Here is a 72,089-nt window from a genome sequence, read left to right on the forward strand (position 1 = left end):
TTTACATGCCGCGTATAAAGGAAAACCGTAACAGAACAACTAGCCATTCTGGAACTGTGGAAAATGTATGCGGAAGAGATAGAGGAGCCACCAGCGAAAGAATGGATGATTAATCAGCATGACGAAGGGGGCACAGAACCCATGGCTCCTCTTCTCCAGAGCAGTGATCTGTCTTCGGAAGCACAGGGATTATTTCCATTACCAGAGTTAAAAACGTCAGCAGGGTACACTAATCTCACTTATACGCCAGCTGCATACAGTAGTGAAGACATTATAAGTGGTGGAAAAATAAACAAGCAAAGAACAGTGTCCACGCATGGAATATGATGAGTGCCGTCATTTGCAGGCACCATTAAAAAGAAGCAGAGGAGGAGGTCCAGAGAGAGTAAGGAAGGCAGGACCATAAATAGAGGCCTATGATGACATACCATATGAACATACATTGTCCAGTAAACTGCAGTATTTTTAAAGTCCTTCTAGACTCCCAGCTTGCAAGCATCCACTAATGGAAAATGGTTACAAATAACCAAACGAGAGTTATTGCAAACAATTAATGCAACTGTGAAAGGCTTTAGCGCCATAAAGGAGGAGCTAAGGGCCCTCAGGATTATGACCCTCCAGAACAGGTACGTTCTCGATTTAATAATGGCCATGGAAGGAGGCATGTGCGCAGAAATTGGGCCTTCTTTCTGCACAAATAACCTCCCACGATGGGAAGAATGGAACACTCACAGAGGCCATAACTACCCCCAACAGAATTGCACACATAAATGCTGGAAGAGGTGGAGGAGATTGAAAATGATGACTGGTTTAGCTACCTGCTCTCATGGAAACCCATGTGGCTAGCTAATGCATTCAAAATATTAATAGCCATAGTAGTTGTGATGCTGGGAATGCCTCTTGGAGGGACAGGGCCCCCTAGTACTTGTCCTACCACTTCTCGGTGTGTGTTTTATTTATGCTTTCTGTGACTTGGGCCCAGCCTGGACCTGAGGCAGTGCAGCTCTTCATGTTTTCCTTTTGGTGAACAACACCCATGGGATACCCTTATGGCACCCATGGTTGGGCACCCTTGTACCCCTTATGTGTTTTTGGGCACCTGTATGTTGCCCACAGTGCAGGGTATAGGCTGGTGGCAGCTACATGCTGACTCAGCAGTGGCTCTGAGTGTCCTCCATTTTTGGGACACCCAGGCCCTGTCATATGAATCAATGGATTCCTGAAGAAAGACAAGGTGGCCACTGTAGCCTCTTAGTCTCTATTGCCTTTACACCTTATTTCCCAAAGTCCTGAGAAGCCCTGACTCTGTCCCTTCTCCCTGACTGGCTGTTGGGTGGAAATACCATACATGTCTCTGGGGCTGCCTCCTGTAAGGCTGGATCCTTTCCACGGACTGCAGGTTGTGAATACAGCCTTGGGGTGGGACCTGTGTGAATGGAGTTGGGAGCCAACTCACATTCTGTGTTATGAGTGTCTGGTTTCTGTGTGTGACACAATGCTTGAGATAGCCCTGACAGAAACCGATATGAATGCAGTGTAGTGCTCTGAAAGGCTGGGTGCCTACTCCAATGTTATGGGGGTCTGGTTTGGGATGAATGGCCTGAATGCCTTTGTGCCTGATTGGTTGATTGTCTGCATGAACGCCTTTCTGCGTGATTGGTTGACTGAGCCTGGATCAGCTTGAATGAATGGGGCCGAATGTGTATAACAGGGGACCTCTCACTCACCAATTTATTAAGATGCTGAAGTTGAAACCGAAGCTGATCCCTGGAGTCCAGCTGGAGGAGGAAGATCGCAGCTGCTACTCTTCACTGACATCCAAAGGCTGCTGTGCTGCTCCAAGGAAGGATCCAAGAGAGGACCTGAATATGAGACCTCTCCATGAGCTATGAGGGACCATCATGCAACCTGCTGCTGCTCTTCCGAAGTACCCTGGAAGCCAGTCCTGTGTGCCTGTCATTCGGAGAAGGAGTCTTCATGAATCCAGAAGAGGAGTGCCTGGACATTTTGAGACAAAATGGTCCAGTGGTGTCACCCAGGGTCCGGAGGAGCATTTGGACTGCTGGAATCCCGGTGCAGTGTAGCACCCAGAAAAGGGTACCCTGGCATAGTGCTGCTTGACACCCGCAGCTGCAAAAGTTTCAAACTTCTGAAGAAAATTTCATGGGACATCCTTGCCATCATCACTGGCCACTTTTCCCCACCAGAGAAGGTCCAGGTTCACTGCGTGCAGAGCAAGTTTAGCCAGTGGTTTTCCCACCACCAGAATCAAAAAAGACATCCAGATGGTGCAGTCTTGGTGAGAGTCTGTGGTCTATTCCAGTGGTTGTGTCCAGGTCACCAGAAGTCATCCAGATGTCCGTGGCCGCAGCGCCAAAGAACCAAAAGGTCGAAAACCGTGATATTTCAAAACTAACACCAAAAGTGACCTTCTGACCCATCGCCGCCAGAAGTCATCGAAGATCCGCAGGGGTCTTCCTCTCATCTAGAAAACCTTTGAGCAGCCCACAGCAAGTTTCACCTTCTCAGGACTTCTACAGTCGGTGCAACACCTGTCCAACAGACTCCTTCTTCCAAAGGCTGTCCATCCGTCAGGGGTCCGGTTGAGTGAAGCCAAGAAACCTTGCCACTTGCCAGGGCACCAAAGGTACTGTGATGAGGAAGAGTGTCTTCCATTCTCAGGTGTCCCAGAGTCATCCTGGATTCTGTTCTCCTGTAGCCTCTCAGGTACTGTGGGGTGATGGAACCTTTAAAAAGAAATTAGAGGGTTATTGAACACTTTTGGACTGGGCTGTAAAAGACAAGATAAGTTTCTCCCTAATGTTTCCATTACAGGTTGCCCAGGTGGGGGGATCCTCACACAAAATTGTTTATCTAGTCTAAAAACTTACCTGCCTTTCTTCCCTACTCTATGCTGTTACACCTCACATGCCTATTTGAAACTGTCTGCAGTTGGTGGGTGCATTTATTACTGAATTTAAGTATTGTGTATTGAGTGTATATATTTTTCCATTCTTTGAATAGAACTGCCTGATTACAAAGTGTTATTATTTATATGTATATATATTACTGAACCTCCTTTTACACAATGCAGAGGGCCTAAAGTAGTAAAGAAGTGTGGATATTTTGTAGTAGCAAGTTTCAACACTGAAGGCCTCATTTCGAGTTGGGTGGCAGCCCTTAAATTCCAGCAGTAATGGAATTAGCGCCGCCAATACGGCTCCTCCAGATTATGACTCGGTGCAAATACCGCCGACCACAAATGAACCGGCGCTATTACAGCCTGCGATATTACACCCGGCGCTATCACAGCCGCCGATAAAAGTGCCGTCAACACAAAGTGTAATTACAGCCATATCACAAGTCCATGTACGACGGAATTAGCACTGAAAACTGGCGCTAATACAGCCAACTTTTACCTCCAGCATGTAGCTGGAGGTAAATGAACATAGATGCCAGAAATTAAACTACATGTTCACCCAGTGCACTCCAGAGGGCTACATATGGCACACCTCTCCCCCAAACACTGTTTCCAACACCATGCTGCCATTACTTGTGGCAAGATGGGACAGGCAGCTGCTCATGCTGCACCTGAAAGTAGAGATGCAGGTCAGCCAGGCCAGGGCACAGAGAGTACAGGTGGTGGGGAGGTGTAGGATGCCCAAGCAAGGTGTGCATCCATCCCACGGGTCAGGCCCTCACCCTGGACCCACACTGACACCCAGTTGGTGACTCTGTACCACCTCAACAGGCAGACTATAACAGTGCTCCTCAGCACAAAAGAGGATGACTTAGGGAGCAGGATAAACATCTGGACAGCCGTGTCCCCACTGCGGAAGCTGGTGTCTGTACTTAAATTCTTAGCTACTGGCATCTTACAGCACTCTGTGGCCATGATGCACGGCATGGCACAGCCCACATTCAGTGCAGTGTTGGCCCAGGTGCTGGATGCCCTTCTGTGGCATGTGCATCAGCACATTGCACTGCCCACCTGCCCAGGTAAATGCCATGAAGGCAATGTTATGTGGCATAGCCCAGCTGCCAAATGTAATAGCAGCCCTGGACTGCACCCATTTTGCGTTGGTGGCCCTCCAGGACCATGAAGCGGTCTACAGGAATCGGAAGCACTACCACTCCCTCAATGTGCAGGTCACCTGTGACCTGACCTCATCATCACGCACTGGTGTTCCCGCTGGCCAGGTTCCACCCACAACTCAATGGTCCTACGGAACAGCAAACTGACAAGATACATGGAGAGGCTCGGGTGACAATGGGCATGGATAGTGCGTGAGTAAATCTGCCTGCACGCATGCACTCTGAATCACCTGACCAAATTGGGATGTGTGTGATGAATGACACAAAGCATGTCCTGACAAGCAAATGCAAGTGTAGTACCTGGACGGCCCCAGATCCAACATCAGACTACAGTCCAAGGTGCATGTACATGATGGCCACACCTTGACGGAAATGCTGTATAACACATACAGCATCATTGTGAACCACATACATGGCTACAGGTACCACAATGCATCATGCATGATCCTAAGCAATACCAAACAAATGCCAACATTGCCTTGCCCAACTGCAGACCTGCCAGTGCCACAGTCATGTACACATGTGCACCCACCCTGCAATGTTGCCCAACTCCCCCAAGATCAGCATGGAAGGCCGATGGGAAACCATGCATGCCACACACAAGAGAGCAATACACAGACCCATGGCCGCCTACAGGAACACATGTCACCAACAGACACATTTCCAAGCAACTACAGCAATGCCAGAGGGTGCATGTGAAGGTCAAATAATGCATTATACCAGTGACACAGCATGGTGAGAAACTGTACAGGCACATGCCATGTGATGAGTCCCCATATGCATGCACATAATGTCCACTGCCCTGATACAAAATGTTAGTCCACCATCACACATTTCAAAGTGACTGATGTGTGTGCCTCTCCCCATGCAGGTGAGTCCGGATATCTGTAGCTGGCATGGCTGAGGACCCCAGTGCATGATCCACAAACACCCCACAACATGGCATATAACCACACACACAGCAGGACCAGTGTGTGCATTTAGCAGATCTTTGGACTCCTGAAGGCACATTTTCGCTACCTAGATCGCACAGTCGGAAGCCCTTATGTACGGTCCTGAAAAAGTGGGCAAAAATGTGCTTGCATGTGCTATGTCGCACTAGTAATGACGCAGTGCCTGAGGCAGGTGCCAGACCAGGCAACGTCAGAGATGACGTGAGGGAAGGGAGATGGCTTGCCAGGCCCTGACAAGCCATGCACCACTGTGTGACTGTCACATTTGTAAATAAACTCCACAATGACACAGTCACGATTGTCCTTGCATTGATGTAGTTCAACTGTTTTATTCTAACCATGTGCCCAAACAATCCCCTATGCCCCTCTCGCCACCAACTCCCGAGAACACTATCCCCCCTCCCGCCAGCAACTCCCAGGCACACTATTACCCCTCCCTGTCCCACCACCTGCTCCGCAGCACACTAACCCCCCTGCCCGTCCCGCCACCAACTCCCCAGCACACTATTCCCCCTCCTACCACCAGGTCCACGGCATTGCCACTCAGGGCGGCTGTTCTCACGACATTATTTCCATGCACCCCCCACCCTTTCAGCACCTGGTGATATGGATCGGAGATGGTGCAGGGACTGCCACCTTGGTGTGCTCTGCTGTGAGTCCCCTGTTGCCGCAGAATCTGTTGGTGTACCAGCTCATTGCTTTGGCTGATACTTTTCGTCATCTCACAGACCCTCTGGCCAAATGTCATCAGTGCTATTGTACTGGCAGTGATCACTCTCTGTTTCCTTGCATTGTCCCACACAATCCTGCATGTGGCCCCCTGTATGCTGTCATGTATGACCTGCATATGTCCTGCGTAGGTGCGCCCAATGGCCTCCATCTTCATCTGCCTCTGTTGCATGTCCCCTAGCCTCTGCAGCACCATGCCAAATGGTTGCTGAAGACTGCGTTGGAGAGGTTCTGCGCTGTGGGGGTGGGGGGGATTTTGACAGGGGAGCCAATTGATGAGGTGTCAGTGTCCAGCTCAGGTGTGGGAATCCTGCGGTGGCGGGTTGGGCTCTCAGGTGTGGTGGAGGGATGCCGGCGGAGACTGCGACCTGGGGTTGTTGGCACTTCCACCTGTGATGTTACTGGGCTGCTGTCCCCCTGCGTCTCCATGGTCAATCCGGTAGGTGGTGTATCCTCTGTGGTGGTGCCCACACCTGTGGTTGTGGGTACAGCTGTCATGGCTGTGCTCCTTGTGGGTTTGGGGGTGTGTGGGTCTGGTCCTGCTTTGATGCAGTGTGACATTGCGTTACATCCCATGGGGCTGAGAGTAAGAGTAGTGGTGCTCCTGCTGCAAAGCAGGCTCCCAGAGGATCGAATTCAGTTCCCTGCATTCCTGCCACCTGTTGGGATGGTAGGGCCTTGGACCACAGGAAGGGTGACCCCAAGTATAAAGTTAATGCACTTGTCGTCCGGGTTGTCAGCCTAACCTATACTTACCCCATGCCTGAGGTGGTGGGCACTGTCCTTCCCTTTTCTCCAGGAATCACCTTTGGTGCTAATGCAGAATTGTTCTTGGAGTCCCTTAGGTCCTGAGACCAGTACTGAGAAGTACTTGCTACTATCCCACAGAATACCCATAGATTTCTTAGATGTGTCCTCATAAATGGACAGTCTTCCACTGGTTTGAGAGACACTGGGGTTAGCATGACAGTGGTGGACAGGACTCTGCTTAGGCCAGAGGACTATTTAGGTGCTCCTCTGAGAACCACCAGGTTAGCTCGTGGGCCTCCCAAACTTGCTCCTGTAGCCCTAGTCACCATTCAGACTGATGACAAGACAGCACGGCCTCCTGACCATATTCAGGACAATGTGCCTGCCAACATTTTGTTGGGTAATGACTTAGTAGAGATTGGGATAATCTCTGATGGGTTGCCGCTGACTGCTGCTGCAGTCACAAGGTCACAAGTCACACAGGGCCTGACTGACAGTCAGTTACCCAGGCCAAAGCGGAAACCCAAGACTCATAGGAGGAGTAAGAAGACCTCCTCTGTGAAGGGGGGCCCTTCTCTTCCAGCTGTTCAGCAGAGCAGCACTATCTGTGGTCCCTGCTCCTGAGGGACTAGGCCCAGTGATGAATGTAGATTGAACTCTGGAGGGAATGGAGGCAGAGGGCCCTCCTCAGGGAGAGGTACTCACCCCAGAGGATCACCCAGACCTCCAGTGCTTGTTGTCTGACGGTAGGCCCTCTAGGGCAGATTTCTGTAAGGATCAGAGAGAGTGCCACTCTCATGATGGTCTAAGAAAACAGGCACAGGCACAGCACAAGGTGAAGTGCCTAGGTCTTTTAAGATTTGTTGGGTGGGTTAGCTCCTTTACAGTGAACCCACTCAGCCTAAACCTGTCAAGAGGTTGATTGTACCCCAGGTATACAGGCCCTTCCTTTTGCAGTTTGCACATGTGGTACCCTTAGCTGGTCATCTTGGCACTAAGAACACCAAGCAAAGGATCTCAGTCCACTTTTATTGGCCCAGGATGGGAGTACAAGTGGAAGCTCACTGCAAGACCTGCCCCACTTGTTACTTGTCCGGCTAGACTAAAGGCAGTTTCATTGCCCCACTGCAGCCTTTGCCAGTGGTTGGCACGCGTTTCGAGAGGGTTGCCATCAACATGGCTGGTCCCGTAGACCCTCCGACATCAGGTGGACACAGGTTCATCCTGGTTCTGGTAGATCATGCCAGCAGGTACCCTGAGGCTATACCTCTTCGGACCATAACAGCCAACGTGGCTGCCAGGGCTCTCCTGGGCATTTCTACCAGAGTTGGTTTCCCTAAAGAGGTATTTTCTAACACAGGATCCGCCTTTATGTCTAGTTACATGCAAGCTATGTGGAAGGAATGTGATGTAACTTACAAGTTCTCCACCTCCTACCATCTTCAGACCAATGATCTGGTTGAGCAATTTAACGAGACTCTCAAGAGGATGTTGGGTGCTTCGGAAGAGTCCGTAAGGAGGAAATGGGATCACCTCCTATGATGCCTGCTGTTTGCCTTTAGAGAAGTGCCTCTGGAGGGTGTTGGTTTCAGCCCCTTTGAGCTCCTCTTTGGGCATCCAATGAGGGGGCCCCTTGCCTTAGTATGAGAAGGTTTGAAAGCCCCCCCTCGAGGTCCTGCGAAGAAAGTGGGGGGCTATGTGTAAGAAATCAGAAGGAGGATGGCATAGATGATGGGCCAGACAACAGCAAATCTCAATCTCAAGGCAGGCTACGAATTGAACAAGTACTGCCCTGACCTTAAGGCCCCACAAGTGGATTGGACTCCTGGTCATGAGATCCTTGTGATGGAGCCTAGCAAGCCTCAAGCTTTGGTAGATAAGTGGACTGTATCCTTCAGGATAATCTCCAAAATTGGTGAGGTCAACTATCTGGTTGACATGGGTGTTCCTGGGGTAGCCTCTCAGGTGTTTCATTTTAACAGGGTCAAGCCTTTCCACGGGAGATAAGTCTCATGCCTCTTGCTAGCTTCAGAGCAAGAAGAGGATAAGAGTGAGACCCTTCCCGATTGTTGAAAACGTCTGCCACTGTTCACTGTTGAAAACATTCTGCCACTGTTCACAACTAACCTGCCTTTCTTCCCTACTCTATGCTGTTACATCTAATGTCACTTAAGAATGCACATGCCTATTTGAAACTGTCTGCAGTTGGTGCATTTATTACTGAATGTAAATATTGTGTGGTACTACATAGTGTGCACATATTTGCCATTATTTGAATAGAACTGCCTGAGTACAAAGTGAATTATGTATATGTATGTATATTACTGAACCTTATCTTATATAAAGAAGCTGCGTTATCAGCTAGCATAGTGTGTGGGCATTCCTTTGTGGCGCTTGGGGAAACACTGTACTTAAGGACCAGCCTGCATCACCTCCTGAGTACTTAAGCCTTGGTTGCTCATCCAACCAGGGGTGCTCTGTGTCTTTGTACCAACCATATCGAGGGCAGAAGTACCAATACCACCCTCCAGTGTTGACAGTAGTACTGCTAATACTGGCATTCTGCATTCTAAGAATGGCAATAAACGGTGGCAAAAGAGCTGCCAAAGCAGCAGTTGGAATGAAAATAGTAATACATCGGGATGATTACGTGCATAGGTATACCCTAACAGATTACATATCCTGTTCCCAAGCAATGTAAAGTACTATCACCCCTCCAGGATCAAAATGTACTTATCCTCAGGATTCTCACAATTACACTGAGCACTGGGTATGTTGTGATTCCAATGTGGAATGCTGCAATATGATCTGGAGTGTTGACAAACATGTGAGAGATACAGGCACCTTGACGATGGTGACTAAGATATGGATACCCAAAGAGCCCCATGTGGGAGACGGAATGTAGAGGTATGTGTTCGAGGACTCGACCAGAGGGGGGAATGTTTGGAGACAGATGGTTACGTCATCCATAAATACTGCCCCTCCCCGGTTCAATACCGCGCGGGTGAGAAACATTACTCACTAAGGCAACCGTAGCGCCTATATCCCAGGTAGGTACAACAAGAGATGAACATTATCTAAAGCTAAAGATGGCAAGAATAAATAAACAAACAATGAAACAATACATGTGCATGCATTAGACACAATGCAAATGTGCATTCAAAATGAAGAACGCAAACACTAAGTAAAATATGCATTTAAACATGAAGAATAGTAACATGGCATTCATAAAGACATGAAGAATACTAACAAAAGCAATGTCTAAGCTGAAGACAACATGAACGATACACAAATCTAGCTCATTTACATGGAAACACAACCGTAATGGGCAGCCATCTTTTCCAAAATGGAAGCCACAACACGTTTCTAGGTAAATGAAAGGCCTCAAGGCTTCACGAGAACTAACATTGCTGAAATAACAAAATACAGATCTTTGCAGAGCTCAGATGGTAGTTAGCAACCCAAGCCAAGGGTACTGAAAACTTTGGGAGGGTCAGAGCATTGCAGTGAGAGCACGAGATAACGATTTCCAAGACACAAGGCATATATGTTTAGATTCATTAAAAGAACAACCAGCCTTTGTAAGCCAGGTGCACGACAACAAGAAGGCAAAAGACTCCATGAAGTATAATCCAAGAGTTCCCCCAGTGGTAAAGGACCTATGACACTTGCACTAATATTAGCTAAAATCCCAATAAATGGAGGGTGAAATAATTCCAGGTGCGGTCTCACCACACATGGCCCATAATTGAAGAACATAGTCTATTCATTAATAACAAACACAGATAGGACACCTGCCTCACTCCTCACACATATTCACAGACACCGCATAAGGTCAAATACAAAGAAATTACTCTGGCTCATGGCCTAGGAATAGGATGGTATTTTCATTAATTGAAGGGAAGGCAGTCCATGGACCTCTCTCCCCCTACTCCTGTCTGTCTCATGTATTGGTGACCTGTCACTTGCCCAGGGTTGGTCAGTAGAAAGCCAACCAACCAAAACCCCCAATGTTAGGCCACCCAATAGGTATTAGACCAACCACTAATCTATTGTAGAAGTGATGTGTGTTTACTAATATCAATTTAGAGGTGGTCTCAGGAGGAGCTCACTCCTTTCCTGGGTAAATGCCATAATAATCTGACCAGCTCCCAGCCTGCTCTCCACACCAAATATGTTGGTTGCTTCCACACCCATCATTCTGGCTTCAGAGCAGCCAGAGGCATGGAAACTGCTCTCCTGAACACCCGTGAAGATGTGTTCTCTAATCTCGCCTCCAGGCTTCCTTCTGTCCTCATCCTCTTCAGTCTTACCTCTGTTTTGGTACGGTCAATCACGCCATCATGATCAATCGCCTCTGCGAGAACCTGGTCTTCCCGAATCAGGCCCTGGAGTAGTTGACCTCCTTCCTTCTGGACCGACCCTCCCAGATCCAACTTTGTTCCTTTCTCTCCACCACATCTCTCTCTCTCCACATTTGGTGTTCCCCGGGGCTCTACCCTCTCATTCTGGCTCTTCAATGTCTAGTTGGCCCCTTTTTGCCCACCTGATCTCCACCTTCTCCTCTTACATTCAGTGTTATGCGGATGACACTCGGCTCGCCTTCAGGATCCCCTCAGTCTCCTATGCTCTTTTTATCATTCCTGACTGTCTATCCGCGATTCAGGACTGGTGCGCCTCCAATGATCTCTGCCTTAATGCCACTAAGACTGAGATCCTTCTCCTTGGGCCCTCTTCCATTGCCTTCTTGTGAGGCAAAAAAACCTTGGTGTCATCTTCGACTCCACTTTCTCCTCTCCTCACATCACTGACCTTGTCAAGAAGGCCCACTATCAGCTGCACCTCCTCAGAGGTATTCTTCCTTTTCTCACTTCCCCCAGAAGCTCACTGTCTCCAGAGCCCTGGTTCTCTCTATGCTGACTACTGCAACAGCCTCTTCCTCAATCTGCCTATCCCTACTCTCCCCCCTCTTCAACGAATCCAGAACAGGACTGCAAGACTTATCTTTGGCCCCACACCCATGCAGGCTCCCGGGGGCTGCAAGGATCCAGTTCAAAACTCTCTGCATCATCAACACAACTTTCTGAGGCCAGGGCCCTGCATTACATCAGATTAGGGACTGTAGCTGTAACCTCTACAGTCCCCTGCCTCCTTGCACTTACCCAGAGCTGCGCTGCCCTGTCTGCACTTATGATTACACTTCCAACCACCCTCTCCCTGGCACTTCACCCAATATCCCCTGCACTTTGTGCTGTCACACTTGCACAATCTGAATGACACAAGGCTTGACATAAGATTGTTTGTCTTGTCCGCCTTTTATCTTCCCTACCTTGTCTTGTCGTGCCTTCTGAAACGTGTGTATAGGTGCGTTATAAATGACATATCATATCATATCATCAGATTATTACCTACTCTCTAATATTAACACCTATGAAATATATAGGTAGTCAATCCCCTTAACCAATCCCGTACCCTGTAGATTTTTTGTAGCTAAAACAATTACATGATGTAATTTATGACAAATAGTGAGTATATTGTTGTTTTTGATAAGCACACTGAGAGTGACTACTTTTTATGTTTGTATGCTGTCGCTGCTTTATTTGGAAGTTAATACACTTCGTCTATTTCCGTCATTGAGTCCGGGTTTTTCTGGTTCCTGATCCTCTGTGTAATTTTGGGGTTTTCCAGGCTGTCTTTACATACGTGTGGCAGATTGGTGGCTGCAGTGGAATGTTAGGCATGTAGAGTGAAGTGTTAGGTGTCATCTGAATGAGGGTTCCAGGTGAGGCAGTTACATCTGGACCAGGTTTGGGGGTGGATGGGGTGAGAAACCAGAGGGTATCTCACCCGCTAGTCCCCTGCGATCTCTCTCTCTCAGGTTGCCAGGGAACATCCATCTCCTTTGTATCCAGACCCTAGGGGTGGACCAGTGCGGGAGGATCACCTGGGTGAGGGGTCTTCGGGGAGTGGATGTGCGATAGCTGATGGTGAGATGTGGTATTCTCCCCTTTTTTTGTTCATCTACCCCCTCCTATTTTATAGGGTTTTCCGAATTCCCAACTCCCCCACCCCCCTTCTTTTTACACACACACTGGGCCAAGCAAGAGGGTGACGGAGAGTAACCAGGCTAACTCTCACATCATACTGGACATGTCCCATTAATTGGGTCAGGCAAAGTCAGGCACTTTACCCTAAGTGCATACCCCTGATACCAATTAGCTCTCCTCACACAAATAAAAGACACACTCTGAGTAAGGCAGTACACGAGAATGAACAGAACTTCCGGTATGAAGGCACACCTACTGGAGGAGAGCAACATACCAAGGGATGAGAGTAGTGGGCCAAAATCCCCAAGGCTCCCCTATTGGAGGTTGTTGCCTCCGACAAGCCGCGAAAGACGCGTGGAGAAAGCCAGATCTCACAAGTGAAGATTGCATTGTCTTTCAAGGAAGCCAACGACCCTTCCGGGTGAACGGCAGAGTTGGGGAGGCAAGATCAAGCATGTGGTACTAACCTTGACTCAAAAACCGGAAGCGCCAAACAAGAAAGAAGCACAAAGCCGGTGAATTGGCAAGTGACCTGAGAGACCTGTGTGTGTTAAAGTGAATGAAGTAGAAACATCATATCACAAGTGAATGCTGGATTCGTGTGGATGAAACGCGAAGAAAGGCAGACCCGTGAATTAACTTTAAAGTGAAATACAGCTCCAAGATAAGCGATATTAAGTAACAGAGTGGTCTGGTGAAAGGAAGTAGCCCATCCGAAAGTCTCTGTGAAAGGTGCATTGTTTAAAGCAAAAGAACGAACAAACAGCAAGAGTGAAAGTAAATAGTGAACGTTGAGTTGTAGTGGTCTTGCGGTGGTCAGTAAGCAAAAACCAGACACATTCGAAAAACTTTGACAGCCAAAAGGGTCTGAGCCCGATTGAGGGAGACCCACACTGCATCAAGCTTGGGGAAGGGAGCCCCCTTGCAACTTTGTGTGAACTATATCATGACAGGTCTGAGCCCGGCAGAGGGGGGCCTATGAGAACTGCATGGTGAAAAGTCTGTGCCCAGCAGATGGGACCATTGTAAACGTTTTGGTTGAAACAATATTTTATAAGCCAGAGAGAGGAACTTTAAAACGTGGAAGGCTAGGTGGGCCTTGATGCATGTTTGTGAACTGTGTACTGTGTTGATAGCTGAGCCAGAGTGTGTCATCCTGCCTACAAGGATCGCCTTACCTTGTGAGGCCTAACGTGTGGAGGAGAGCTGGTTCAGCCACATTATCATTTGAACACTGACTTTTCCTTTTGCATACATTTTCTCCTTTTTTTTACACTTTTTGTAAAAGAGATAGGGCAGCCATTAGGTGCTGGTTAGTATGGGCCATTTTGATTTGACAGACTCCACTAAGACTGTTTTGTTTATCGTTTGATGGTCGCGACTACTCCCATCTTAGTTACAGGGCAGAATAGGAGTTTCTCCAACACCAGCAATATCAATAAAGGTTTTACAAATTGTATCCATTGTGTTAGTGTCAATATTTGTGATACCATGCCTTCCCTACATAGGCCAGTCGGTGTGTGCATGTCATGATGCCTACCCCCGGGGACCCAGACGAAGTCCAGCAAGCCCAGAAGCAGGCATCAAGTAATTCCAAGCAAGCCCAACAACCCCTGCTAGGGGCTATTTGGGTGCATTCCTGGCGTCTATGGCGCCAGGCTCATATGGAGAGTAAGTCCTGGCGCCAGAGGCGCCAGGCTCATAGATTAAAACTTACCTGATGCAGACCATGCTGCAAACTTACCTGATGCAGACCATGCTGCAAGAGCTCCAAGCCAAAAGAGGCTTGGAAGGGACTACTTTACTTAGGGACTATTTTTTCACTTGGGTGGGGCTGGGGAGGAATACTTACCTGGGACTACTTTGGAGGCTATTTAAACCACGCCCGAAGAGCAGCACATGCTTTGCGTTATTCTGCATCCAGCAGCGTAACGCTCACCGTGCCTGCAAGTCTGCATCCAGTCTTCTGCCACGCCCGCCTCGAGTCCGGAGCTCCTAGAAAAAGGGAGAGAAAATGAGAAAAGGTTAGAAGAAGAGCAATACCTTTGATCCTTAACTGAATTCCCGATCCATCGCGCCTTCGAGCTGGAAGAAAGAAGTTATTTTATGCGCGTCGCCTCGCCTGCTGCAGCGCCGCACTGAACTCACTGGCCTTCGCAGCATCTTCACATTCCACCGCATCCTTCTGCATGTTCCCGCCGCACTCCGACACCGAGGGGGAAGACAAGAACAGCAAGGTGAGCCAAGGGAATACACAGAGGCAATATTAGTTACCCCCCATTGACTTACCTGATTTTACCACCGGGGATACTATTCCTCTTCACGGGTCGGTGCAGCTTCCACTGCATTCTCGCCGAACCCCGGCCGCTAAGGGGAAACAAAAGGACAGCAAGGTGAAACAAAGGGACAAACAAGGGGAAACTTCATCACCACAATAGACTTACCTGATTTTACCATCGGAGGTATTATTCCCCGGGACTTCATACTTTCTCTCAGTGCCTGAATAAGGGAGAAAGCAACAGGTTACATATTGATATTATTTTATCGAACTGTGTTGGATAATACAAATCCTTACCTGAACATTACCGGTTGCTACAAGGAACTCTTTGCTAGGGTCAAGTTGCAACCTGCAAGGAATCGGACAGAGTGAAAGTCAGACATTTGAACTCTTACGAACTACATACTTACGGCTTCTTGCCGGGAATCTTGGAGTCAATATTGTTCTGGAACTCACCAATTCCTTCGAGCCAGTGAAGCAACTGGTTATCTATGCGCCCCTGCGCTCAATGCAGGATGGAGAGCTCATCTTTTCAAACCATCAGGTGAGACTATAAGAGGGGACATCAAAGGTGATCAGTGGGGAGATCAGCGGGAGTGGGGGGGGTTAACGCTCAACTCCACGGGTGGTTAATTCCTTTTCTCCATTTGCAGAAGAATATTTCTACGGGCCAAGCAAACAAAGCTAGGTGGGCCAGTCCAGTCCTTCATCTCGGCACTACGCGTCACATTGGTGGAGACCGCAGCTGTCCAGTTCAGATCGACGCCCCTGTGGGAGCCAGGTGAGCGTAACAGAACGCAAAGCCTACCCACAAATTCCCACCCGGGCATTATGGATACCTCAGAAACTGACCAATTGGCCCAATTACTAGGGGAACTGAGGGCTGAAGTGCATTCCGCCCATCAAGAAACCAATGCTCTTAGGAGAGAACTGATTTTGTCAAAGGAGCGAACCGATGACCTTGATAGGCAACTACTGCAAAGCCAGGCTGGACAAGCACCCCTATCAGGTCCCGGGGGAAATCCAGCTCCTGTGTCATTGTGTAGCCCTGTGCAAATAAACCTACCAGGAAATACTCCATTAGCTCCGCCCGAACGCTTTGCCGGAGATCCCAAAATGTTTGCCGTGTTTATGAACCAATGCCGCTTGCACTTTTTATGCAGACCTGGAGCCTTCCCAAACGATCAAGCCAAGGTAGCCTTTGTATCGTTATATCTCAGCGGCAGTGCAGCTGATTGGTCAATTCCACTAGTTACTCAGGATGACCCAATACTTCGGGATGTTCAGGGCTTTCAAATGAGCATGGGAAGACTATTTACCCGGCACTCCCAAGGACAGGCCCTGGATAACAAACTTTTGTCGCTACGACAGGGTAACCAGGACCTTCTATCCTACATCGTGCCCTTAATAGGTTTATAGTGGAAACTGGTTGGCCTGAGGTAAAACGAACCACGTTATTTCATCGAGGGCTTCGAGGAGAACTCAAGGATGTCTTGGCTCAAGTCGTGAACCCACCTCAAGACTGCGCTGAATATATAGACTTAGTGGTCCAATTAGATCACAGACTTCAGAACAGAAAGGCTGATCGAGCCAAGTTTGAGAATCGGGTGTTGGTCAAAACCCACACTAACCCCATAGGAGCAGATGCTTCAGAACCCATGCAAATCGGAGGGGTTAAAGGACCCTTAACCCAGAAGGAAAGAGAAAGGAGACGGCAAATGCAATTGGTTCTATATTGTGGAACTTCTGGGCATTTTCTACGGGATTGCCCTGTAAAACCACCCAAGAAGGTGGTAGGAGCTGCTGATAAAAGCCATATGTAGTCAGACTCGGGAAACAACCACGCCCGACAAACGTAGAGGTCTGCTTGCCAAGCTTGAAGAAGGATACTCAGACCTCGCATTTCATCATACCAATGGTCCTCGTAGATCCAAGGCAGCCATCGCGTATGCACGCATGAAGGGCATACATTGATAGCGGGGCCATAGGAAACTATGTGGACTACGAATTGGCTTCCAGGATGAATCTACCTCTCTGCCGAAAAACCACCTCAGATGTCATCACCACAGTCGATGGAACTGAAATTGCCTCTGGGCCTGTAACTCATTCCACCGCAGAGATGACACTATTGGGTCAGGATGGGCATCGAGAGACTACTGTGTTTGATCTAATCAAAGCCTCACAGTTCCAAATAATACTGCGGATACCTTGGTTGGAAACACATAATCCTTGTATTGATTGGTGAGAGAAGAGAATAACCTTCCCGGATTGTGCACAAACCTGTTACCCAAAGAAAAATCTGAATGCAGACCTGGCCACAGTAACCACAGCAGTCATGCAACTACCTCCAGAATACCAAGAATTCCAGGATGTCTTCCAAAAAGAACAGGCAAACACCTTACCACCTCACAGGTCGTACGATTGTCAAATCGATCTCATACCCGGTGCACAACCCCCTTGTAGTTTACGGAATTTGAGAACCTTCACCTACGACAATACTTAGACCAGTACCTTGCTAATGGCTTCATTCGCCCATCCAAGTCCCCTGCATCTTCAGCTTTGTTCTTCGTGCCCAAAAAGGAAGGTGACCTCAGAACGTGCATAGACTACCGCGCATTGAACCAGATAACTGTTAAGAACCAATAACCATTGCCTCTGATCCCTGAACTACTAGACCAAGTGAAGGACGCTTGCATATACACTAAGTTAGATCTCCGGGGGGCATACCATCTGGTACGTGTAAAAGAGGGCGACGAATGGAAGACTGCTTTTCGCACTAAGTATGAGTTATTCGAATACCAGGTGATGCCTTTCGGGTTGTGCAATGCACCAGCAGCCTTCCAATACTTCATGAACGATGTCCTTTGTGAACTCATTGACGTTTGTGTTGTCGTATATATCGATGATATTCTAGTATACTCCTCTTCAGAATCTGACCATGTGAAGCACGTCCGAGCAGTCCTTGAGAAATTGCGCCAGCACAAACTATATGCAAAACTGGAAAAATGCGTTTTTCATGCCACAGAAGTTCAATTCCTTGGGTTTATCCTGACCCCAAAAGGAGTCCGTATGGACTCACGAATGGTGGACGCAATCCTCAAGTGGCCATCACCAAGTTCAGTTAAAGGAGTACAAAGCATGCTCGGCTTTGCCAATTTCTACCGCAGATTCATCCCGGATTTTTCACATGTTGTACATCCAATCACAGCACTCTTGCGAAAAAATAAATGCTTTATGTGGACTGAAGAAGCTGAAAATGCCTTCCAAGTGCTGAAAGAGAAATTCACTTCTTCACCTGTATTAAAGCACCCGCCCCCTGAACTTCCATACATAGTGGAAACAGATGCATCCAGTCTAGCTATGGGAGCTGTCCTGTCTCAAAAGGACCCTGAAACTGGACAGCTTCACCCAGTAGCGTTTTGGTCCAAAAGTTCTCGGCACCCGAGTTAAACTATGCGGTTACCGACAAGGAGTTATTAGTCATTAAATCCGCCTTCAAGGCTTGGTGGCACTATCTTCTCGGTGCCAGGCATACCATCACTGTGATCATCGATCACCGGAACTTACAGTATTTAAAGACAGCCAAGGCCCAATCGTCACGCCAACTCCGATGGGCATTGTTCTTTGCCAGGTTCGATTTTGTGATAACCTATCGACCAGGTTGTAAGAATGGTAAAGCAGACGCCTTATCCCAAATAGGGATGGGAGAGGCAGAAGTGAACCCAGAACCAGTACCTATAATTTCCAAACAAAGGATCCTTGGCATGACTACTCTAAAGACACAAGAGGACATTCAGGTAAAGATCCAGCAACTCTTTGATCCTACAGCCCTGCAGGACTGGGTAAAGAAAGGCCCGGACTACTCTGTCACCAATGACCTGCCTTATTACCAAGGGCAGCTATTTCTGCCACATAAGGAACTACAAGAGCTAGTCATTTCCCGTTATCATGATACCCTAATGGAGGGGCACCCAGGTATTGTAAAACCTGAAGCTAAGATTAAGAGACAATTCTGGTGGCCCACCTGGTGAAAGGATATTAAATCATTTGTGATGTCTTGTTGCATTTGCGCCCAAAACAAAAGTCAAAAGAAAAAACCAGCTGGACTCTTACAACCTTTAGACATTCCGCCTACACCATGGCACACCTTATTGTTAGACTGTATTACTGATCTACCCCCATGCAATGGATTTAACACCATTCTAGTTATTGTGGATCTTTTTTCCAAGATGACCCACTTTATTCCTTTAAAGGGATTACCTTCAGCTTCAATCCTGGCCAAGGAGTTCCTCGAAAACATTGTTTGCATACACGGATTTCCGTCCGTATTGGTCTCTGACTGGGGCAGTCAATTCATTTCACATTTTTGGAAAAAATGTTGTCAATTGGCATAAATCGATGTGAGGTTATCGACCAGTCACCACCCCCAAACCGATGGTCAAACAGAGAGGACCAACCAGACTCTCGAACAATACCTGCGTTGTATGTTACATCAGACTGAGAGTAATTGGAAAGACATTCTTTGGATTGCCGAATATGCATACAATAATTCAGTACATTCTGGAACTGGACAAAGCCCCTTTTATACCTTATATGGGCACCATCCTCGAACCTCAGACCTTGACTCACTCCAACACTTAGAAATGCCCGCAGTGGACCATCTGCACGCTACGATTACACAAGCCTTTAAGGAAGCAACTGCTCATTTAAAACAGGCGAAAGAAAAATACAAGAAAGATGCTGATCGGCATAGAAGTGATACTCCACAATACCAGATAGGGGACCAAGTATGGTTAGCCACAAAACATATACCTTTAAAGGGAACACGGACCTTTAACCCCAGATATTTGGGAACTTAATCTATTAAGGCCATTATCAACCCGGTGGCTGTCAAGTTGGACTTCCTTGCTAATATGCAAATTCACTGCGTCTTTCATGTGTCACTTTTGAAGCCAGTGCAACCAGGAACAAGACTAACCAAGCCACCAGACCCCATCCTTGTAGACGGGGAACCCGAATTTGAAGTTAAGAACATTCTGGACTCCAAGCTGATAAAGTCAAAACTTTTTTATTTAATCGACTGAAAAGGTTACGGACCACAGGAAAGGTCATGGGAACCTAGTGACCACGTTCATGCACCCCGATTGGTGAAAAAATTCCACTGAAATTTCCCAGACAAACCGAAACCACAGGGAAGAACGACTTTAGGAGGGGCCTTGGGGGGGAGTGCTGTCATGATGCCTACCCCCGGGGACCCAGATCAAGTCCAGCAACCCCGGAAGCAGGCATCAAGTCATTCCAAGCAAGCCCAACAACCCCTGCTAGGGGCTATTTGGGTGAAGTCCTGGCGTCTATGGCGCCAGTCTCATATGGAGAATCAGACCTGGCGCCATAGGCGCCAGGGTCATAGGTTAAAACTTACCTGATGCAGACCATGCTGCAAACTTACCTGATGCAGACCATGCTGAAAGATCTCCAAGCCAAAAGAGGCTTCAAAGGGACTACTTTACTTAGGGACTATTTTTTCACTCGGGTGGGGCTGGGGAGGAATACTTACCTGGGACTACTTTGGAGGCTATTTAAACCACGCCCGAAGAGCAGCACACGCTTTGCGTTATTCTGCATCCAGCAGCGTAACGCTCACCGTGCCTTCAAGTCTGCATCCAGTCTTCTGCCACGCCCGCCTCGAGTCTGGAGCTCCTAGAAAAAGGGAGAAAAAAGGGGAAAAGGTTAGAAGAAGAGCAATACCTTTGATCCTTAACTGAATTCCCGATTCATCGCGCCTTTGAGCTGGAAGAAAAAAGTTATTTTATGCGCGTCGTCTCGCCTGCTGCAGCGCCGCACTGAACTCACCGGCCTTCGCAGCATCTTCACATTCCACTGCATCCTTCTACATGTTCCCGCCGCACTCCGGCACCTAAGGGGAAGACAAGAACAGCAAGGTGAGCCAAGGGAATACACAGAGGTAATATTAGTTACCCCCCATAGACTTACCTGATTTTACCACCGGGGGTACTATTCCTCTTCACGGGTCGGCACAGCTTCCACTGCATTCTCGCAGAACCCCGGCCCCTAAGGGGAAACAAAAGGACAGCAAGGTGAAACAAAGGGACAAACAAGGGGAAACCTCATCACCACAATAGACTTACCTGATTTTACCGCCAGAGGCATTATTCCCCGAGACTTCATACTTTCTCTCAGTGCATGAATAAGGGAGAAAGCAACAGGTTACATATTGACATTATTTTATCGAACTGTGTTGGATAATACAAATCCTTACCTGAACATTACCGGTTGCCACGAGGAACTCTTCGCTAGGGTCAAGCTGCAACCTGCAAGGAATCGGACAGAGTGAAAGTCAGACATTTGAACTCTTACGAACTACATACGGCGTCTTACCGGGAATCTCGGAGTCAATATTGTTCTGGAACTCACCAATTCCTTCGAGCCAGTGAAGCAACTGGTTATCTACGCGCCCCTGCGCTCAATGCAGGATGGAGAGCTCATCTTTTCAAACCATCAGGTGAGACTATAAGAGGGGACATCAAAGGTGATCAGTGGGGAGATCAGCGGGAGTGGTGGGGGGGGTTAACACTCAACTCCACGGGTGGTTAATTCCCTTTCTCCATTTGCAGAAGAATATTTCTACGGGCCAAGCAAACAAAGCTATGTGTGCCAGTCCAGTCCTTCATCTCGGCACTACGCGTCACACTGGTGGAGACCGCAGCTGTCCAGGTCAGATCAACGACCCTGTGGGAGCCAGGTGAGCGTAACAGTGCATCCTGTCTACCAATGTATTTTGTGGCTTTCTTGTAAAGGTGTCAGACCCTCTTCGTTTCTACCAGCTGTGTGTATCAAGGACAATAAAGCTCCTTACCATGAAACACAGGCCAGCGTCTTCTGTGAACCTGGGAGCACCCATTAAAGCACATTGTTCTTCATCATGGTTTCCCAAAGAAACAGAAAAATTACGATAAAACAGTGTGCTTTAATGATTCCATATTGCACAATATTGTTTGCCTCTACTGTCACAGTATGAAACCAACATTGCAAGGAAATACATTTAGCTTATGCCCTAGGATAGCATCAAAAACCATTCTTCCATAAACGCAATAAAAACACTTTTTAGATATATATTGATTGATGAACATCAATAACAACAAAAGAAAATAGATGATTCTTTAACAGAAGCGTTGGAAAAGGTAATAGCGTTGACCTTAACATAGGTGTTACAGAGGGTAAAGGGGGATATAGTGAGAGCGAGAGATATGGGCGGCTTAGAAGAGCTGTGGCAGCGCTGGAGAAGTAGGCTAAGGAGATGTGTGGGAGAATTGGAAGGCTATGGCAGCTGTGGAGCACAGTGTGGGAAGATGTTTCTAAGGAATAGGTCACAAAGATACACATGAGGTGGTATAGAGGGCTCAAGAGGCATTAGGGTAAAGGAGTGGAGACATAGGTAAGCTGTAGAGGAGTCCTGGAGCTGTGGAACAATACAGTATTAGGACAGGACAGGGATGTCATTTAGGGGTCGCAGCTGCAACCCCTGAGATCTCCTTTGCTACCCTTGTGGTCTCCCTTGCTACCCCTAAAATAAAAGTAGAAAAAAAACCATTTTGTTTTTTTCTTTTTTCTTTTTCTTTTTTTTTAATGCAAGCTCCTGGGCTGTGGCCAGTGCCATGTGGCTCTTTGCTTCTGAAGTGGCTGGCTTTCTTGTTCAGGCCTCTTAAAAACACTTTCAGCAGTGACCCTAAATAATAAAGAATAGGAATGCTAAATAATGTGTCTTTCTGGAATTCTATACAATAATTGCAAGACTCATTAAAGGTTTATTTCAGGCACACTTCAGGGTGTGAGTCACTGATTTAGTCTGCTCTTAAACAACTCAACTCAGCCTTTCATCCTTCTGAGGTCAAATAATGAGTACCAACGCAGGTTGGGTGATATTGTATGCATATTTATTTCAATATAAAGCGCTTAAGCGTAAGTGCTCTATAATTTCACATCATTATCATTTGGCCATGGACATCTGCTTGCATTCACAGTAATTTGGTAATATGGGCCTATACACACTGATCTTAACCATACATATGCAATCCATTCTTGTATGAAATGTATATCACATTATAGTGATATCGTAACCATATTTTTCGTAGTGTACTTAGGAACAATGTTATGTGATGCCACTTCCTGTTTTGTCAAGGGGTGAAAGGTCGTGTTCCATCGCTTCCCGCAATATCACTTGGGGGTAGGGTCAAATGGCATAACTTCCTGTGATGTCATCAGAGGTCAAGGGTCGTGTGATGTCACTTCCGCTACCCCTGGCATTTTGGTGAAATGACGTCCCTGGGACAGGAGATGCAGATAAGAACAAGATATGTAGATGGAAACAGGCATTGGAATGGAGCTGAAACGTTACATTGTTGGGATCTTGATTTTTTAAGACACATTAGCACTATGGGGAGAGGCGCCAGCCAATCAGGTGATTTAGGGTTGCAGGATTGAATCACCCTTAACAGCCCCCCTTCCTCAGTGGCCAGCCTGTGCCTCTCCTCGCCCAACCATTATTTTTCCTGTCAGCCACACTCCCCGCCTTCCTTCCTTTCCCCGTGCCCCATTCAACCCCCAGACCCCTGCGGAATACGCACTTGCCTCCATCCACCTCACTTACCTGCCTGCTGCCTTATACTTCGGGGGAGTGCCATGCAGGGGCCATATTTTATTTGTAGATTTCTTTATGGGAATCCACTCACATGCACCTTGTTAAACAGGTCTCCCATATCAAACAGGGACAACACATCTACCAAAACCACAAAGGCGGCCCTTGGTGTTTTAATAGCCTTAACACTTGTGTTCAGGGGCAGGCATTGGACAATAATGTTCAATATCCTTTGCTGAGGCCCTGCCTCCCTCAACCATTCTTTGGTGACCCATCAGAGATGTGCGGAGAGAAGGCCAGTGTGGAGTGCAAGTTTGTGACAGGCTATCCGCCATCACAGGTTGGAGCAGGAAGAGGGCCAAGAGAGCCTGGACAGAGTGGCATGGAAGGAGTGAGCAGGTGTGGTGCTGGGGTTCGTCACGATGTGCAGCACATTGTGCGTATGCAGTCTGCAGGTCAACGAGCATGTGTCAGTCCATCATGACATGGTTCACCAATTGCAGGCATGCTAATGCAGCCAGAACTGCCAGACAACCAACACACTTCATCCAAGCAACATACACATGACCTGGACACACACGCATCACCACTTACCAGACATTGCCTCATAGATTGGCAGGTCTCCCATGCCTCGGATCTGCTCCACATCAATTATTGCACCTATGATCTCCTCCCGTGGAGTGAGTTCATCGTCCTCTTCTGGTGACCCACCTCCAGTCACCAGAGTAGAGGCGTAGTTGGCACCCATCTTACCTTTGGCTCGACGCCGCAGGTCAGACCAACGCTTCATTACATCAGCTGAGCGTCTCTCATGGCCCAAGGCATTAATAACATCAGCGACACACTGCCAGTGGGCCATACGCTGGTCAGGCGTATGTGTGCTCCCTGCCTGCACAAGCATGTAGCATTGGTGTAGCTGCACGTAGTCCGCGAGGACCTGGAGCTCCTCATCTTAATCTCCTCTTCCTCGATGTGCAGGTCTCTTGTGCCATGCTTTGGGACTGAGCCTGTTTGCCTACTGCACGCTTTGTCTTCTTTCGAGGCTGTGCACACCCCAAGTGGCTGGGACCACTTGCGTTAGTAGGGGCTGGAGCACTGGTGGCCTGGGCGGTGGCATCACACACTGATGGTGTGACTATAGGTGCCCTTGCAGGTGGCTGTTCCTGGGTGCGGGTGCCATGACGCTGCACAGCATTTCCCTTCCCCCTCAATGCATGGATAGCATCTGCTCCTGCATCTCCGTGGACAGGGCCAGGGAGCTCCACAGGCATGGATGAGTGACCCGGAGGCTGGGTGGTGGTTGCTACAGCTGCCCCTGCAGGGGGGCACGGCTCTCCATGCATGTGGCCAGACAACTCCGACACCTCGGGTGCCATCGCCACCTCGCACACCTCAGCCACCTCTGGCACCTCCGCCACCTTGGGTTCCTCTGCCTCCCTGCCCACGTTTGCCCACCTTTGCCTCCCTTCCGACTAGTTGCCCTCCCAGTCATGGCACAGATGGAATGGTACAATGGGAGGTGCAGCTATCGATTGTCCTGGCCAATCTGAGTGAGAGGGCAGTGTAGGTGATGTCAATCGTACCAGTGTACCCCAGCAAGGCTCAATGTAACCACTTGGGAAAAAATAAACGGGCCGCGTAACGCACAGGCACCCCAAATATGAAAAGAACATGTACACGACCCTACCACAACCCACATGTAAAGAAAAATCCTAACGCAGTACGCCGTGGCACCCAGCAACACAAAAAATACGTACACGAAGGACACACAAGCTACAGTGATGTTAAATAAGGGGTTACGTGACACACAGCGGCACCCACAGATAGCAAAATGCGTACGCAACTCACCATCAGCCTCAAAAGTACACGCGCGTGTGCGTGGAGGCAATCCCTCACCAAAAGAAGAGGCTTGTACGCAGTGAAGAGATTGCGTGGAAACGAAGTCCACACGTAGGTCTGCTATAAGTCGGCAAGCGTGTGATGCTCTCCTACGCTCTACTTTATCCGATCCTGAACAGCACGCCCAACGTTCAGCGCGTATCACGTAAGTTACACGCTTAAGGCCTTTCATCTGATTTCACGCTTGCGCGCTGTTTCCACACGTGCAGAGTCACTCTGTTTCCGGCTGGCCACGCGAGTAACACGGAAGACCCACGCTCCTGCTGCCAGCCCACTTTGTGTGCCTTCTGCCCACGTGCCCTGCATTTGTGTGCCTGCTCATTAACCATTACCAGTGATCCTGTCGGTGTGACCACCTCTGCTGATCCTGAAGACTCCTGACTGCCATGCCACCACTCCACAGCCCAGACCCAGGACCACCTTGCCCACCCACACCTGCCTTGTCTGACATAGCACCATCTGAGGCAAGTGGCAATCCCCCGGCAGCGAGGCAGAGGGCTGTCAGCTTCTCAGCCAGGGAAGTTGGCATCCTGGTGGAGCAAGTTCTGGGGCATTATTATGCCCTCTTTCCCGGACCATCGCAATTCAGCAATGAAGGACGGAAGAAGATCTGGGCGGACATCGTGGGTGCCAACAACGTGGAGGGGGTGTCACCCCACGACTACCATCATGTCCACAAGCGGTGGGAAGACTTCAAGTCCAGGACCCTCAACAAGGACCGGCACCTCCTCAAGCCCGGCTATCATCGAGTGGGGCACCAGGGCCGGTTGACCACCAACGAGATGAGGGTCCTGGAGTGCTTCAACCCAGCGCTGTACGCCCAGGTCTTGGAGTTGGTGCTCGGTCTGGAGTTGACTGGTAAGTGTTCATGTGTTCTTGTCCAACATGGTGCATGTGCACGTTGACGTGTGGCTGGAGTGTGAACCTTGGCCTTATGTCTGGCATGCCTCCTGTACAGATGTCGGTGTGCATGTCCTTGACATTGCTGCATGTGAGTCCATTCAAGTGTGTGCCATATCAATGGTGTCTGTGTTGCAAGGCGTGATGCGCACCGGCATGTAACGACGCGCACATGTTTGCATACCTGTGTCTGGACTGGGGCATGTGAGAGGTGTGACACATGGGTGCTTATGTCAACATCATGGACATTCATGGTGTACATGTGCGTGTGTCTGAGTAGTGAGAGGGTGACTGGCTAACACTCTGGGATGTATGTTACTTGAGTTCTTAATTTGTGATTGCCTCACCCTGCCAATTTGCCATCAAGTGCACTATGAGGTGATAGTTCCATGGCCTGCTTCATGACTGTCAAGTGATGTATGTGAATGGGACGTGTATGACCCATTATGTGTGTGAGCTGGAGGCACAATTGTGAGGTGCTGCAAGTGCCTTGTCCAAGGATGTGAATGTCTGTTGTGAATGAGAGACATGATTGTGTATGTGTGTGAATAGGACTTCCCTGTGTGTAGTGGACGGTGATGATGCTTGTGGCCTCTGACTTTGCCATGGATGTACATTAGCATTGTGACAAACACACGTGTTCAGTACCCTGATGTTTGTGTTATATGTTTCCCTATCCACAGAGCTGATGTGAGAAGAGGGCGGAGAAGGCGCTGTGGAGCACAGCAGCAGGGATGCCTCCACCAGGCGTTGACGCAAGGCCCAGTCTGCCTCCCAGGTACTGTCAGCTTCCGGGAGCAAGGAGACTGGTGCCGCGTCCAGGTCAACGGCTGGCGAGCTGCTGAGGGTATGTTCAAGAGGGTGAAGGTGGTGGAGGATTCCTCAGCAGTGGGAGGGACAGGTGAGCCCGCACAGGGGCAATACACTGCGGAAGACAGTGGGGAGGCATCCAGGTTGGTGGGGGAGGGAGAGGAGGAGGAGGCCACATCAGGCCAGCCCATGTGGCCCAGCAGAGGTGATGACGTAGGTGTGACTGGTGCAGTCATGGCCAGGGGCCGGAGGCAGTGCAGGTCACCATGGAGAGGCATGTGCCTAATCCTGTCCCTGGTACTGCGACTTTACAAGTATGCACCTGCGGGCATGCCCCAAACCAGACCCATCCGCAGGTGGTGGATGCTTCCACCCATATGGAAGCACCAATGACTGCGGATGTCGCCATTCGGTACAGGGTGGAACCTGTGCTAGCTGGTATCATGAGGTGGGCAGACTCCATCCGTGATGATGTGCAGGCTTCCAATTGGGGCTTGCACGTCATCACAAGGAGATCTGCCATCTCGTGAACTGGCTAGCACATTTCCTGGTATCGCAATGGGAGCATGGGCTGGCCACTTATGTGACCACCTCCTTGTCTGCCTCCTCTGTGCGCCTGTTGTCCTCCCTGTCGTCTTCCGGCCCAGATACCACCAGGGCCCCCTGTGTATCTGTCCCAACCCCAGGGGCCAATCTGGTGGAGACCACATCCCTGCCAGGATCGGTAGTCAAAGGAGGATCAGCAGAGGTGGTCACCACGGAGATCCATCCTGCAACAGGACATGTGGCAATGGTGGAAGAGAAGGCACCGAGCAGCAGGGCACATGCACGACAGCCCCGGGAGTTGTCATCATCCCGGAGGCTGTCCCGGAGGCGCAGGCACCGGGCTATTTGGCGGCAGCAGACTCGACTTTGGAGTCAACAGGACTTGGGGCTTCCAATGGAAGGGAGGCAGGTATCGGCCATCGGGCAGGAGGCACACGTGGACCTTTCAACAAGGATATCTTCCGTGTTTGAGCAATTTGGCCAGCAGATCGGAGCAGAGCGGCAGCGGGCTGAGGGGCATGACTCACCATGGCCAGGGCGGAGAATACCGTGCATCGGGCAGAGAGGCGGGCCAAATTACTCGAGGAGTCTTGCAGGGAGTTTGAGAGGAACACATTGGAGTCCCTGCAAGCCCTCGAGGGGAGAGCACAGGCCCTCCTATTGGAAATCAATGCAGAGTTCGATGATGCCCTGGCCGGGCCCTTGGGGGGAAATGGTGAGTCAAAGGACTAGCCCGCTGCCATTGTACATAGTTCTTTAGGAGTAGGTTTCATTTGTTTTTTCCCTTTTTAAAATTCCAGGACTTTGCTCCACATCTTGTATATAGTTCTTTTTGGATGGTTTGGTTGCAGAGTTGATACATGTTTTGGATCATGGACCCTGGATGACTGTATATAGTTGACTTTTTTTTTACAAATTTATTTTGCACCATGAAAGAATGGTTTTGTTCTAATTTGTGTTTTTATTTGGACATACATTAATGGACATGGACATGAATTTTTTCATTTTTTCCATCCCGTTTATTTCCGTTTTCACTTTCTTTTGTTTTTTTTTATTTGATTCATGCAGTAGGTATTGTTTATCAAATCAATGATTTCATCAGAGCAGCAGCTGGAACGATATGGTGCAGCTGGAGGACAGTTGCAATGTAACTTCTGAGTTGGCACCTTTCCATTTGATTAAGTACAATGAAAGGCAACAATTCTGAAGCCTCTCCTCTAGACACTCTAGACACTGAAGTAGTACAAAGGGTCTCATCACGATTTGGGGGGTAGTCCTTAAATGGGGCGGTAACGCTGTTACCACCGCATTTACCGTTCTGCCCAATCTCGAGTCTTGCGTCTTTAACCCCAGCTCAGAGCATTAATGTAGCATAACATCTATTTGGTGCCTTGGATCACCTAAGTGAGCAGATCACTTTTAAAGAGACTGTGAGTTCTGCTGTTTGTATGGAAATGATGTCCTTGCATTTAAATGCAAGCAATTATCTATCAGAACTGGTAGCCTGGATAGTTTCCTTCTCACACCAAAGATCACTTACCCCTAATCAATCTTCCGCAGTCAGTCTTGTTTTGTCAGTCATCTCTATTTGCTCAAATGTGCCCACGGTCTTCCAGGTGATCAGACTTCTTTTTGAAAATTGCCTCCCTCTCCATTGGCTTTCATTTGCAAAGTCAAAGTAAAAACAAAGGCCTCTATCACGAGTTGGGCGGTATACCGGTGCTAATTGCGTTACCGCTACTCGGTCCGGTGCTATTAGCGCCGGAACACGAGTAGCGACAAGGTGGTAAATCCTGATTCCCCATTGGGTCCATTGGAAAATGGGTGGAAAGGGGACATTTTGACTTCTAGTAAAAAGCTGGAATGTAAAGGTCCCACTTTCTGCCAACTCATGATTGGTCCAGCCCTTAAATTCAGCAGTAATAGCGTTACCGCCGCATTTAAGGGCTACTGCCCAACTCGTGATGAGGCCCAAAGTGTCATTTGGTTGGCGCACCCTGACTTTACTGAGACAGCTATGCCACATATGTTACATAGAAAGAGGAAAGGATGGACAAAGTAGGAAACAGGCCCATGATGAAAGGACCAGGCTGCAGCACGGCACTACATTATGGCAGGGACAACTGGCAAGAGAACAGAAAAAACAGGGGGCAAAAGTGTTAAAATAACCTGAGAATCAGAACTACCAGTGAATCTCTACGCCATCTGTACATGTGTTATTGTAAGTCATTTCTGATCGAAATTGACATCACTGTTCCTCACACAAATGCAAATACAAATACTCTGGGGGCCAGTAGATGGTATTCAAAAAGGAAAATGTGTGGGCTGGGAAAGTTGTTGAATTGTTTGAATTGTACACAGGGAAGAACAAAGCAAATAAGGGTCCAAGGTGGAGGTGGGGGAGCTGGTGCAGAGAATGCAGGTTTCAATGAGCATCAACAATTTGACATCATTGTTTTAAATCTATACCAGAATGTTCTGCACAATGTTTCTCAGCTATAGCATAACACTTTTTAATCATGATTAGAAAGGCTCTTGTCAACTTTGGTTGGTTGTACGGCTACGATATCCCTAGAAATGCAGGTCCCCCACATTCGGGAAGGGGGTATGGTTTTGTGGCTACTGTGCATGGCACCCATCACACTCGTGGTAGCTTTACACAAGACAAATGGTTGACCAGCTACTTGTCAGCCACTTCAGGGCTGATCCATTCATGAACAGGTGGGAATGTCAGATAGGGGCCACACAGCAGGGAGAACGTCTTGGGGTTTATGTACACATCCATACAAAACAGAGATTCCATCACAAAGGATTCAATGACATTAAGTTCCATATTGCAGAGGCAACTGATGCAAATATACAGCTGATCATAATGCAGGATATGAGTCCTGAGATCTTCCTGTTGAAGGAAGACATGGCCAATTCTTGCCTTGCTGTAATGGAAATGAAATGCGTAAAATCCTTGCATAGGGCGAAATGCATAAGAGCCTTGCATATGGCTTATACGCATTTCATTTCCACTACGGCTAACTTGTATTCATTTGTATGGCAGAGAGAAGGGGTGGGACGAAACTTATGTTTCCACCACTCCTTTCTTCTCCACCATACAAATACAGCATTTCTCCCAGCATGGTCGTTCGTGCCGGCGCACACGCTGTTGATCCCTATGGCGTCGGCCAGCTCTCTGCATGTGCCAAAAGTAGGCAGACTTCATAGAGATCCATTGTGAATGTTACATGGCAGGCGGCCTTCACATAATTTGCACAGCGGAGTGCAAAAGGTGAGGCCAAAAGGCGGCATACACGCTTGTGCGCTGCCTTTTGCCCTCCCCTTTTGCACTGCGCCATGCAAATGGCAAAAATGTGGCAGAGGGGACCGTTCCATGTGAAGGTGCACACGTAACGGGTCTCCACCGCCAAATTACGTGGGACTCCAATATGAGCCCTTAACGTCTGATAGTTGGTTTGTGTTGTTGTGATACGTGATGTGTGGAGTCAGGCTACATCTCGGTGTTCCCATGCATGAAACAAGTATTCCTTAACATGCAAATGATCCATGCATTGAACACAGTGTTTGGGGAAGGAATAACCCACACGTCTGGGTTGAACTAGTATAGATGTTAACAGCCCCCCTGTGTTTGCCGCACCCTGGTCTCTCCAGTGCAGATCCAAGCAGCACTAGTGAACGAGGGTGTGAGGCAAGGGACCAGTGATCGAAGTGAGCAGGAACGGTCCGGAGCGGTGTGCCACTACTTTTATTTTTTCTGTTTACCATTCCTCTACTTTTTATGACCATTTTCACCATTCTTTAAGAGGATTTGTCCATTCATGTCCCTGTGCAAGTGTAAAGTTGTAATATGAGCATTAGTTACTGGTCACTTAGACTATAGCAATGCCCCGGCTGCAACACCTTGTCACATGCTTGTCACTATGCTTTCGCCTACCCTCTCCCCTGCCAGGACCACAGCTCCACTACTTTTTTCAGTACACTTCTACCACTGCAAGGGACTGCAGCCTATTCTCCACCCTTAGTGCGACAGCAGGTCTATTCGCTGCGTCGTTCCCAAGTGTGCTGGTTTTCTATAAGGTGTAATGTAACCTTCTCGGTTTAAACTATTCTATAAATGTGTTTCGACAGAGTCCTTGTTGAGCAACATTTTTTTTATATAAACAAGGCTGCATCAGAAACTGATGATATTACATTAATTTAAAATATAATGCATGCATGTCAACGTGCATTGTGCTTCCATTAAGTCTCAAAGGAATTTCTCCAGGTTTAGACTTGTATTTCTTCTCCAAAGTAATATCTGGGACCTGTTGGTGGATGTCGAAATCTCAATACCGCCTGCATTAAGTTGGGTGGGCCCTCGGCCCTGTGTATATTAATTGTGCTTCACCGCTGTTCTTAATTACCATGTGTAATTGTGCGCAGTGCATAATGAAGAGCACTGCGAGGTAATGCAGAGATAATTTCACAATTCATTTCACACTTATATAGCGCTACGAGCCCGCAGGTATCTGAGCGCTGCTTATTATTACCCAAGGTGGGTGGTGCCCATTTATCGACCTCGGAAGGATGAAAGGCTTAGTTTGGCCCTGCCGGGATTCGAACCGCGTTAGCAAGCTCTGCAATGAAGCACCAACAAGATGAACCACTTAACTAGCCAGGAATCATTATCGACATGTGTGCATTTCCCCATGTTCATGTTAGTTGCCAAACACAATGTGTTTCGTGCAGGTGCTAACCAAACCATGAACCATGGATTCCGCCATGTTTAGTCCATGAACTAGTATTCCGCCATGTTTAGTCCTTAATTCACGAGAACTGCGTTCGTGGGTCTGCGTGTGATCGGACAATGAAGTTCATTATATTCCCGGGGACACTTTTCCCTATGATTTCCCTCTGAGTTGCCTTATAATGCATTAAAAAAATCCATCATTTCACATTATTTTATTCATGTTTTTGTTAGGACCTTAAAGTACAGACATTAAATTCAATAGGCTCCCTGTTGCCTCCCCACATTAAAAACACACAAAAAATGGCGCCATCGGGGGACGAGCCTCGGGTGGCTGGAACAGTGGCCAATAAATGTGCATTCTCGCCCGCTGTTCCAGCCACCTGATTGGCTAAACTGTTTTCCCCGGGTGCACATTTGTAGTATGTATACACAACCATCTGCCTGACTATGTCCTAAAGCAGCAGAAAACAAACCTTTGAGTTCTGGCATGAAATGTGGGGCTCAGCCATAAAATGGCCCAAACCATGAGGTCAAGGTTCAACATCTCCAGTGAAAGAAGCAGGGCAGGCCTAGGTCGCAGCTAAATGTTACTGACTCCTTATGTGCAGATTCAGTCAAGAATAGGGGTCCTGAGAAGCAGCCACCCCATAATGAATGCAGGGGACATTTATAAGTACAGGAACTACAGTGCCCAAGGGAAATTCTGCTCATTAGACATCCCTCATACTGTCCTTGTTGACTAAACCCCATTGCTTTGTCCAACACTGCTTTTTCTCTCTGTGCAGATAACGCTAATTTACAACACTCTCGATCATTATTTGTTTTTAGGCATTGCTGAACACTCCACTCAAACCCTCTGGAGCTCACCACCTGCTCTCACCATTCATCCCAGCTTCCTTGCTCTTTCTTCTACCCCCTCTGGGTGTTCCCCTATGTACAGCACCCTGTTGATATCTCAGATAGGTTTGTGCTTCATAAATCCCATACATATTGCTCACTGCATCCGTTTCTGCTGTTATGTAGTGCTGTCACCAGGTACTAGGTCTCCCCAAACCCCAAATGAATAGCACATTGTAACGCTGGCGGAATGATGAAGGGTGTTGTTGGCCCAGACAGGATTTGAATCTGTGACTTGGCTCAGCACAGCATCTCAGAGCATTTAAGTCACTGCATTATCCTGCTGAAGTAGCAGACCCGTCTGTCCATGTATCACAAGCTTTGTGGGTTGAAAGAGACTATGATAGACCCTTGGCCATGAGGAACTGATGAAATCCATCCTTATTTTACCTACCAGGCCTAACCACAAATTCCATCTTTCTGTGGGCAAGTGTGTGCCTAATTGTGCTAGCCCACCCCAGTGCACAGTGATCCTGGCTATCTCAAAGCTCCTGAGTCCTACCATAAGTCAAAGTGGGATGGCTGTAGCTCTCTACGGGCTGCTCTTTATAAGATCCGCACACACGTTCTCCGGCTCGATATGCATAATCTCGACCGTTCCCTCATCACTTCCAGTGTCGCCGTCTGCTGAAAGAAGGTGGCAGGATGAACTCCCGAAGAATAGGGAAATAAAGTAGTTGCTTCAGACACCTACTCTGTTTGCAGGGCTGAGTCGGCATACTTAATTGTTCATCCATATATTTAGGATGTACGGACCACAGGTAGGCGTTAGCCAACCCCAAGTTATGATTCATTGAAGAGTGAGAAAATTGAGATCCATCAGCATTACTGGTTTTGCTTTATATCTCAGCAACTGCACTTTCACCCATTGACTAATCCTCATCCCCTGAACAGTGGTCATTTCTGTGGGCCAGATTCTTAACAATAAAAACATTGGCACATCTGAGATGCTCACCAAATGTGCCCGACATAGATGCGTCTCACTCACCAAACTGCGCATCTCAATGTTGTACCACTGTAGAGCGTAAAATGTATGCAAAAGATGCACACAGTGGGTGGAAAACATGCTAAGAAACACACCAAATTAATCATGCAAAGGAGGAGTGGCCCTAAAAAGTGGACAAAGATGCACCAAAATCTGGATTCGCCAAACCTGACTACTGGATTTGCTACAAACAATGACCTTCAATATTTGCTCCTTTCTCAATGTGGAACAAGTGGCCCAGAAAAGGGGGTAGCTGATTTTTCTGACCAAAAGAGCACACTCTGCACCCCAATCACAACCAACAACACAGCCAGAGAGACGAGTACAGATTCCCAAAATGGCCACTCAAGTAAGCATAATGCTACTGCGCTGCCTGGTTAGGGGGCAAATGATATATAGGAGGAGGATCACTATAGTTCAAATGTCTGATGACGAGGTCACCCGGAGGTACAGCTTCTCACCCTGTATCATACTGCAGATGAGAGGGGGACCCTTACCATACCCACAATGCAAGCCCATGCCATACCACCACCAGTCAAGGTACTGCCGCCCTGTATTTCTTTGCCAAAGGCTCCTTCCAGAGGACCAGTAGCATCACAGTGGTGATATCATACTCCTCACAGCCACTGTCCCTACGCAAGCTCTTCAACATGATCTTTACATCTGCTGGTGTACATATAGGCCAGGGCACATACAAGGACAGGAATAGTGAGGGCATTTTCTTACATAGCTGGTTACTGAGCGTTTGTGTTGCCACACTCAAGACCTTGCTTTTCTCCTCTGCTTTCTCTCTTGCTCTTTCCTGCTGACCTACCTGTCTGCTGCACTGGTTGGCTGCTCGGATACCCTACATTCTCACTGGGTACCAGGCTCCTCCTTGATCAGTCTCCCCTGCACTGCCTCCGGGCATACTGCACACTTAGGGGCTGTACCTGTAACCCTACAATCCCCTGGCACCTTGCACTTACCCCGAGCCGTGCTGCCCTGGCTGCACTTACTCAGAGCAATGCTGCCCTGACTGCACTTGCCCCTGTCCATCTCCCTGGCACTTCCCACTCTCCCTTCCCTTTTGCACTTTGCGCTGTCGCGCTTGCCCGATCTGATGTGAATGACACAAGGCCTAGTAAGATCGTTTGTCTTGTCCTCCCTCTGTCTTCCCTCCGTTGTCCTTTCGCACCTAGAAACACTTATGCACAGGCACGTTATAAATGACATAACACATTATATAATTGATTGCATCCACGTGCTCCTCATACCGCTGCAGCCATAGAACACACGTGCAGGAAGAAAGGGACATTTAGGAAGTAGAACACTTTCCACGTGGTTGTCCAGAAATCGCACTGCCAGTTTTTACAAATATATAAGAAGTAAATTCAATAATCCTCCTCTGGATCAACACAATCAGCCATGGCTCTGCGACATTCCAGAATGAGATAGAAAAACTAACACCTGAGACTTTTAAATGGTATTTACTTAGTTCCCATGGGAAGCGATCCACTTTACAAGGTAATCTCGCCACACAGGTGAAGTTAAATAATATGCATTATTGTCTTATTCTCAGACTTAATATGCATATAAGACAAAAAGTTGGGTGACCAGATTAAACAAGTAAAAAACCGGGACAGGGCAACTAACATAAAAGTAGGACTAGCTCTTGAAAATGGATATCAAGGCACTACACTTCAGTAGCGTTTGGAAGAGAAGGGGGTTTAAGTGTTACTGTGCAAAGAAACACGTATTATAATTAATTTATCACAAACTAACACTATCTTAAATTGTAAAATGCAGCATTTCTTCTGTGCGAGATTGTGCCTTCCTGACTGCCAGCCATGAAGACCTACTTCAAAAAACCGGGACCACTGCCGTTTCCAATGGGAACATAACCTTGAGAAAGGGGGACGGAGCTCCAAATACCGGGACAGTCCCGGCAAAACCGGGACGTCTGGTCACCCTAAGGGAATGAACATTAAACAAATTGAAATATTTTTCTTGTGTTTTGTGGTGCATACGCTCATTTTTGAGGCATCTAATGAAATGAAAATAATGTTGGGCCATATTTATGCTCGTGCCAGCATTTGCACATAAAGAGGTGTGCACCTGGCAGATGGGCCAGAAACATGCACATCTCATCAGATGCACCATTAAATACCCACCTACGTGCACCTCTTTTGCACAACAATTTGTGCACTCTTGCCCACTGCGCATTTTTAGGTGTTTTCTTTGTGAATTTGCCACCTCCAATGAGATGCGAAATGGCATAGGCACATATTTGTGCCTTTGTGCATCACATTGAGGTGCAAGTTTTTGAGTATTTACCCCTATGTCTATATGCCCTAATTGTGCTGCAAACCTGTATTTAAAACCACAGCTAAAATGTATTTAAATCGCATGGTTATCCATTTCTACACAGTTAACAATAGCACAAGTTGCTCCCTGGAGTGAACCTTGCCCTGACAAGATAGTCCCGTTTCCTGGAGATCTCTGGAATATCTGTACCATTGATACCAAAAAAAGGAAGCATTGCTTGGAAAGTACAGAAAGAACAATGGATGCCAATGTCCATGGGAAACTACTTCCCACAAACATCGAGACTGCACCAGCATTGTCTGTGCCCCACCCTTATACATATGGACCAGCTTCTATACTGGAGTCCATCTCTTTCCGCAAATGCCACATCCGAGAGAATAGGGGATGGAGGGAGGTGTGTGTACAAAAGGGGGAACATGGGCTACAGCACAAGGGTCACTATGTTGAGTAACATCCAGAGTCCTGGGATAGATGAATATGATCTGAGGAGCCATTGTAGGGCGCATGGCAGCATAAAGCCCTACACGTTCTACGTAAATAGCCCCTCTGCAAATTACATTGAGGAGCACATGTCTTTGGAATTCCACTGACCCTGCGTTTCCCCTAGTCGGGTGTGCTTGAATTTGTTCGAGTGGGTTGGATCTAGGGAACGTTGTGTGGCCCCACCACAAAGCAAAAGACTGCCCAATCGCCGACTGAAGCATGGAATGTCTATTTTCTGGAACAACGGCCGGCTTATGCCACAAAAAAGCCAACCAGGGAATTGCTTCGTCCTGTCTACCTTTTGTTATGGTATGTTTTTTTTATATTAGTGTAATGCATCTATACAAAATAGCATTTTATGCATCTTGCCTACATGATGGTCAATAAGACACTGGTTTCCAGATGAGAAGTTTGAAGTCACATGTAACAATAATAATTTGGTGATATATATATATATATATAGCACTTCATTGAGTTTCTAATAATGTAATTATCAGTAACACTACTATTAGGTGCTTGTGGTACTGAATTTATGACCTCAGGAGGATGAAGGGTTGAGTTGTCCCAACTGGGGCATCTAATCTAGGCGAGCGTGTTGCTCCTAAGCTATCTACCCAGCAAAGGCGTTGTGTGGATTGTGGGCTAAAGCTGGTAGCACCATATTCAAGTCCCACAAATGGTCTTCCCACTGGAGGGTACAGCCCAAGCATCCACTTGATGTTTGACTGATGGATATGACAGGGACAATATTTCAGTCTTGGAACTCCTATATTGTCCCTTGGCATCAGGGCAAGACCTTCATGACTCCAGATGGATACCTGTAGCTGGTAAGTGAGACAAACAACAAGAGATCACCTGATCTACAGCATGAGAGCGCAGATTCCTCTGCTTCTGCAAAGAAAAGTGGCAGAATCTAAGTAATGTAATTCTGCATTGAGGTTTTGTCAATGGTCAGCTCGCTTGCTTGCAATTTTCTTCTGACAGTCTCAAATGACCAGAGCACCAAGCTGCCAAGGTCAATGATTGAGGACGGGTTGTACAAACTCTGAACCTTTTGAGCCTGTCTTGTCTCTCTGGGAACAGAAAGAGCTTGGCGGCTGACGGATGAAGACGGTCTGAGTACCAGATCTGGTTTAGCCAGTTCAGTATCACTAGTAGAAGCCAGCAACCTGATCACACCTTGAATTTATTCATTGCCTTGTGGATGACAGCGTAGGCTGGACAGGTGTAAGTGAACATTTGTGAACAACTGAACACAGGTTCATGTAGAGAAAGAGGTCCTTTGGCCATCCACGAGGCACACTGACCATACGCTGAGTCGCAAAAAGATCAATGGATGGATATTGACGATGCAATCCATGACCTAACTGTGCAACTCCAATTTGTTTAGAGGGGGGTGGCAGCCTGCTCAGAGTGTATGCTCTGCTCAGCAGTTGCTGATGCCTTCAAGATACATAGCTGAAAGTATCATGGTGTGAGCGATCTCCACTTAAAAGAATTCAAAGCACCCAGTTGAGAGAAGTGAGTTCATGCTTGTTTGTTCACACAGAACATTGAATTTGTTTTGTTGTCTGTGTTGATCATGACCCTCCTGTACAAAGAAATAGAAGAAACATCTTCAGAGCCAAGAAGTTTGCATTGTGCTTTGGGCACATTATTGTGAGAAGATCTTGAAGGGATTGCAGATTAATAACCCCAACGTTATGCAGAGTATTACCACATGACTCCATGCAGTAAGTGGTCATGCAAATCTCAGCATCAGAAGGCACAAATGGAAGGGACTTAATAACACATGTTTTCACCCCTTCACCTTTCCTGTTACAAAGCACTCTGGTTATGACCTCATGCATACAGGAGATTGTTGGTGGGGACCCCAGGATTGGTTCATTAATCATGGGAGCCCATTTGGCTTTACAAAAGGGCTGAGCCCCTCTTTTGGCAGATCATCTGAAGACTTTGCAAGGAGTAGCAAGAAGAACTCATCATTGGGCCCTGGATGAATGTACAGTCTGCCTTACATCTTCCGCCAGTGAAAGAAGGCCAGTACCTCCATAGAGGGAAGCAAGGTCCCTCACTTAAACATCTCCCAGAGAACAGAGTGAGATACCGAATCCAGAGGTCCCTCCAGTGGCTCCAGACCCGGTACCCAGCCAGCACACAGAGTGCCCTCCGAGGCTCTGCTGCAAGCTTCCTAGGTGGAGAGTGCCAGAAGGTCTCTGAACCCAAAACCAAGGGCAAGGCAGATGACTGCAACACACTCCTCCGTTTTGGCCCGTCCGCCTTAAAGGATGACATGAACCCAGTGAAGAAGCCAGGAGAAATGCCTCATCAAGCATCTACTGACATCCGCCTTAAAGGACATTTTAGAGCCAGTCGAGTTACTCGAGCTGCAACCGACTGCAACGCTGACCGTTGTTACGCCGCAGTCGCTTAAAGACATCAGAGACGTCTCAACCAGTGCTTCAGAACCACAAACCAGCACTGAGACAATGATTCCTGACCCCGAGCTGCTCTGTAGGCAAGCCTGCAGCCATTCATCCAGCTTCACTCTCCAATACCTGCAACTGACTCCTGTCTTGAACTATGTTGCAGAATCCTGCAAAGCGTACTGAAGCCGACTCGACCCAGTCGAGCATCAAGAACACCTACAGCACAAGCTAAATTGTGGTTCTGTCCTCCTGGTCCTTCCTGGAACACCTCTAGAGACATTTTAAGACCCATTGCTCCCTTTGTGCTGAAGCCAAGTAACCTCAAACTGTTGGGATTATTTACCATACCGACTACCCTCTTGTCAGTACCCAGAGTGCATCCCTTTTCCTTCTTTGAAACTATCCTCTTAATTCCTTTACAGGGTGGGTTGTATTTCATAGTGTTGCTAGAACTGTCTGTTTTGATGATAATAAATTATATTTTTTTTCATAGGACCTTGACTGGACAGTCCCTTTTATCATTGGGTAATAATTGTATTTTCACTTTTTTGCAACTAACCAACAATCTACAACGTTTCGGAAATAAAGCTGCCGTTCCATCCACGTTAAAAGAATTGGACAAGGAGGCTTATAATTTGCTTGTGTTTCCAATCTGTTCGGATCCCTTGTGGTGTACTAGAGGTGTGGGGCTGATTGATGGTTTAGAAACCGATATTCATCCATGGACCACTAGTGCTCGGGAAGTTCATTTGTCACACACCCATAGGAGAACTCTCACGAAAAACATCATGTATGACTTGTCCAGAAAGAGCAAGCCACAAGGTCTCAGTGGGGTCAAAAAAGAGATTTGCTCAGCTTCTTCCTCGCAACAAAGTCCTTAAAGGTCAGAGATGCTGTGGTATTGAAGACATCTATAAGCCGGTTAGATAGCTCAGCGGGTTGAGCGCTCACTGCTGTGATCTGAGTTTGAATCCCAGCAATGCCATCTCAGCCTTTCATCCTTCCGTGGTTGATAAATGAGAACCAGTTTCGGTTGGGTGATATTGTATGTAAATATATGCTCTGTAAAGCGCTTTGGATTAAGGAGCTATATAAATAACACATCATTATCATTATGTATAGTCAGTGTACAATATCCTTGAGTGACTTTGGAGTCACAGAGGGGGCCAAGGCGCTGGAGCTCCAGATCACGAGGATCTCCAACAGATGATGGCACGTGGCATGTCTGCATTGTTTGCAGCCTGAGAGAAAACGATGGACCTGAGGGGTGTAACGCCCCACATGAGAACTCCAAAAATGTTGAAAAGTCACCTATTCAAGGGAAAAAAACACAAGGCTCTCCAAAGAGTGTTGATCACATCCATTGAGCTATGAAAGCCTGTGCATGCGTGAATAGCGGTGCATGTTAGCCAATGACACTGCATCTGCACACGAGCTTCCAAATATATATATATTGTTTTTAAATCTCTGACCACAGGGTACCCGGGTACACATATTTTCGAAAGTCTGGTAGAAGGGAGACAGGATATACTGCTTGTCTTGCTGTAGCCTGGTCAAGTCAAGTTGAATTGTATTTGTATCGCGCTACTGACCCAAAGGCATCTAAGCGCTTTACTGACTAGCCTACAGAACAGAAACGTTTTCAGTTTCTGCGAAAAAGTACAGACATCCTCTGTATAGCCTCATTCCGAGATTGAAGGTAGCCATGGCACTATTTGCGCCATGGCTGTCTCCAATACCGGGTCTGGCACCAGTCTGGTTCAATGAGGACTTACCGGTGCACGCCGACCCTGGAGGGACCGGTAAGTCCCCATTGAACCAACCATTCCCCATTCCCATTTGAACCCCCCACAGGGCTCAATGGGAATGGGGAGGGTGCTAATAATGGGCTTGCGAATAGCAGGCCTCTTATTAGCGCCCTGGTCCCTTAGCGGGACCCGTAAAGGACGTGTGGTCCGACTACACGTCCCTTGCGGTTCCCGCTAAGGGACCTCGGAATTGGGCAGTAAGGGATTACCGGCACCGGTCTCCTTACCGGTGCCCGGTATCCCTTACCGCCCAACTTGTAATGACCCCCTTCTTCAGGCCGTACATTCCATTGTCTGGCAGCCGGTGCTGAGCCCAGGCCTCTTACTTCCCTAAAGGCAAGTACAGAAGCTGTGTGTTTATTCTAGCTCACTGCAGGCAGGAGGACATATATCATTTTAAGCTGTGGCCGTACAAGGCCTTATGGGCCACAGTGAGCAGCTGATTTGTTTACGTGCTTTAACGGGCAGCCAGTGCAACTTCTGTTATAGAGCGCTAATATCATCATATTTTAAGATTTGTGTCGTCATTTTGGCTTACCGCGGGAGCGGTTGAGAACGGTGCTTCTCTACTTTTTTATTACATGTTACCATTACTATACTTTTATTTTAAAAATAAACCGTTCAGGATTGGTTTTGTTTTAAATTAAAAGTTAGGAAGCAGTTCAAACTTGTGCACTGTACTGAACATGCCCTGAACCAGCAGATCCATTGGTTTTGGGGGTTGTATTGCGCAGGGGAGGGGGCAGCGGGGGCAGGCCAGCAGGGAACATAGTTCCACTACTTCTTTTTGTACACTTCGACCACTGGCTGGACTCGATGAGGGGCATTAGGATTAGCGCCTGCTAATGGAATATTTCCATAGCCAATGGACCCTCGTGTCTAGGTCAAACTAGGGTTATCCCAAATCTAATAAGAGTCTATGAGTCAAAATCGTCCTCTCGCTTTCCAATCGCCAATGTTACATTTTAGACCAAATCTAAGCAGCTTCTTGTAAGGCATCAGAAGCTTAAAAGTAACATTTTTACTGAACACTGCTCCATGACCGATATCCCAGCCTTTTCAACTTGGAAGAAAATAACATAACTGTTTTATCTGCTCTTTCTTTACCATGCATTTACATATCAATGTTGATTTTGCACTTTATTTCACAATCACAACCTTCCAAGTGAGAATGAACTATAGTAACTGTAGCAGGCTGATCTCCAGTGTAACATCAAGGGTCATGGCACCATATTTCTGCATTACAAAGTCATTAAGACCGAGATCCTATCGGTAAACCTGCTCCCCGCCTCCCTCCTACACTCTGGCCCTCCTCTATGGGCTCACCCACCTCTCCTTTCACTGAGGCCAGAAATCTTGGGGTCATCTTCGACTCCTCCCTTTTCTTTACTCCACAAATATTGAACCTTGCCAAGAAGACCCACTTTCAACTTCACCTCCTTAGGGGCATTCTCCCTTTCCACACCTACTCCCAGAAGCTCGCTGTCCTCTCCAGGTTAGACTACTGTAACAGTCTGTAAGAGGATTCAATTCAACACTACAGCTAAATCAATGCCTAGTCTGGGATACTGAATGGAAACCCTTATTGATATATCTTTATGTCCAGTTCATGAGTTCTGGATGACTACCCCTATATAACACCCCTCTCTTAGAATCCCCCTGACCCCACTGAGCCAAGAAGTAGTTCTGTTTTGCAAGTTTAAAAGGTTTATTTGAGAAATAAAACAAAATGTAGATACCACGCTTTTATAATAAATTAATAATCGATATCGCCCTTATAAATATAATGTTAATCAACAATGGGTAATCTGACACTAGCACACTTCTTTATAATCAACGAGGAGTTAGTATAGGATGGATAAAGTAGCAAAAATACTTTTATGATTTCAAGGGAAAAGCAATGAGGAATAAAATGCAGTACAGAAATACTTGATATGATTTTAGCAAAAGATAAGATAATCACTTTTTCTCTGGCAATTCACCCCCCTCCCCTATGCAATGTAAGAAATGGAAGGAGATGGAAGTAACACACACAGTTCTCAGAAATGCAATCAAATACAATACAAAATTCAATTCCCACCCCAGCAAGCTTAGAGAAAACCGGTATGAGTTTTAAAACACAGGCCCAAAATGCTTTTTAAATGTGATGGCAATGGATGGGAAAATGTGCCAACTGATTTTAATTCCCTCTAGAAATTCAGGGTGAGTGGGAGATGCGTGTTGGTATTAGTTCAGGCTACTTTAGCGATGCTCTATGAGTTATTACCAGGTCGCAAACGGAATTTAACAAAAGAAAGAATGGAGCTGCTATCTTGACAAGTGGAGAAATTGAGCCAAAATCGCAAATCGCGGTAAATTTCGCGAGTGCGTGTCTCGAGATTGCGGAACAAGTATAGGGAGTAGGAAGTCGGTTCTAGGTTCGTTGGACAGCTGAGATTCTAAGCTTTCAGATGAAAGGTGAATTTCGTTCCCAGCCCAAACGGTTCCAGAGATATGGACGATTAAATAAAGGTAGATTTTCGGATTTAAAGTAAAACTCAAAATGACAGGTGACAGCTTGCAGCTGCAGAATTGACAGGTGACAGTCGTGCAGCTTTAAAAAATGACAGATGACACGATTTCTAGGAGGCTGTTCTACTTAGGTTAAAATAGTTTGGATTAGATTATTTTAACTAAGAGATTGGTTCTGCACAGTTCTGCTAGGTACTCACAATATAAATTTGAAATAGGCCTCGCCACGGATCTGGTCAGGTTTTGGACTGGACTCCGATTCTGGTCTCGGCACTTCACAGTGATCTGGGTCAGCTCTCTGGTTCTGCTCACAGCGGTCTGGGTCACTCTGGATCTCTGGTCTGGTCTCTGGCAATTGTTCTTGGCAAAAGAATTCAAACAGCTCGCCCGGCTGTGGAATGGTTTGCAAATGATTTTAAGGTTGCTGAGGCCTGCTGAGAAGAGTTCTCAGTTTGTGGGTTTAGGCCCTTGCTTTAAGTTCAGAAGTAAAGTTCTGGTCTTTGGAGATTGATGGATTTGAAGTCTGGATCTCTGGATGTGAAGTCGTCGGTCAGCATGCTCCGCAGCAAATGGAATTGAATGTCTCTACCTGTCCCAGCAGTCTCTTTTTATGTGTTTTGAAAATGGGTGTGTGCCTGCGCCTAGCTAAGCCTGCCCCTCTCTACTTGTCATTGGCCCAATTCTCCCCTCTCCTATGATTGGGGGAAGGAAATGGATTGTCAGCATGATGAAGTCTGTTTATGGGTCAGAGGATCCTCCCCTGGTCAGTTTGCCCACAACTCTATATTTGATTCAAATACATCCTTCCCAGATATACAATTTGTTGAAATTACATGTGCACATTATATATTCCTTATGGTCCATGCTTGTCCGCCTCTGATCTTCCTGGGGGCTTGCATTAAAAAATGACAACATTTTGCGCTTTTTAACTGGTTTTGCAATATCGGACATTTACCCAAAATTACACACAGGTGCGCAAGGAGTATGGACATTAATTGACGAAGTGTCAGATTTTTAACATGCAGACATTTGGAGTGAGACCCTATTTTCCGCTAGCAACCCCCCAGAATACACCACAGGGTCCTAACGCCTCTCAAAATGTTCACAGAAAAATCACAAAAATAATGATATTACTTATATAATTCTGACAAGTCCACACTATGAGTTATCTATCTTTTTAAAATTATGCCCTGGTCAAAAAGGGGTGTGGCCTCCCACATCACAGGGTAGAATAACTGGTTTATCCACTTCCCCCAAGCTCAGCTGCTAGCAGAGGCACTGCCCCTCCCAGTTTCCCCTAAGAGGAAGCCACTTTACGGCCCCCCAATATAACATTTGCCTGAGTCCAGGACAGGCCTTTGTTCAACTCCCTGTAGTCCCCAGCTGCTCCACCCCTAATCTAATCAGAGAGGTGACAACTCCTTTTGGCAAGGGGAGTGGCTGAGCAGGTTTCAACTCCTGTCGGGGGTAGTTGTCAGGCAGAATCCAGTTTCATTAAGCCAGGTTTCAGCTAAATGTCACTTTTTGTTCCCAGTTTTCTACATTCAAATCATACTGACCATCTTTACATATACATTAAATAATTACTTCCTTCAAGTCATTTCAGAATATAATTTTACATTGTATCCACCTCTTAGCAAGTCTTTCCTTGGTCTGGTTTTGTTTCATTTGTTCAGTTTTACACAAATGTCTGGTGGTTTTAAAACGCCGGCTTTCTGATAGTGGTGAGTACTGGTAATGCAACCATTTTTGGGATTAAGAAAATGAATTCCCCACAGTTCTGAGTTGCTTTTTTGGCAATCAGCATTGCCATTCCCAATGGTTTCAGGCTACTGTGTGTGTAGCCCACTGGTGGTTTTAGGCAGTGCCCTCCCGTGCTCACAACATAGGCAAAAATGGGTGGCAGCCTATTCATGTTTTCCCTGTGCACTCTCTGGGGAGTTCTGGCCATCATGATGTTTTCCATGCCAGTACTGCACAGTTTTATTGTAGGGCTTGGATGCATGGGTAAAAACATCCCACAAGCCCCCCCTCTTGCGATGCCCATTCTGTCCTTTCACTGAGCTTGCAAGATCTGGGATGTTCGCCTCCTCTTCTTCCAATTCCATAGGTGGCACAGTTCAGCATCTTTTCCTCCCTCCAGTCGATCAATCAGTTCTCCTTGCTGGTCCTGATGGGAGGATTGGGCGGTACCCCGGGCCCCTTGGGTCTCTGCTCCCGGTCTCCAGATCGTCCTCCTTGGCCAGTCTCCAGGTTTTCTTTCTCCTAGGACGACAAAGGAAAAGCGGCAATACCTATTCGTAGACATTTTTCCATCACTACTAATGGTGTGGCAGACATATACATTTTATACTTTAACATACCTAACATTTTACTTTTGAGATACAAGTTATCATTCAAAGACAGTGGCTTACAAGAGTATAATATTTTAGAGACTATATGTGGGATATTTTAGGGTTGGAACTGAATTAATCTGGAGCGGTCCCCTCTGGTATTGCAGAGGACTCCTCCAGTTGCTGCAAAGTGTGCCTGGGATGGCAACACTTTAGCTCGTTAATATGGACCCACTTGTCTTCCCCCTCTGCCAAACCGCCTTTGGGGATGCAGATCTTATAGGCAACAGGGGAGATCTTGTCTATAATTTCAAACGGTCCCTTCCATGTAGGCAAGAATTTTCGCTGTTTGGCCTGGTTCCTTTGGAAATTGTATAGATAGACCCGATCACCCACCTTATATTCCTTTCGGGTAGTTTTTAAATCATAGTGGGTTTTCATGCTATCAGCTGATCTTTCTAGATTCCGCTGAGCATAGGCAAAAGCATGCTGAAGGTGTTTCCTTAAATTCTCCACATACTCATGAGCTGTGGAGGCATTTATCAACGTTTGCTCTTGGGTTCTGTAGAGCAAATGCTGGGGAAGCACCATCTTGCGCCACGTCATCAACTCAAATGGTGACATTTTAGTTGCAGATGAAGGGGTAGATCTGATGGCCATTAGGACCAGAGATAATCGGATATCCCAACTTGGCCCAGAATCTGCCACAAACTTTTTTAATATGCTCACAATGGTTCGGTTATATCTCTTTACTGCTCCAGAAGAAGCTGGCCTGTAAGCAATATGTAGCTTTCTTTTGACCCCCAGTATCTCCCACATCTTTGTCATTACTTCACTGGTGAAGTGGCTACCTCTGTCTGACTCAATCCTTTGAGGTAGACCAAAACGGGAAAAGATGTGGTTAATCATCAGTGCAGCTGCTGTTTCTGCCTTGCAGTTTGGGGCTGGGAGACATTCCACCCACTTGGTGAACAAGCATGTAACGGTCCACATGTACTTGTTTCCTCTAGACGAGCGAATCACAGGGCCTACAAAGTCGATTTGCAAATCTGACCATGGCAGTGTCATCCCCCTCTTTTGGAGAGGCGCACGGTGTGTGAGGGATGATGGCTGAAATTGTGCACACACAAGACACCCCTTCAAGTATTGGTCGAGGTCCTGCCCCATGTGTGGCCAGTATGCAACCTCTCTTAAGATTTCCAGTGTTGTGTGAAACCCCCTATGACTGGCGGTGGCTGCATCATGGGCGTGACTTAACATCAGGCTTCGGAATGAGGTAGGAACCACCCACTGATCATGGCCAGCTTGGGATTTCCTTACCAACAAACCGTCTTGGATTCGGAAGATTTTTGGACATTTCATCAACACTCTTAGGTCCACTTTCCCAATGTAATCGGTATACGTCAGGGGAAAGTTCTCAGGGTCCTCAAGGTATTGGTAAAACTTACCAATAATTGGATCCCCCTTCTGAGCTGTAATCAAATCAGCATCAGGGGTCTCCTTGCTCCATTGGGCAGTTGAAAGATCATTGTGAGCATTTGTCTGGGACCTAGTGATAGCAGTGACCTGGATTTCCCCCAACAGGGACTCTATTTCGATTAGATCCCCTTGGATGGCCCCGGTTTTGGCCAGCTGATCAGCTAAGTCATTTCCAGTTTTGTCTGGTCCCTCTACTTTGGAATGACCCTTGATCTTTTTCCAGTAGCTGGTCATCCCATTCGATGGGACCAGATCATCAATGTTTTGAATTAACTTCCCATGTTTCAGGGGTTTGTTATTAACACATAACATGCCTCTGGTTTTCCAATTAACCAGGTGCTCCACGAACCCGTTCCGTACATAATCCGAATCTGTGATTATGACCAGTTTGTGCAGTTGATGTTGGACAGCAGTGAGGATGGCCTGATGCACAGCCATCAATTCTGCCACCTGACTACTTCGGGGACCAATTTTGTATCCAGCGGAGGGTTCTGGGAACTCCTTCACCCATGCATTCCCTACGCCAGCCACCAGTTCTTTCTCCCCGTCATTGTCAACATGGTAAGAGCATCCATCCACATAGACAGTGGGCATTCCCTCACACTTGTCTTCTTCAAAGACTTTGTGTGGGGAATTAAGGTATGCCTCCATGTTGTCCTTGATTTTTAGACTTTCGTCCTCGAGACAGTTTTCTCTGGCACAATCATGCAAGTCAGCCAGACCTTGCGCGAGGGGACTCTTCTTGTTTTGGCCATATCTGTCCTCCACAGGAAAGCCTTGCATTGACAGAATCCAGGAAGTAATTCGGGAATTACTCACATTTCCGGCCCGGATCCTGTCACTTTGGAGGTATTGCAGAGGCTGGTGTGGAGTCTCCACTATGATGTGTTCCCCCTGGATGAACGGGCGGTAATTCTTCAATGCCCACACCGTTGCCAGGAGTGCCTTCTCACAATCGTTGAATTTTTCCTCCACAGAGGATAAAGTTTTGCTCGCATAGGAGATGACTTTATTGACCTTGTCATGCTTTTGGTATAATACTGCCGTCAAGCACGTATTAGAGAACCCTGTCTCCAGGAAGAACTCCTTGTTTCTGACAGGGTAAGCTAGGCAAGGCACTTGTGAGAGGCTTCTTTTCAGTTGTCTTACCACCTCGGATTGTTCTGGACCCCATTCCCACTTCACCCCCCCTTCAAGAGATGAATCAGGGGTCTAGTGATCTCTGCGTAGACTTCAATGAACTTTCTGCTGTAATTAGTCAGTCCAAGGAGGCTCCTTAGTTCCCGCAGAGTTGTGGGGTCTTTCAGTTTCTGGAGTGCTTCCACTTTCTTTTCTTGGGGACAGAGACCCTGAGGAGTAATCTCATGCCCCAAGAAATTAACACGGGTTCTACACCACTGTGCTTTCTGAAAGGAAAGTTTTGCTCTGGCGGCGCTCAACTGTGTCAGAACATAACGGATCTCTGCTATGTGTTCCTCCACAGATGAACTTTTGATGAGGACATCATCTACATAAGCCAGGTTACCCCTCGCACCCAGGTCGGGCATGGCCTTATGTAGGAAAATGTTGAATTCATTGCCGGAGTTGAGGTATCCGAAGGGAGTCCGGGTCCATGTGTACTGCTGGCCCCCAAAGGTAAAAGCCAGTTTGTATTGGTCCTCCCTACTGACAGGCACGGTCCAGTATCCATTGGTCAGGTCTATTGCTGTGAATACCTGTGACCCCTAAATCTGGGCCAGCCCTTGGTCAATGTAGGGCAGAGGCATCGGGAAGTATGGACCCGTTTGTTGAGCTCCCTAAGGTCGGCGCAGAGTGTCCACTGGCCGTTTGGCTTCAATATTCCCAGCACCGGATTATTGAAAGTGCTGTGGACTGGACGGATTATTCCCCGGGACTCTAGGTTCTTAATTATTTCAGTAAGGGACTCCATGGATGCGAGAGGCAAGCGATATTGCTTCACAAACACTGGAGTCATTCCAGGGTCCGTGGGAATTGTTGTGGTGTGGATGTCGGTGCGACCACAGTCATAAGAGTCTACCGCAAAGAGATCTTGGAAATCCAAGAAAACTTGTTTCAACTTTTGCTTCTGTTCCAGAGTCACACAGGCATCAGCTAGGTTGACTCTCTCTTCCACCATCTGCCTGAAGCCTGGAAAGACTTCTGGTTTTGCTATCTCAGCGGCCTCCTCCAGCTGGGTGGAGAAGTCCCTGGTCAGAGTGCTGATTTGGACTGGAGGCTTCAGGTGGGAAAGGCAGCCCTCATGGACCGGGAGAATCACCTCATCCCTCCTGAAGTCACATGTCACATCTTCCTTACCATAAGGGCAAGAAGTGTACACCAGGAAGTTCCCCCCATGCCAGGTGAAAATCCTGTCTGGTGTTGTATTGTCCTCACTGTCACTGTCAAAACAGTCCTTGGGGATTGGTCCTAACAGTTCATTTCCTAGATCAATGGAGAAATGTCGGTCATCAACCGCCATTCCAATAATGGTGCCTGCGGCTAGAGTAATACTCTTTAAGTCGCTGTTATCCTCCTCTATTGGAATGGTGTCATGTTCTATGTTGACTAATGGAGTTGGGTTTACCCCCAACCCTTGCTGTTGGAGAGAAGCATTTAGATGTATATAAGCATCAGGGTTTTGCAATTTTTGTCCTCTTTTAACTTTCACTTCCAGGGAGAATTGTCGGGTCCTTTCTGGGATGGTGACTTCCTCTTTGATCTGAATTTCAACTGCATAAGGTAGCAATTGAGCTGACCTAAATGCTTTTTCTGGATCATCAAAGCCCATGGGATTATCCGCTAATCGGGACCAAGCTTTGAAGTTTATTAGGTCCAAATTAATGGCAAAGCGATTGAGAATGTCACTGCCTAAGTAAAAGGCGGCAGTGACGTCTCGCACGACCCAACAATTATGGACTAGGCTCTTGTTGCCAATGGAGATTTTGAGCATACACCTGCTTGGCAGGAGATGTTTGGAATTAGGTGCTTCCAGGTCCATTTCCCATTTGTCTATCAGTTTGAATGTGGGAATGGCTGGATCTTTTGGGAGTTGGCGGAACATGGCTTCGCTGATGAAGCTCTTACCGTTGTTCACACACACTCGAGCGAGAACAGAGTCCTTCCCATCATTTAACTGGACAGGGATGAACAACTGCTCTCCAATTTGCTGAATATCAGCCAGGCTCTGAGCTGATTTCACATGTTTCTGGACTGTAGGAGTGGGAGTTTCTGACTGTGGATTAGTAAAGAATGTCAGGGTGTTTCCTTCCAGTGTGGAATACCACCTTAAACTGGAAGGAAGGTTGATTTTCAGAAATAGAGAGGACCCCCCACCACCAGTCTGTTGTCCTACTGCTATTACTGTCACGTCTGGAATTTGGTTGTTCTGGAAGTGAAATTCTACTTGGTCAGATTTTTGTTCAACCATGTGGCAAGTGCCGTTTAAACTAACATGGTTGACACTGTTTTAATTTTATTGGTCGGCTAGTCTGGGTCCAGAGGACCTTGTTTACGCAATCTATTAGGGGTGACAACCTTCTCAGGAGGTAATTCCCTAGTAAACAAGGGTTGCCCTCTGGAGTCACTACTATGACCGGGTGTTTCACCTTGTGTCGCCCAATTTTAATGTCCAAGTCTGCAGTCCCCTCAACGGGAATTTCCTTCCCGTCAAAGTTCTGCAGTTGTCCAGGAAGAGAGGTGAAAGGAATTCGGTAATTCTCTCCCCTTCCTGCATTTAGTTCCTCGAAGGCCCTTTAGGACAGAAGGGTAGCTTGGGATCCAGTGTCCACCAGTGCCAAAATTGTACCCTGCCCCTGTACTTGTACCGGAGCATAGTATCTTCCCTCCTTCTCCTCAAGGGGGCACAGATAATGCACATTTTTGGACAACTGGTGGGCTAACTTTCTGGTTTTGGACATTGCTAGCGAAGAGATTTGGCCAGAATTCTGTGGAGAGCCTTGGGAATCTGAAAAAAAAGTTGGAAACTGGAGATCAGAGCCATTGTGGGTTCCCCTCGTTCCGGTTCTGGGCCGCCCACCCCTTTTTGGAGGCAGTCACCAGGATGGGTTTGAACCAGGGGATTTCGGTATTGTCGGTTCTGGGGTGAGATGATGGGCGGCAGTAGCTCAGTCTCCACATCTCCCCAGTCTGAATTGACATCCCTTGGGACCCATTTTTCCTTGGGAGGAGTTCCCCCATCTCTGAAGGAGAAGATCCTTTTCCCAGGATCTTCTGAGGATCCCTCTCCCTCAAATTGGAAGACCTGTACCTCCTCCACAAAGTGAGTCTGTTTGGGTCCTTTGTTTCTCCTACCTCCTCTCTGCTCCTTGGGTGGCAGACTTTCAGGGGTAGGAGATTTTGTTTCCGGTTCCTGGTTTTCCAGGGGCTGTTTACAAGTTGGGATGGAAGCTTCCTCCAAGGCTTTACACCCTCGTTGCACTTGTGCCTCCTCCCTGGGAACCGGTGTGTTGTCGGGGTGCTGCCTCCGTCATTTTTGTGGAGCACCAGGTCCAGAGTTTGGGGCATTCTGCGGTGGCATGCTCATCTGAGGGTTCTGTTGAGCCCTCAGTATGTGACCCAGATCCCGTGCCATATTTTGGACCTGGCACTCTAACTGGGAAACCCGCTCAGGCTGATATGGGGCTCTATTTTCTCCCCTGGGCTGATCCCGGGAAGGGTAGCTATCCCTTCTCTGGTAGTACCCCTGGTTGGGAAGATTTTGGTACCCCTCCACCCTTGGCCTCCCCTCTCCCGGATTAGGTTGTCTGGGCTCAGGGAATTGGGGAAAGAAGGATGGATGATTTTGTGGCGGGAAATTTGGTGGATACCTGGGGAAAATGTTCTGCCCAGGATTTGGAGAATTTCTGCCCTCCTGTGGGAAGTTGTCAGGGAAGTTCCCTGGGTTAGGTGCTTGGCTGGATCCCCCCCCCTTCGGCTGGAGGAGTCCACACATAACCCAGGATTGGTCGGTTTCCCTTATAGCGGGGACTTATATAGTCAGGAGAGCGGGGGACCCCATTTGTGGGACTACCTCCTCGACTCCCTGTCTGTGACTGGCCCGAGGGCCTTCTGGGCTGTGATTTATTTGGTGCAGGCAGGTTTTTAGGCCCCCCCATCTCCAAATCTAAAACGGGGGCAACCTTTACCTCTGCCACCTTGGCAGCAGCAGGGGTGCTGTTTGTTTTGGGGTTTTTCGGCGCGTTATTTTTATTTTCGATAGGCTTCTGCACCTCATAGATCCGGGTAGCCTGTTCAATGACCCAGTCTAAAGATCTTTTCTCATGAAAATCTCTCACGAGCTGGGTCATTATGTATTTGGGTAAGGCATGGAAAAACGTATTGATAAATTCTCTGCTATCCGTGCGTATCCTTCTGGTGGTCTGCGCAAAAGCATGCTTTAATTCTTGCACAAACTCATGTGGGGCCTGATCCTCCCCACATTGCAAATTGTAGGCTGCCTTGTGAGCCTCTTGAGGATTTCTGTGCACAGAAAAATGTTTCAAGATGGCCGCCCTGTATGTGGACCACCTTGAATGGTTTTGATCCTCCAGCCCCGCAAAGAAACTGGAGTATTCTGGTGAGAAGGTCCACTTTACATATTGAATACAGCTTTGGCTGTCCTTCAAATGGAAAGTCTCCCTCATTTGCTCATAGAGCTCCAAGTGTTCCCAAACAGAATACTTGGCGTTCTTATGATAAGGCGTGATGACACTCCTTATTGCCTTTATTTGTTTCAATGGGTCCTTAAGCAAGGCCCTTTTTGCCTTATTGGCCTTTTTGGTTCGGGTAATCCTGGTCCATTCATCCTCCGACTCAGAAGCGCTGCTCCCAGAGGTGCCCGTCTGATCTTCCAGGTTTTCCCAGATTCTGCGAGACTGGGAATGGCTGGCAGAATGTGGGGACCTGGTCTCCTGTGTCCTGTAATGCTCAGAGGAGTCTTCAGATCCCTCCTTGCTGCCAGGATTTGATGGGTACCCCCCCACCGACCTAACTGGGCAGAGGTTTTCAGGATGCCCTTAATGGGCCTACTCTCCTGGGGTTCCCCACTAAATTGCACTGTGCTTGGGTGCCCATACCTGGATGCCCGCCCATCCATTCTTGGGAGGTACTGGCCTATGAGCCCCATACTTTTAGCTGGATAGTAATCTGCCATCTCTGTGGCCCCGTGCTCATGTGCACCAGGGAACAAGGGGGTGGCAGAGTCCAGGGACTGGTAGAGGTGAAGGCCTCTGGCACTAGGGCTCCTGAGGTTATGCTCAGGCATTTCCCTTTCCCAGCGAACTTCGTCTCTATCAGCCCCAGCTCCCTTTTGCAATGCAGGAGCCTGCGCTTTCAGTTCCTCCACTAAGGCCTTACTAGACTCTATCAGTCTCTCCTGCATCGCTACCTGTTGCTGGAGCCTATCATTGTGCTGGCAGAGAGCCTCATTCTCTCTCTGTGCCTCCTGATTGGTCCTGGAGTACCTGGCCAGTATTTGCTGCAGGAGGGTTACCTCCTGAGCTGTGTCCCTATTGGCCTGCTCCTTTCTTGCCAGAGCATCCTCCACCCTCCTCGTGTGCTCTAACAAGTTCTGGTGTTCTTTTTGGAGGTCACCCAATCCCTGGAGGGCCAGGTGATTTTCTTCCATTTTCCTTTTTAAGTGGCAGACTTCCTGGCTTAAGGTATCCCTTTCCTGACTAAGAGCCTGCATCCTTGCCGCCAGGTCGTCCCTTTGCCTTTGGAAGGCACCAGCTTTCTGGCGCTCCTGGTCAAACTCTGCCTGAGTATCCAGGTCTTTCAAAATCAGTTTATTGCTCTCTGCCTTCTTCCTATCTAGGTGACTTTGCAGGGTGACTACCTGCTCAGCACATGCCCTATTGAAGTCTAACTGTTGCTCCAGCTTTTTCTGGCTCTGCAGTAGGGAGTCCAAACCTTCTTGGTACTCCTTCTGCAAGGCCAGAAATCTGGTATCCTGGTCCGCCTTTTCCTGTTGCAGCACATCCATATCCTCCTTTATTTTAGTGATGTACTGTCTGCTGTCATTTTCTGACTCCTGGCTCCTGAGCAGCCTCTGCTCAGAAGAGTCCAGATCAGCTTGGGCCTTCTCTAACGCCATCTGTTGCCTATTTGCCAGATCTTGGCCTTCAGCACATTTATTCTGTATGGCTCCCATATATAGGTACAAATATGCCGCTATCCTGGCAATCTTATTATGTTCATCTTTGGCTCTAGGGGCCATATATAGTTCACTCAGGGCCACATGTAGGGGACCCTGATCTCTTCATGTATCTGACCTTGTTTCAGTGACCTGTTGCGCGATTGCCTGCAACCAGACCGTTTGGTCCTGATGAGTCCACTCACCTCTCACAAATAGCTTATGTAAGAAGTGCTCTCTGGCTATTTTGATGTCTACCAGTGTTGTCATTCTGGAATTTGAGTTCCTTCCTGACTTACAGAAGTTTGTATTTTATTTTTGCAAAACAGACCGTTTCCTTAGAGCGTTCCTTTGAGGAGTGCTTTACAGCGTAACACAGCGTGGTGATCCGACCGGATGTATGTATCTTGTCAGTTAGCACACTGTATTAATCTGCACAAGTGATAGTTCTAATCCGGAATCCCCGGCTACGAGCCCCCAATTTGTAAGAGGATTCAATTCAACACTACAGCTAAGTCAATGCCTAGTCTGGGATACTGAATGGAAACCCTTATTGATATATCTTTATGTCCAGTTCATGAGTTCTGGATGACTACCCCTATATAACACCCCTCTCTTAGAATCCCCCTGACCCCACTGAGCCAAGAAGTAGTTCTGTTTTGCAAGTTTAAAAGGTTTATTTGAGAAATAAAACAAAATATAGATACCACGCTTTTATAATAAATTAATAATCGATATCGCCCTTATAAATATAATGTTAATCAACAATGGGTAATCTGACACTAGCACACTTCTTTATAATCAATGAGGAGTTAGTATAGGATGGATAAAGTAGCAAAAATACTTTTATGATTTCAAGGGAAAAGCAATGAGGAATAAAATGCAGTACAGAAATACTTGATATGATTTTAGCAAAAGATAAGATAATCACTTTTTCTCTGGCAATTCACCCCCCTCCCCTATGCAATGTAAGAAATGGAAGGAGATGGAAGTAACACACACAGTTCTCAGAAATGCAATCAAATACAATACGAAATTCAATTCCCACCCCAGCAAGCTTAGAGAAAACCAGTATGAGTTTTAAAGCACAGGCCCAAAATGCTTTTTAAATGTGATGGCAATGGATGGGAAAATGTGCCAACTGATTTTAATTCCCTCTGGAAATTCAGGGTGAGTGGGAGATGCGTGTTGGTATTAGTTCAGGCTCACTTTAGCAATGCTCTATGAGTTATTACCAGGTTGCAAATGGATTTTAACAAAAGAAAGAATGGAGCTGCTATCTTGACAAGTGGAGAAATTGAGCCAAAATCGCAAATCGCAGTAAATTTCGCGAGTGCGTGTCTCGCGATTGCGGAAAAAGTATAGGGAGTAGGAAGTCGGTTCTAGGTTCGTTGGGCAGCTGAGATTTCGTTCCTAGCCCAAACAGTTCCAGAGATAGGGACGATTAAATAAAGGTAGATTTTCGGATTTAAAGTAAAACTCAAAATGACAGTTGACAGCTTCCAGCTGCAGAATTGACAGGTGACAGTCGTGCAGCTATAAAAAAATGACAGATGACACGATTTCTAGGAGGCTGTTCTACTTAGGTTAAAATAGTTTGGATTAGATTATTTTAACTAAGAGATTGGTTCTGCACAGTTCTGCTAGGTACTCACAATATAAATTTGAAATAGGCCTCGCCACGGATCTGGTCAGGTTTTGGACTGGACTCCGGTTCTGGTCTCGGCACTTCACAGTGATCTGGGTCAGCTCTCTGGTTCTGCTCACAGCGGTCTGGGTCACTCTGGATCTCTGGTCTGGTCTCTGGCAATTGTTCTTGGCAAAAGAATTCAAACAGCTCGCCCGGCTGTGGAATAGTTCGCAAATGATTTTAAGGTTGCTGAGGCCTGCTGAGAAGAGTTCTCAGTTTGTGGGTTTAGGCCCTTGCTTTAAGTTCTGAAGTAAAGTTCTGGTCTTTGGAGATTGATGGATTTGAAGTCTGGATCTCTGGATGTGAAGTCGTCGGTCAGCATGCTCCGCAGCAAATGGAATTGAATGTCTCTACCTGTCCCAGCAGTCTCTTTTTATGTGTTTTGAAAATGGGTGTGTGCCTGGGCCTAGCTAAGCCTGCCCCTCTCTACTTGTCATTGGCCCAATTCTCCCCTCTCCCATGATTGGGGGAAGGAAATGGATTGTCAGCATGATGAAGTCTGTTTATGGGTCAGAGGATCCTCCCCTAGTCAGTTTGCCCACAAATCTATATTTGATTCAAATACATCCTTCCCAGATATACAATTTGTTGAAATTACATGTGCACATTATATATTCCTTATGGTCCATGCTTGTCCGCCTCTGATCTTCCTGGGGGCTTGCATTAAAAAATGACAACATTTTGCGCTTTTTAACTGGTTTTGCAATACCGGACATTTACCCAAAATTACACACATATGCGCAAGGAGTATGGACATTAATTGATGAAGTGTCAGATTTTTAACATGCAGACATTTGGAGTGAGACCCTATTTTCCGCTAGCAACCCCCCAGAATACACCACAGGGTCCTAACGCCTCTCAAAATGTTCACAGAAAAATCACAAAAATAATGATATTACTTATATAATTCTGACAAGTCCGCACTATGAGTTATCTATCTTTTTAAAATTATGCCCTGGTCAAAACGGGGTGTGGCTTCCCACATCACAGGGTGGAATAACTGGTTTATCCACTTCCCCCAAGCTCAGCTGCTAGCAGAGGCACTGCCCCTCCCAGTTTCCCCTAAGAGGAAGCCACTTTACGGCCCCCCAATATAACATTTGCCTGAGTCCAGGACAGGCCTTTGTTCAACTCCCTGTAGTCCCCAGCTGCTCCACCCCTAATCTAATCAGAGAGGTGACAACTCCTTTTCTCAAGGGGAGTGGCTGAGCAGGTTTCAACTCCTGTCGGGGGTAGTTGTCAGGCAGAATCCAGTTTCATTAAGCCAGGTTTCAGCTAAATGTCACTTTTTGTTCCCAGTCTTCTACATTCAAATCAAACTGACAATGTTTACATATACATTAAATAATTAATTCCTTCAGGTCATTTCAGAATATAATTTTACATTGTATCCACCTCTTAGCAAGTCTTTCCTTGGTCTGGTTTTGTTTCATTTGTTCAGTTTTACACAAATGTCTGGTGGTTTTAAAACGCCGGTTTTCTGATAATGGTGAGTGCTGGTAATGCAACCATTTTTGGGATTAAGAAAATGAATTCCCCACAGTTCTGAGTTGCTTTTTTGGCAATCAGCATTGCCATTCCCAATGGTTTCAGGCTACTGTGTGTGTAGCCCACTGGTGGTTTTAGGCAGTGCCCTCCTGTGCTCACAACATAGGCAAAAATGGGTGGCAGCCTATTCATGTTTTCCCTATGCACTCTCTGGGGAGTTCTGGCCATCATGATGTTTTCCATGCCAGTACTGCACAGTTTTATTGTAGGGCTTGGATGCATGGGTAAAAACATCCCACAAGCCTCTTCCTCAATCTGTCTCTCTCTTTGCTCCGTCCTCTTCAACTAATCCAGAATAGGGCTGCAAGACTTATTGTAGAGGAGCAGCCAAATGCCTCTGCAGGAAGTCCCACCCACCCTCCCACCTGTATGTTGGAGGACTGAGATTGTGCCATTCTTGGCACCAGCAGTTGTGGCCATTCCGCTGCAAATCTTTGAGAAAAGGTATCCATTATGAAAACCCTATCAAATGTACTCCCAAAGCGATGACAATCTAATGGAGGAAGTCCCCACAGGAATGTGAAAAATAGCAAGAAAAGGAGCTGGTGACATCACAAGAAGCGAAGTATGAGGCACAGAGGAGACTGGCTGAAGAAGATCTATGACCCTTATAGAAACTGAGGTCGAGATAAAGAATCGAATAAACCTTCATGTGCAAAAAGAAGATTACACGTGTGAAGAGCACTGCAGAAAATGCAAGCAGCTTAAATAACTGTACAGATACAGCAACGCAAGTAGATCAGGTAATCCTAGAAGCTGGCTATGAGTAGTAAATAGACTGCAGGCGAAACCGCCATTGTATAGAAACTGGACATTGGTGTCAAACATTTAGTAAGCTTAAACCCATGGAGATAAGAGTCGAGACCTGTGTCGCAGCAAAGAATTCATCGAGATCATGGATGAGTCTGGAAGGGCTGTATGGCCTGGTGTCAAGGCTGAAGCAGCCAAGACTGGTTATCTATTCTTGAAGGCAGTGAACGTGAGATGCTGAATCATCCCTTGTTAAGATACGAAGAAAGAACATCAAGTTTTATTCATTTAAGATAATTAAATGGAGCAAAATGGATCCAATCGTGGTCTCTTGTCATGTGAGCCACGGATGAAAATAGAAGCGGACGAGGAGTTCTAGAACAAGTGATAGTGCGTGCCCGCACTCCCTTATATTCCCAGAGTTAAGGATACGTTGCAAGGCCAAGTTCAAAGACAATCTTCATAGCAGAAGGCATGGTTGATGAGAGACGTTGGGCTAATTGGGTGGGGAGGTACAGTCAAGTCCACCTCCTGGAACCTGTGGTATGAGCTTACGTGCTGCTAAGTGAGCCGAATGTTCCAGACTGGCACGAGCGTGCCAACCAATTGTAGAGGGCTGTACAACGAAGGGCCTTATAGTTTGAGAGCCAATGATGTACCGTGTACTTAACAATGATGAAGATGACTTGCACTAGAGGTGGGCACAAGATGTCCACCTGACAGTAGATGTCCAATCACAACCCAACCCCATGTTGAAAGTATACTTAGATGTTCCCCTTGAGCATTTTACAACGCCAAGGGGTTTCTCTTATTTTGCCATGTAGTATGAATTCACATATGACGAATTTTGACTATATAAATGTAATTTTTTGTATGATGTGCTGATAGCCTGTACGACGTCCATTGATGTCCCCTGCAACTCTCTGTTTTAGATAATTGATATTAGAAACCTTTGCCATCTTCCTGAGTTGGTTCCGTTATTTGGTGTAAGAGTTACTCTGTTTCCCATCCACTGCATTACACGCTACCCATTACACGCTTGCATTGATTATCCTGGTTCTCCTCTCCCTCCCGCCCCCCTGCCCGCCCACCCCCCCCTCTGATTGGCTGCCTGGCTGCCTCCCTTCTTGGCTACTCGACGCCCGCTCCCCCTGCTCGCTTCTTTGTTCAGCTGAGCCTGGGAGAGCGGTCGCCGGGAGCCCTGAGGGAATTGCAGGCCCTGGAAGCCCTGCCCGACCCTAGCGGGCATCCGTGAGTACATTGTGTGCTCCTTTAAAAAAAATAGTGTAATTACATCTGCGCTCAGAGCGCGTTGTTGTGCCTGCTCTCCCCTCCCCTCCCACTTCCTGGTTCTCTCTCCCTCCCGCCCCCCTGCCCGCCCACCCTCCCCCTCTGATTGGCTGCCTGGCCGCCTCCCTTCTTGGCTACTCGACGCCCGCTCCCCCTGCTCGCTTCTTTGTTCAGCTGAGCCTGGGAGAGCGGTCGCCGGGAGCCCTGAGGGAATTGCAGGCCCTGGAAGCCCTGCCCGACCCTAGCGGGCATCCGTGAGTACATTGTGTGCTCCTTTAAAAAAAATAGTGTAATTACATCTGCGCTCAGAGCGCGTTGTTGTGCCTGCTCTCCCCTCCCCTCCCACTTCCTGGTTCTCCTCTCCCTCCCGCCTCCCTGCCCGCCCACACCCCCCCTCCCCTTCCTCTCCTCCCTCTTCCTATAACCACCTCCTTCTGGGCAGCCCTCTGCCCGGCAGCCCCCTGCGGTTAAGGGCCCCAAGGCCAAGGGCGACTCCTACAGTTGCGGCTCCCTGTGTGTCTGCAGGTGTCCGCAGGGGACGCAAGATGCAAGTTCAATTGCCTTCACCACCTTCTCCCTGCCCACCCCACCCACGTCTGGCCACTGCATTTGCATGGTGTCTTCACCTCACTGTGTTCCACAGTTGCTGTAAACTAGGGTTTTTCTCCCCTCGCAGGATTCTCAAACTTAGGTGGACTCTCCACTGTGTACCTAAAACGCATTATTGTTGCTGTTCTTAAATGTGGTAAACTAGGGTTTTTCTCCCCTCGCAGGATTCTCAAACTTAGGTGGACTCTCCACTGTGTACCTAAAACGCATTACTGTTGCTGTTCTTAAATGTGGTAAACTAGGGTTTTTCTCCCCTCGCAGGATTCTCAAACTTAGGTGGACTCTCCACTGTGTACCTAAAACGCATTATTGTTGCTGTTCTTAAATGTGGTAAACTAGGGTTTTTCTCCCCTCGCAGGATTCTCAAACTTAGGTGGACTCTCCACTGTGTACCTAAAATGCATTACTGTTGCTGTTCTTAAATGTGGTAAACTAGGGTTTTTCTCCCCTCGCAGGATTCTCAAACTTAGGTGGACTCTCCACTGTGTACCTAAAACGCATTACTGTTGCTGTTCTTAAATGTGGTAAACTAGGGTTTTTCTCCACTCGCAGGATTCTCAAACTTAGGTGGACTCTCCACTGTGTACCTAAAACGCATTACTGTTGCTGTTCTTAAATGTGGTAAACTAGGGTTTTTCTCCCCTCGCAGGATTGTCAAACTTAGGTGGACTCTCCACTGTGTACCTAAAACGCATTACTGTTGCTGTTCTTAAATGTGGTAAACTTGTACTTGCCGCTCTCTTCCTGTCTGCAGGCTCTCACATCGTCTGTCTTCCCCCCCCACTCCCTCCTACTCTATGGTGCTCTCTATCTCGCCTATCTTCTCTAACTGCTTCTCTATTGACTATCCTGCTCTCCTCAGTAAATCCGGTAGGAAAAAGTTTAAAAAGGACATCCTGGTCTCCAACCCAGGCCTCCCTATCGCTGACACCTACACTAGTGCCTGCTCCAAGGAAACTCTCACTGACATCCTCTTTTTTGTGCCTTCGCCTGACCTATGGACCCTTCATATGGTCTCTGTGCTCTCTCCTTTTTCCTCTTCTCCCATTAATGGTGGCACCCGCTGGGATGTCCTCTTGGCCCCCTTCCACTCTTCTAAGGCCATCATTAATGTCTACGCTAATGGGACCGTCCTGGTCCAAGGCCCTCAGGCCAACCTTCACCTCTTTGATAGACGCTTCCCTCGCCTCATCAACTTCCTCTCCTCTCCTGCTGTCCCCCCTCCTCTGTCCTCGGCTACCTTGCCTCTACCCTCCCTCCCTGCCCCCTCTCTTGCTCCTTCTTCACCTCCTTCTTCTACACCTCCACAGGGCGTACCTCTGATCTGTACCCCTCCCCGGAAGTCCTTCAAGGATGGCAACCTTCTCTACATTGCCACTCTTAACTCTCGCTCTGCCATCAAGCATTCCTCTGATATCTGTCACCTTCTTGAGGAACTGGACCTTGACGTCCTCGGTCTCACTGAGACATGGTTCACAGCCAGCTCTGTCACCAGCTTTGACACACTCCTACCTGACGGTTACAAAATCCTCTCCGTGCCCAGGCCCAACCGTGCAGGGGGGGGGTGTTGCCCTTATCTTCCCTGAGTGGATTCCTGCCACTGTCACTCCTACGCAGACCTACTCCTCTTTTGAATGTCTTGTCTGCCGACTCTCTCTCTCTCCCAGCCATTCCCTTACCGTGGCTACTATCTATCGGCCACCTGGTCAAATTTCCTCCTTCCTCTCCGAGTGGGCTGACCTCTCCTCCTCACTCCTGTCCACTACCACTCAACTCCTCCTTCTTGGTGACTTCAACATCCACCTAGATGCCTCCTGTCCCCCCACTGGACTCTTTCGTGACCTCTGCGACTCTCTCTCACTCTCTATTCTCCCATCTGGGCCTACTCATTCTGCAGGGCACACTCTTGATGCTCTGATCTCTTCTGACCTTTCCCTCTCAGTCCCTCTCTCCACTCCTTTCTCCTGGACTGATCACTTTCTCCTATCCTCCCACCTCACCCTCCCTACCCCACAGGCCAAGCCACCCTTATCATTGCCACCCACCTTCTCGGTCATCCGACCCATGAAGCGTGTGTCAGTTGAGGCTTTCGCTGCCACCTTCTCCCCCCCCTCCCCCTTCGGCTGACCCTCCCCCTTCGGCTGACTCCCACCCTGACACAGCCCTCTCCTTGCTCCACTCTGCTATTTCTGATACTCTTGATATCCTTGCCCCTGTCATGAGAATCCGCCTGACGCCCAAAGCCAAATGTAACTCCTGGTACGATTCGGATCTCGTCACCCTAAAACGCAAGTGTAGGGTGGCAGAGAGGAAATGGCGTGCTTCTTGTTCATCCTCTGACAAACTGGCCTGCCGCCTGCTCCAAAGGCAATACCGTCTCTCCGTTCTCACCAAGAAGAGAGCCCTTATCCAAGCCCGCATCTCTGCGGCATCTAACAATTCGGCCGAACTCTTTAAAATCTGCAAGGAGCTTGCCACCCCTGCTGCAGTCTCTACCTCTCCTGTCCCCTCCCAGGCCCTCTGTACTGCACTGGCCTCTCACTTCATCTCTAAACCTCAGGACATCCTGTCCTCACTCTCCTCCTATCATCTCCCTCCCTCGCTTCCCTGCTCTTCCTCCGGCCCTTCTGCAGCCACCCCTCCTCCCTCCTTCTCTGCCTTTCCCCTTTTCTCTGCTGACGAAGTTTCCAGACAAGTCCGATCTATGAAAGTGTCGTCTAAACAGGTTCACCCCTGTTCCTCCAAAACTATCAAGGACCACATCGACTCCCTGGCTCCTGCCCTGGCTGACTTTTGCAACCTCTCCTTCGCCTCTGGAGTCTTCCCATCCCCGCTCAAACACTCCCTTGTGAACCCTCTTCTTAAGAAACCCTCTGCCGACCCCTCCTGCCCGGCTAACTATCGCCCAATCTCCATCACTCCCTTCCTGGGCAAGCTCCTGGAGAAACTGGCCATCTCCCAGCTTAACCTCCATGCTGAAGCCGTCGGTAGTCTTCATGACCACCAATCCGGCTTCAGAGCGGCCAGAAGCACGGAAACTGCTCTCCTGAACATCCGTGATGACCTGCTCTTGAACCTCGACTCCAACACTCCGTGTGTTCTCATTCTGCTCGATCTCTCTTCTGCCTTTGACACTGTCAACCATGCCATCCTGCTCAACCGTCTCCGCGATAACCTGGGTATCACTGGTCAGGCTCTGGCGTGGCTGACCTCTTTCCTTTCCAATCGACCCTCCCAGGTCCAACTTGGGTCCTTCCTCTCTGACATCTTTTTCTCCACCTGTGGTGTTCCCCAGGGATCTAATCTCTCTCCCTGGCTTTTCAACCAGTATCTGGCACTTCTTGCCCACCGCATCGCCGCCCCAACTTTCAGTGCTATGCGGACGATACCCAGCTCATTTTCAGGCTACCCTCGGCCTCCTCCTCTCCTGCCCTCATCTCTGACTGTCTGTCTGCTATCCAGGAATGGTGTGCTGCCAACGACCTCCGCCTTAATGCTAGTAAGACTGAGATTCTACTCATCGGCACACCCACTCCCTCCTTCCCTGCAGCTCTCTGGCCAGCCTCTCTTGGGCCTCTTCCTGCTCCTACCTGCAAGGCAAAAAACCTTGGGTCATCTTTGACTCCACACTCTCCTTCTCTCCTCATAAATCTGACGTCTCTAAGAAGTCACACTACCAGCTGCACCTCCTTAGAGGTATTCTTCCCTTCCTCTCCTTCCCCCAGAAGCTCACTGTCTCCCGAGCCCTGGTTCTCTCGAAGCTGGACTACTGTAACAGTCTCTATCTTAATCTGCCTGCCTCCACTCTCCGCCCTCTGCAACTCATCCAGAACAGAACTGCGAGACTTGTCCTTGGCCTCAAGCCCAGGGACCGTATCTCTCCAGGACTGAAATCTCTACACTGGCTCCCAGTGGCTGCGAGGATTAAGTTCAAAACCCTCTGCATTGTCCACAAGGCCTTCTGGGGCCTGGGGCCTAAATACCTGCAACTCTCTCTTCCTAAATATCTTCCTTCCCGAGCCCTTCGCTCATCCGTCTCCAACTCCCTCAGGGTCAGCCGCTTCTCGAAGCAACGAGCTGGGGGTAGATCTCTCTCCGCGGCAGGAGCCTCCCTCTGGAACAGCCTTCCTGCCTCCCTGAAACTTGAGGAGAACCATCTCCGGTTCCGGAAGCACCTCAAAACCTTCCTCTTTGCTTCTGATTTCTCTCTCCCTCTCCCCTGCTAATTCTTCACTAAATTCTGCACTGAATCTGAAACTTGGCCACTCTCACCGACCTCGGTCCTGGGCCCAGCCACTCTCCACTTGCACTGCCTCCCTGGAAACCCCTGCACTGCGGGACTGTCTCTGTATCCCTACAGCCCCCCCCCTTCCCAGCACTTGTCTGCACTTACCTTGCACTTGCCACCAGCTGGCCCTATTTATTTATTTATCTATTTATTTCTATTCTACTTACCTTGTACTGCACTTTTCCCTTCCCCCTACCCCTGCACTTGCGCGGTCTGAATGACACCTGGCCTAGTAGGATCGTTGTCTGTCCTCCCCCTGTTCCCCCCTCCCTGCCTCGTCGCGCCTTGAAACACTTGTGTATAGGCGCGTTACAAATGCCATATCATATCATATCATATATCCTTGGCCTCAAGCCCTGGGACCAAATCTCTCCAGCCCTAAAATCGATCCACTGGCTCCCGGTTGACCCAATGATCATAATCAATACCCTCTGCATCATCCACAAGGCTGTCTGTGGCCTGGGACCTACTTATCTGCAACTCTCTCTCACTAAATACTCTCCTTCCAGATCCCTTCAATCTTCTGGCTCCAACTGTCTGCTGTTAAAATGCTTCTCCAAGCAGAGAGCTAGGGGCAGATCTCTCTCCTCAGCTGGCTCCCTCGTATGGAACAGGCTCCCTCTCTTCGACTTGAACCGGAACACCTCAAGTTCTGCAAGCAACTCAAGACTTTTCTCTTCTCCTCCTCCTTCCCTCTCCCCCTCCCTTGCTAACCATCCTCTCTGTCACTGAGATTGGCAGCCTGGTCCCTCAAGAGCCCAATAGGGTCCTGGCCTTCAGCCCAATCGCCCCCAGCACCCACACTCTGCACTGCCTTCTGGGCCCACACTCGCCTGTCGGGTGGTTTGCCTCTGCTCTGCACTTACCTCCCTCTTCACCTGGGATGTTTTCGCACATGCACTTACCTGTTGCCTCCCAACGGGCACCACTGGCACTTCCCCCTAGGGGATCTTTTTAGCACTTACCCCTACTAAACAACCCCCCCTTTTTTTTCATTGCACTTGCGCCCTCCGAATGTCACAAGGCCTTGTAGAACCGCTGTCCGTTTCTATCTATTTATTGCCAATTTCATTGTGTATTTGCTCCCTCCCTTTGTGGTGCTTTGAAACACTGTCCTGTTGTATAAGCGCCTTATAAATAATCAATAAAATAAAATAAAATAAATGACTTGTGAGTCTATTACCATTTCCAAAAGGGCTACTATTGCAAATAATAAATGAAAGTCGGACCTCATATTGGGCTTAGTAAAAAGAAAATAGCTCTATGATTTACAGCCAAAGCCGCAAATGCGAAAATATATATCTCTTGCCACAAAACAGGACCAATTTTGGGCGTGTTTGTACACCCGAAACCAATATGCTCTCCACCTGTTATGCCGGATTGATGTTAGCAATGTGCGTGCTACCTGAAGTTAAGTGGAAGCACATTACGTTCAAACACTGTTTTAATAGAAGTGTTTTTCCCCTTGGATGAGGAGCACCAATCATTTTCTTTGAACATCTGTAAAACATGTGGCTGCTTCATATTTCCTGTCGTCTGAAAAATGCACATGCAAGTTTGGGGGGGGGCCCAATCTTTTTGTGGAATGATGAACACGAAAGCACCGCACACACGCAATGTGTCCATTACACTGTGTCATTCCGGTGTGTGGGCGCTCCAGAATCAAGTTTCCTGTAACCCTGTGAGTGATAAGGGCGAGTATGCTGCCCTTCTTAGTTTGGGCTATTAGGTGGCGCTAAGCGTCCTCCAAAAGCCCAAACTATTGCATTAGAGTACAGATAGGGAGAAATGGCATATGAGGAGGGACACAAAGCTTGAAGGTGTTGTTTGGTTATTTTTCCACCTATTAACTGGCCATGCTAATCCCTATGGCCATTCCATCCAGTTCCTGCCCCTCCGCACCCAAAACACCTCGCCTGGGAACTCTTTGAGTTTTCTTCAATCAAGCCTTACCCTATACTTTGCACTCACAGTGCCTGTCGCTATTTTTTCAAAGCAGTCTTCTGGGAGTTATGCTATGTTGTTTGGTATTTGTATATCACCTACTGCCATTGTTATGGCTTCATAGCACAATAAGCTAATGACTTAATTGGAGCTGTAATGTTCTCCTGGTGTAATAAAAATGTCTTAACCAGCCCTGCCTTGAGTCACTCGATTTATACGTGCACTTAAGTCCTGTTAAAAATAAGCCCTGGGAAAGCCAACAGTTGTGGCTTGTGTATTAGTATTATGAATTTGCCAGGCTCTGCTATTAGATGCTCAGGTACTCACACTCTTTGGCACCGGCTACAGTCACTGGCAGTTAATGTGACTATGACAATGCCTATCAAGTGTATTTCCCATGCCTACACAAAAGCCCATACTGTTGCCATTGCCAATGCTTCTTTAAAGAGGCCCCGCTAAGGTGTGTCCCCACTGTCCGGCATATCTCTGAGCACATCCCGGATTAATCGAGCGATGTGCTCTAAACACCATTGGTTTCCCCTGACAGAGCCCACAGTATCCCGGGAATAATGAGCCAGATGGAACATGAAGAAGTGAAAATGACGAGTAAACCTAACTTATTTTTACCTTAAGGTAAACTGTAAAAATTACTGAAGGAAAGTAAAGTTAACTACTTTTATTATTCTATTTGTTTTTACTAAAAAGAACATTATTTGCAAATATATGTAACTTTTTAAAATCTACTTGTGGTTTCTTATGGATTTTGTAGTATGGGGGAATCCCTTCATTTACACTTGTGGATTTCATGGCTCTATACTATTTATTTTTATTTATTGATTTTTGTATTTGTAAAGCGTACTACAGCCCAAGGGCATCGAGGCGCTGTTGCAGGAAGGTGTCTTAGTTACAGGGTACGAGCGTTTGCTCGTGGGTTACTGAGAGCACAACTATGAGAGAAAGGAACCCTTGCAGCCATTCTCTGCTCTCCTCGCCCGCCCTGAACCCTAATCAAAAGGTGCTTTCCTTTTAGTTTTTGGCCATGTATACAACGCTGCATCGCAATTGCACTCATAGTCAATGAACTGGGTGCTGAGCTTTTGGGGTTACACAGTGGGGTGCACACTATGGATATTGCATCGGGCCGCAAGTGAATCCGCTGCTTGGTGTATGCCAATAGTATGGCTAATGTCAGGTAATGGTGTACTGTGCCGTCACCTCATTCTGGGAGTATATGACTTTTCACGCACTGGGCTGCACCATCTTTCTTTTATTACTGGGGCAGATCACCCACAACAAATCCCAGCTAGGGTGCTTTTATTTATTTATTTATTGGTCATTTGTAATGCGCACTATAAAGCAAAAATTGTGTTTCAAGGTGCATCAAGACAAGGTGGGAAGGGAAGAGGAAAAAATGTATTAAACAAACACAAACTTGTTCTTAAAAGGACTTCAAACATTCGGAATGTGCAAGTGCTTTCGCATGCGAGCAGGTGAGCGGGGGAGGAGGGGAAGTGCAGGAAGGGGTGGAAGGGAAGAAACAAACAAAAACATTCCGACTAGGTCATGAGACAATTTAGAACATGCAAGTGCTGGAACATGAACGAAGGGAACAGGGGAAGGAAGGGACATGCAGGAGGGGAAAGAGATGAACAATAAATGCAAAACAAGTTAAAAAGTACAGGGAAGGGAGGTGAAACTGCAATAAGATAAAACCAAACATGCAATTATGACAAGCAGGTACAAGTGACTGCAGACTGGAAAAGCCTTGCCTCATGAAGTGAGGGGCTACATCAGGCAAGCAATTTAGTCAATGCATGTAAGCGTGAAAGTCAATCCAGTTATTAAGATAGGCAAGATGCTAACATAGCTCAAGCTGAGAAAAGTCAATCAAGAGTTTAAGGTATGCAAGATGTGAAACACAGTGCAGGCTGTGAAAGGACTGTGAAAAAAAGTAAATCCGGTGTTTGAGGTAGGAAAGATGCGAGACACATAGCGGGGCTAACCCCTACCATGGCCCCTACATAGTAACAGTAAATGCATAACCCCTCATACCTTGCTTGCACCCAATGATATGAGACAGAGACCTTCTGAAAGTTGGAAACATATTACACTTTATTGGAAACATATGGTTGCATTATTAGAGTCATCCTATCAGGCGGCCCGAGCCCTGCTCAGGTCTTATGAATGCCCGGCCCAACACATAGTCCTGTCCCGGGTGACTCCACCAATCCCGTCTTACAAAGTCCCATGTCCAAAAACCTGTGAGCCCTCTCACACCGATTCCGTTCTTGCGTGAATGGCCCGCCCTGATATCCGACTGCCAGTTCAGTCACTCCCATTTAGAGAAAAGGGAGCGAGCAAGGCCACTGCATAAGTTGTTGAGGAGTCACAACTCTCCAAAGTGGTATCAATGCCCGTTTCACCCCATCCTGGCTGAAGCAGCCAGTCGTTGTAGCTCGACAGAAAAAACAGTTAGAACACTTTGCTACCATCCCTTATGAGTAGAAAATTGGTTAATACGAGAAAAGCATGTATCAAAACAAGTACAATATTTACAAATACACAACTCTGCCCTGCCCTTCTGGCAACCCTGTTTATTCCCTTCCTGCCTTTGTCTTATCCACAGCTTGGGTGGGAGGGTGGTTGCTGCTGCCTGGGTTGGAACAGAGACCTTGCTCTCTCAGCCCAGGCTATTTATGCCCCCTGAGGTGCTGGCCATTTCCGGCCAGACCCCTGAGGGGACAGGCACTATGCCCCTCCCAGAGGAGGCAATTTCACGGAGGGGAGCCAGAGGGGCGGCCCGCTATGTCAGCTGCCCCACTAGCACCCCCTGCGTGGGCTGGTGCACCTGCTTAGTGGGGCTAACCCCTACCATGGTCCCTACATAGTAACAGTAAATGTACTATTTACACTTTATTGGAAACATATGGTCGCATTATTGGAGTCATCCTATTGGGCAGCTCCAGCCCCCATCAGGTCTTATGAATGCCTGGCCCAACACATAGTCCTTTCTCGGGTGGCTCCGCCAATCCCGTCTTACAAAGTCCCATGTCCAAAAACCTGTGTGCCCTCTCACACCAATTCCATTCTTGTGAGAACGGCCCGCCCTGATATCCGACTGCCAGTTCAGTCACTCCCATTTAGAGAAAATGGAACAAACAAGGCCACTGCATCAGTTGTTGAGGAGTCCCAACCCTCCCTAGTGGTATCAGTGACAGTTTCCCCCCATCCTGGCTGAAGCACCCAGTGGTTGTAGCTCACGTAACAGACTGCAGCGTGTCTCCTTCTCTGGGACCGCCCTAGTAACTCTGCCACACTTTTGGGTGGCCCTCTGTGACCCCAATGCCCCCACACACAAAATCCTTCCTACAGTCTGTACTCACCACCCACTATGTACATCCAGAGCTTGACATTACTCCCCACAGTACTAGGTTGAAATGGTCCATGTTGACCTCTGACAGATGAACCTCATCCTTTGCAAAATTTACCGGGTTACTTTCCCCCAAACTCCCGGTGCCTGGCAAATGCGAGCCCCTCCTGCTTCATAAAACGCTCCATATTTTTGTTAACCCTTCTCCTAGATTTCTCCTTTGCCGTGTTAGACGCCGCTCCCACCACACATTCCTAGGTATCATTTTGGACCAAGCTATCTCAGACTTGGGAAGCTAGACCCTAGGATTCTGATGCCTTCTTGCATATCTCTCAGCAATTGACCCCCTCCCAAATCAGCAATGTCGTTCCCCCCAAGGTTCACCACCACCAACCTAGGGGCCCTCATCCTGACCAGCTGCCTGTGCAGTGCAGGGAGCAATGCATGCCACCACATGCCAGGTGTGCCCAGCCATACCAGCACGGTGTTCTGGAAACCCAGATCGGCCCCCCGATTCGGTTTTGTGCGGGCCCATCTCTCCGCCCTGGTGATAAAAGAGTGGCCAATGATCCAGACTGTGCGTCCCGCTGGAGTAAAAATAAAAACACATTGTCATCACAACTTCCTTCCTGACCCCTTCATCCCCTTGACCCCCCCATCTTGTTTCTCCCCTTGCCTGATCTATTTGCTTGGCAAAACTCCTGAGTCTTGCCCCGGCGGGTGGATGTACTGTTGATAATGGTCCGATTGCCATCTACAGAGCTTCTCGATGTCTGACCCCTGCATCCCTGCCTGGAATGCTGTTGTCGCCGCCCCGATCAGGAACCCATGGGTGGACCAACCCTCCCCTGACACCCTGCTTTCTTTAAAGACATGGCCAGTACCCTGCGGAATTGGAACATTGTCAATGGGGACCCATCCTCAAGGATAAACAGATACCTGCCCCCAGCTGGCCTACTTGCCATATACTGGGAGAGTAGCCAAGTGGGGCAGCTGACCTGGGCCGCTGCCTTCTGAAACTGTACTGAGGCGCCCTTCTCGGCCTGATCGGTCTTTGACCTTCTGACCCTTTCCACAACCCCACTGTCAGTAAACGTGACATCCCCTGGTGCTCATGGGTGTAATTATAGGGGGGACAGGAGGTTTTGTCCCCCCCCAACTTCTGTGGCATGCCTTTTTGTCCCTCCCATCTATTGGAGGGAGGGCAGGGGGCCACAATCATAAATTATGTAATTGGACAGCGTGAGCCTAGCTGGTGTGCCCAGCAAGGCTTGCGCTGTCTCATTACATAATGCTGAGATGCCTGGCAGCCGCGCTGCAGCACATACAGGGCCGGGATGCCCTGCGTGGCTCAGTCCCTCAAACTGGCTGGCCTGACTCAAAGTCAGCAGCCAGGGTGCTGAACTGGGTGTTGCAGGCGTGTGCAGGGGCAGAGTGGGGGGTGAGCAATGAAATGCAATGTGTGTAATTCCACATGGTCTCATTGGCACCCACCACTGCCCCAATCTACTTTTTTGGTAAGATTAGTGGAAGATGGCATTGTAACACACAACAACAAAAATAAAACTGCAGAATCATTCCAGATGCAAGAAACTCATCTATTAGAGCTCTGTCCAAGCCCTATGAGGCAAAATACATGCACACTGCCTAATAATTATATGGATTGCACCAACAGAAGTGACTTCACAGAAAAAGGACATTGCAAGACGCACCATCAGTCTATGATACTTGGAGGCACCATGGAAGTGACTTTAGAATAAGTTCCCATAAATGAGCAAAGTGACAAATAACTTTGTGGTGCAAACTACCTAAATTGCACTATTGTCATATGTGGA

This window comes from Ambystoma mexicanum, chromosome 4q (genome assembly GCF_040938575.1).
Source record: "Ambystoma mexicanum isolate Mex_15411 chromosome 4q, UKY_AmexF1_1, whole genome shotgun sequence".
Classification (NCBI taxonomy): domain Eukaryota; kingdom Metazoa; phylum Chordata; class Amphibia; order Caudata; family Ambystomatidae; genus Ambystoma; species Ambystoma mexicanum.